The sequence below is a fragment of the Monodelphis domestica genome, chromosome 3, assembly GCF_027887165.1.
Source record: "Monodelphis domestica isolate mMonDom1 chromosome 3, mMonDom1.pri, whole genome shotgun sequence".
NCBI classification, from domain to species: domain Eukaryota; kingdom Metazoa; phylum Chordata; class Mammalia; order Didelphimorphia; family Didelphidae; genus Monodelphis; species Monodelphis domestica.
The window spans coordinates 177,424,181-177,490,192 of record NC_077229.1 but is presented as its reverse complement, the minus strand read 5'-3'; the positions used below and the strand labels follow the sequence as shown (position 1 = coordinate 177,490,192).

The 66,012-nt window shown below is 36.4% G+C and overlaps 1 protein-coding gene and 1 long non-coding RNA gene across 4 annotated transcripts; one reads left to right on the top strand and one right to left on the bottom strand.

Moving 5' to 3' along the window:
* Positions 1-9,281: 9,281 nt before the first annotated feature.
* On the bottom strand, positions 9,282-13,105 carry LOC103096176 (uncharacterized). The gene is made up of 2 exons (XR_465229.2): positions 11,759-13,105; positions 9,282-10,074 (listed from the first exon to the last, which is right to left on the bottom strand). It is a non-coding gene; the product is annotated as an uncharacterized LOC103096176 (long non-coding RNA).
* A 371-nt stretch (positions 13,106-13,476) lies between these two features.
* Positions 13,477-55,589, top strand: PLEKHF2 (pleckstrin homology and FYVE domain containing 2). Of its 3 annotated transcripts, none has more exons than XM_007488131.3 (2): positions 13,477-13,609; positions 52,193-55,589. In XM_007488131.3, exon 2 carries the CDS (start codon positions 52,208-52,210, stop codon positions 52,952-52,954), a length of 747 nt encoding a protein of 248 aa, XP_007488193.1. In that variant the 5' UTR covers positions 13,477-13,609; positions 52,193-52,207; the 3' UTR covers positions 52,955-55,589. The 3 variants fall into 3 exon arrangements, with proteins under 3 accessions (XP_007488193.1, XP_007488194.1, XP_056679276.1); XM_007488132.3 differs by lacking the exon at positions 13,477-13,609 and adding an exon at positions 13,767-13,898; XM_056823298.1 differs by lacking the exon at positions 13,477-13,609 and adding an exon at positions 13,991-14,013.
* Positions 55,590-66,012: the final 10,423 nt, after the last annotated feature.

Here is a 66,012-nt window from a genome sequence, read left to right as displayed (position 1 = left end):
ATGAAATATCAGGAAATGTTTCACAAAAAGTCTAAGAATTAAATATGAAGCTCAATAGAACTGAGCAAGGATTTATTTTTTCTTTTTTTTTTAATTTTATTTTGTTATTTTTTTTGTATATATCTTTTTTCAAGGATTTATTTTCACAGGAAAACTAGTAGCTTCTTACTTCAAGTGATTATTTTAGTAGAAAATGAATAATGCTACATTTGGTAGTGGTAGGGTGTTGTCATTCAAATAATGCTTACAAAAGTATTTCTTTGACACATACAACATCTGTTCCACATCTTATGCATGCAGGGGGCTCTAGCAAATGTGGATATGCCAGAGTTGCTGGCAGAACATAGTGATTAAGATAACCACAATTTTCTGTTTTTAAATGTCATTCAAAAGTATCCAACCATGACCTTTGCCAGTGCCCACTCTTATTGTCTCGAAGAAGACTAAGTAGATTTCAGTTTTATTCATAGATTTGAGCATCTGGGCCTATAGAAAGAACAAAAATATTTAACATTTATCTCTAAACTGCATCTTTTTGGAGAGTGGGTTTTTAAGAGAAGAATCCTCATAACATTTTAGATTTTAGGATAAAAATCAAAATCTGGAAGGGCCCACAGATCAGAAACCCGGTCCAATGTCTTAGTTTTACTTATATTTGAGGAAATTGAGGCCTAGTGAGGTTATGACTTTTTCAAGGTCACAAAGGAATTTGAAGCCAGGTCCTTTGTCTCCTAAGCCAGTGCTTTTCCCACTGTACTCTAGATTTCCACTGATGCACTGGAGCCTCTTCTGGTTATCTTGTATTTATTGCTATGAAGCTATTATTAGGGTTACAAATCAATTTATAATAATTAGTAGGTAACGTGGTCCGGCCTCATTATGTGTCTTTGGGTTGACTATTTTTCATTTTTTCTGAGTACAAATTTCTTAATAACTCATTTCTTTCTTTCCTTTTTTCAAATATATTTTAATTTTCCAATTATATGTAAAATTTTTTTAACATTCGCTTTAAAAAATTTTGAGTTCCAAATTATTTACCTTCTGCCTTTTCCCCCTCCTTGAGAAGGCAAGCAATTTGTTATCAATTTGTGTGAATGTAAAATATACCCCCATTCTAGCAGACTCACCTCTTTAGATAGAACACCATTTTGAGTCATGTGACTGGACTGCCACATGGTAGTTCAGTTCCTGACCAGAAAGAAGTCCCCAATGGTGAATGGGTCTGAAATTTAGGACTCTAGAACTGGGTCAGCAGTAAAGCCTGGCCAATTAGAGATTCCAAGAGGAAGGAAAAGATTAGATTTATAAGCCAATGGGAGAAACAAGAGAGAGGACTCTTTTTTTTTTCTTCTCAGATCAGAGCTTCTCTCTCTCCTAGTGTGGAGGAGAGAAAAAGAAGTCTGCAGAAGAGGCACCTTATTTGGCCTGAAGCAGCTCGTAGCAGCTTGCACTGGGCCCATACCATTTGTGCTGAAGAAGTGTGGCACAGCTTAGAGATATTTTTGTAATTAGGCTGACCAGGTGACTTTCTTTATCTTTCTAACTTTTACTAATATATAATTGTAATTTAATATACAGTCTCCAAGAAATTTTTAATCATTACAGAGTATATGTATCAAGTAATACAAAACATATTTCAATATTAACTATTTTGCAAAAGAAAACACTGACCAAAAAAGGAGAAAAATAAAGTAAAAAAGGTATGTTTCAATATGAATTCAGAATTCATCAATTCTTTCTCTGGAGGTGGATAGCATTTTTCATCTTCTTTGGAATTATTTTGGATCATGGTCTTTTTTTTTTTTAAACCCTTACCTTCCGTCTTGGAGTCAATACTGTGTATTGGCTCCAAGGCAGAAGAGTGGTAAGGGCTAGGCAATGGGGGTCAAGTGACTTGCCCAACGTCACACAGCTGGGAAGTGTCTGAGGCCAGATTTGAACCTAGGACCTCCTGTCTCTAGGCCTGGCTCTCAATCCACTGAGCTACCCAGCTGCCCCCCATGGTCTTTTTTTAAAAGGATTTTATTTATTTTTAACATTCTTTTTCTGAAAAAAAAAAAAAATTTCAGTTCCTAATTCTCACCCTTCCTCCCATATCTTTCCTGTCATGAAGAAGGCAAGTCATATCATAGCAATTATATGTGTGAAATAAAAAATGAAGAAAGTGAGAAAATTATACCTCAATTTGCACTCAGAGTTCATCAGTTTTCTCTCTGGAGATGGATAATATTTTTCATCATAAATCCTTTGGCTTCTCTTGGATCAGTATATTGATTAGAGTAGTCAAGTTTTTCACCATTGATCAGGATTACAATATTGTTGTTACTGTGCACAATAATCTTCTAGGCTTTCTTGCTTCACTTTGCATTAGTTCATATAGGTCTTGCCATTTTTTTTAAACCATTCCCCTCATCACTTCTTATACCACAATAGTACTCCATCACTTGTCCTACCCCCTTATTGTCTCTGGTGTTATAATAGGAATGGCCAGGAAGGAACCTGGTGCTGTTGTCATGGCTCCCTCTAAGGCCCACTATTGGTGACCCTGCTGAGCTCCAGGAATTTGCCCACCCCAGTTTTACAAACTTCTCCTTTAAAATTCCCAAGTTGTCTAAGGCTGGAAAATGTCTCCCTCTGACCTTTTTTTGGCTCTGCTTCTCCAAAACTTGGTGTGAGAAATTATTTTAAAGTTGTTTGCAGGGGAATGTTGGGATAGTTCATCCTGTACTGCCATCTTGGCTCCATCTCCAAATAACTTGTTTCAATATAGTACTTTAAGGTTTATAAAATATTTTCCTCCTACAACAAACCTGCAAGGTAAATAGCTCAAATAATTTTGTTTTTAACCCAAGGTAGTTAATTCTTAGTCAGCTAGGTTGGGTACCTATGGATAGGATGTGGATAGAGTGCCAGGCCTGAAATCAAGAAGACCCAAGTTCAAATATGGCCTCTGGACAAATCATTTAACACTGTTTGACTCAGTTTCCTCATTTGTAAAGTGAACTAGAAAAGGAAATGGCAAAACACTCTAGTGTCTTTGCCAAGAAAACCTACACTAGCAATAACCAAAGGAAACTCTCAGAACTCACTCAGGTAGGTAACTTAGAACCTTCATTTCCCTAATGATCTGGAACTCTGCTATGATTTATAGTTTAGTCAGTTGTCTAGGCACTGAAATGCACATGTGGCCAGTATGTCAGAGTCAAAATATGTCTGCAAGTGTTTTTTGTTTTGACTCAAGAGGCCAACTATTTATCCAGCATATGCTAAATTACTTTTCTGTGCAAGTATTATCCTTTACATATAAGGAAAATGAGACTTGGAGATGGAATGATTTCTCCAAAGACCCTTTAGCTAAGAGGATCCAGGATTCAAATGTATGTCTCCTGTCTGCAAGAGGCTCTCTTTCTACTCTACCATTCTGCCTCTAATATGGGGGTACATAAACTAGCCAAAAAATACAGACATGATAAAGATAGGTAAGTCTTGTATGTAAATACACAGATAAAGTATCTGTCTTTTTATGACATGGGTAGAATATGGTAGGGCAGGTAGGTGGCAGAGTTGACAGAGCTAAAACAAAAATATATCTGATTAAAAGAGATAAGGAAGGAAATTACATCTTGCTAAAAAGTACTATAAACAATGAAGTAATACCAATACTAAACATATATGTGCTAAATGGTATATATTTAAACGTTTAAAGGAGAAATTAAATGAACTTCAGGAGGAAATAGCTAAATTATACTAGAGGGGTCCTCAACTTCCCCCTTTCAGATCTAAATAAACCAAACCAAAAAATAAACAAGAGAGAAGTAAAGGAAGTGAATGAAATCTTAGAAAAGTTAGAATAGATCTCTGAAGAAAATTTAATGGGAATAGAATGGAATATACTTTCTTTTCAGTAGTACACGGCTTTTACACAACAATTGACCATGTTTTAGGGCATAAAAACTTCACAACCAAATGCAGAAAAGCATAAATAATAAATGAATCTTTTCCAGATCATAATACAATAAAAATTATAATCGATAAGGCTCTATGAAAAGACAAATAAAAAATTAATTTGAAACTAAATAATCTAAAGGTAAAAAGGAGTGGTAAAAGAATAAATTATAGAAGTAAAAAAATGCTTACATTAATAAAAAAAGAGAAAATGCTGATCAATAAATTGGGTATGCTATTTATTATTATAAAAGTAAAAAAAACTAGAAAAAGAACAAATTAAAAATTGTTATTTAAAGACTAAATTGAAAATCCTAAAAATTAAAGAAATAATTAATAAAATTGAACTAATAAATAAGAGTAGGAGTTGGTTTTACTAAAAAACAAATAAAATAGACAGCATTGGTTAATTTGATTTAAAAAAGGAAAGAAGAAAATCAAATAATTGGTATCAAAAAATGAAAAGGATGAATTTACCACCAATGAAGAGGAAATTAAAGCAATCATTAGGAGCTATTTTGTCCAAATACATACCAATAAATCTGACAATCTAAGTGAAATGGATTAATATTTACAAAAATATAAACTACCCAGATTAACAAAAGAGGAAATAAAATACTTAAATAATTCCATCTCAGAAAAAGAAATTTAAAAGTCATCAATGGACTCTCTAAGAAAAAATCCCCAGCATCAGATGGATTCACAAGAAAATTCTATCAAAGATTCCCAGTACTACATGAACTATTTGGGAAAATATGCAGAAAAGGAATCCTACCAAATTCTTCTTAAGAAACAAATATGGTATTGTTACCTAAACCAGGAAAAGCAAAAACAGAGACAGAAAATTATAGGCTAATTTCATTAATGAATATGGATAGAAAAATTTTAAATAAGATACTAGCAAGGAGGCTACAGCAATATATCACAAGGATCATTCAATATGACTTGGTAGGATTCATGCCAGGAATCAGCTGGGCCATAATATTAAGAAAACTACTAGCATAATTTACCATATCAATAACCAAACTAACAGAAATCTCAGGATAATCTCAATATATGCAGAAAAAGCCTTCCACAAAATACAATGCCCATTTCTATTAAAAACAGTAGGGGGCAGTTGGGTGGCTCAGTGGATTGAGAGTCAGGCCTAGCGATGGGAGGTTCTAGGTTCAACTATGACCTCAGACACTTCCTAGCTGTGTGACCCTGGGCAAGTTACTTGACCCCCATTGCCTAGCCCTTACCACTCTTCTGCCTTGGTACCAATACACTATATTGACTCTAAGACAGAAGGTAAGGGTTTAAAAAAACAACCCACTAGAAAGCATAGGAATAAATGGGTCATTCCTTAAAATATGTACTATGTACCTAAAACCTTCAGTAAGTATTATCTGCAATGGGGAGTAAGCTAGAAGCCTTTCTAATAAGATTAAGAGTGAAGCAAGGATGACAATTATTATCACTGTTATTGAATATTGTATTTGAAATGTTAGCTTTAGCAATACAGAAAGAAAAAGAAATTGAAGGAATTAAAGTAGGCAATGAGGAAACTAAACTATCACTTTTTGCAGATGATGTGATGTATACTTAGAGAATCTTAGAAAATCAACTAAAAAACTAGTTTAAATAATTAATGACTTTAGTAAAGTTTCAAGATACAAATAAATCCATATAAATCATCAGCATTTCTATATATTATCAACAAGGTCCAAGAGTAAGAGTTAGAAAGAGAAATTTCATTTAAAATCACTCTAAACAATATAAAACACCTCGGAATCTACTTGCCAAGGCAGACACAGGAATTATATGAAGAGAATCACAAAATACTTTTCATACAAATATAGTCACATCTAAACAAGTGGAAAAATACTAATTACTCATGACAATTCTACCTAAATCAATTTATTTATTCAGTGCCATACCAAACTACCAAATAATTATTTTATAGAACTATAAAAAATAACAAAATTCTTCTGGAAGAACAAAAGGTAAAGAATATTAAGGGAACTAATGAAAAAAATGTGAAGGGTGGTACATAGCAGTACCAGATCTCATAGTGTATTATAAAGCAGAAATCATCAAAGCAATCTGATAGTGGCTAGAAATAGAATGGTTGATCAATGGAGTAGATTAGATACACAATACAGGGGTAAATGACCTTAGCAATCTTGTGTTTGATAAACCCAAAGATCCCAGCTTTTGGAATAAGAACTCACTCTTTAACAAATATTGCTGTGAAAATTGGAAAACAATATGGCAGAAGCTAGGTATAGACCAATATCTGTGAATTTTAGATTTTCTCCACCATGCTTAGTCTTAGAATTCTAGCAACCAGGAATGTCTGCACCTCTACTTAAAGATTAAGTGTTGAGGAGGATGGCCTATGACAGACGTGCTAGAAAGTGACAAATAAGAAACAACTGACAGACCCCCTGGGCTGTCCTAAGTGAAGCTTAAGCTACCATTGGTACATGTGAAACGTAGGAAGTGATGTAAAGAACGGTCTATATAATTCGTGTCACTTCCTCTCTCATTGTCTCTGGCAGAGATGTTGCTCTCTTGCTCATGTGGCTCATGGTGGGGTGCTTGGCATCTTGGTGGATTGGCGTTTGCGGGCTGTTGAGGTGACTGGAAGAAACTCTGTAGCGTGGGTTAGGTGAAGCATCTTCCCTGAAGGTCCTTGGTGAGGTAACCGATTCCTCCTTTCCTACTTTTCTTGACCTCCAAACTCCTATCTGGCTTGCCAGAGTAGTCCAATTTCTTTTTTCTCTCTCTCTTCTTAATTTCTTCCCTCTATTGTAATTAAACCACCATAAAATTCCCAAACTGACTTGAGTATTTTATTGGGATTGAATCGATCCTGGTGACCACTAGTATAATATATTCGGTCAATAACCCCTAAATTTTACCCCTTACATTTGTTCATAGTTTTTTTTTTAATAGTCTAGTCCTCTAATGGTCTGAGGGACAGTGAACTGGCCCCCTATGTAAAAAGTTTGGAGACCCCTGGATAATCTCTAAATTCCCTTTTAGCTCTAATAGTCTGTGATTTTTCTTTTTCCTCTCTCTTCTAGGGCTGACAATTGAATTGTAAACAAACCAACCATGCCTCACCCATCTCTATCCCTATAATTCTAGTTGGATGTCCTAAAGGCTTACTGAAGGCAACTTCTCCACTTTCCATCAGCAGGTTTGCTGGGTTGGAACTCCAGGAACATCATGCTACCCAGGATAAACTGATAATCTGAAATCTCATCACTGGGCTGATCTACTGATTCTCAATTCCTTCAGGCTGCCCTCCCCTCTGACCAAAGGACTGAAGGGTAGAGCACTAAATTCCTCTCAAAGCTGGGAATCTGAACTTTCTAACTCCTCCATTTTCCATCAGTAACTCTACTTGGTTTGAATTCCAGGAACATTCTGTCCCATGGTGGATCCCTACCTCCCCTTCCAGCTTCCTTTCATGAGTTATCTTTCCCCATTAGATTGTAAGCCCTTTGAGGATAAAAATTGTTTTTTCTTATTTGTATCTTCAGTGCCTAGCACAGTAATTATTGAATTGAGTTTCAAACTACACATCCAAAACAAAACTCATTTTTCTTCCCATAGCCACCTCTCTTTCTAACTTCCTTATTTCTTTTTAACGATTCTATTATCTTTCTAATTACCAGGTACCTCTGGTATGAGGGCTTTCTGAGCCCTTTTCAGGACTGCTTATCCTCTTTTGGTGTTCACCTGCTACCCAGTTCTCACCTGTGCCTCCAAGAAGCTGTAGCATGTACAGTGGTCACATCCTAGCAAACCATCTCGGCGGGTGGGTTAAACTAGGCTGAGAGGAACCAACAGGCCTCAAACTTGTTGCTAGTTAGGGGAAGGTCTACTACTGGCATGTGAAGACTTCTCTTAGCAGAATGGGTGAATGAGAGCAATTTGTTCCAATAGCCATGAAAGTGACTGAAGGAGGTATTATGGACCTCCTAGAGATTGGTCATATAATTTCTTCCTCCATTAAATACAATTTATGCATGAAGCAGCTGGGTGGCTAAGTGGATAGAGTCAGGGCTAGTCATGGGAGGTTCTGGGTTCAAATATGGTCTTAGATACTCTCTAGCTGTGTGATCCTGGGCAAATCACTTAACCCCAATTACCTAGCCCTTTCTGCTTGTTTGCCTTGGAACCAATACTTATTGATTCTAAAACAGAGGGAAACAGTTTAAAAAAATGTCATTTCAGTTTTCCTCAGGTATGAAGGACAACGATCAAGTTCAAAATCCTGGGATCACCTATGATTTTCAGTTTCCATCTTATAACCCATCAGTGTGGCCCATCCTGGAGTCAGGAAGGACTGGGTTCAAATTTGGCTTTGGATATTTACTAGCTATATGGTGTTGGGTAAATAATTGCTGTTTGTCTCAGATTCCTCATCTGTAAAATGGGAATAATGTGCAGATCAAACGAGATAATAATTGTAAAGCATTTGCACAGTGCCTGACACATAGCAAGCTTTCTATAAATATTATCTATTATTATTGTTGTGATCATCATGTCCTGTTAATTCCACCTCCACAATATCTTGCATGTATCTCCTCTCCACTTCCATTTATCAGAGTTCCATGGACTATTTCAATAGCCTCCTAAGGGGCCTTCTTGCTTCCAGTTTCTTCCCTTTACTAATCCATTAGCCACAAAGTTGTCAAATTGATATTCTGAAAGCAGAGATCTGATGGCTTCACTCCAGTGTTCAAGAAACACTCCCAGTTTTCCCTTAGATCTAGGATTAGAAAACAAAAACAACAACAAAAACTCCTCTGTTTGGCATTTAAAGTCCTTCACATTCCAGCTCCAGTTTACCTCTTTCTTTACATTATTCCCTTCCTCTATTTTATATTCCAGCCAAAGTGACCTACTCATTACATAAAAGTGCTTAGGCACTTTTACTCCTACCCTGAACTATACTTTCATCTCTATATCTTGGAATCCTTAGCCTCTTCAAAGGCTCAGCTTCTGCCCCCTCCTATAGGAGACTATCCTGATTCCCTGAGTACTAGAGCCCTCTCCCCTACTACTTGCTTTGTATTTATTTGTATAAATGGAGATTTTGAGCCTTCGGACTTCATCCCATTAGTCCATTAGTATTTCCCAAAATTCCATTTTCCTGCATCCCCATGTTTTTTTGCATGATTGTATTTAAATGGCTCTAACTCCTCCCTCGTGCTCTGTTGGACCTGCGACCTGGCTGAATGAAGTCAGGCAGTCCTTTTGTTTTAGTTATTATTAATAAAACTTTATAAAATATAATACATAATTATTGATTATTAATTTTAAAACCCACATACTTTTATCAGTCAGTCAACAAACATTTATTTATTAAGTGGTTATTGTATTCCTGGAACTTCATTGAGTGATGGGAATGCAAATAAAAGCAGAGTCTCTACTCCTCAAGTAGCTTACATTCTTTTATTTTTAATTTAACTTGTTCCCCCAATTGCATGTCAAAAGTTTCCAACATTTTTTCAAAGATTGAGTCTTGAATTCTCTCCCTCCCTTCCTCCCCTCAACCCTTTACCTCTACTGAGATGGTAAGCAGTCTCATATAGATTTTAGATTTTACATGGGCAGTCATATGAAACACTTACAGGTGCTATCATGTAAAACTTGTGGAAGGAAACTCAAATAGAAAAAAAAACTATGAAAGAAAAAAGTTCCCTTTGGTCTGGATTCAAATTCAGTTCCTTTTCTCGGGAAGTAGATGGCATTTTTTAATCATGAGCTCTTTGGGATGGTTTTGGATCATTGTATTGCTGAGAATAGCTGTTATTAACAGTAGTTCTTTGTAAAGTATAAGGTTACATTCTAAAGGAGGAAGATAACAGAAGAGGGAACCGAAAGGGAGAAGAAAGAAGATAGTACTCGCGGGTGTGGTAGAGAAAGTCCAATGGATACGTGTCAGTAGTACAGCCTAGAGAGAGAATGAAGACATTTTTGGTCTGGGTTTCTTCTGTAAATTGGAGGTGCTGGAAGGAACCAGTCAATCAGCAGATGAAGTCTCCAGGAGGAGGGTACTTCCAATGTGAGTAGTAGTACTAACACAGGTGGAGGGAACTTCCAGGGTGAAGGGGCTTCTTTGACCTGGAGAGAAAATCCTATGGTGATACATCCACAATGCAGCAGATTTTGTATTTACTTTCCTTTTTTTTTTAACTTACCTTTTGTCTTGGAGTCAATACTGTGGTAGAAGAGTGGTAAGGGCTAGCTAGGCAATGGGGGTCAAGTGACTTGCCCAGGGTCACACAGCTGGGAAGTGTCTGATGCCAGATTTGAACCCAGGACTTCCCATCTCTAGGCCTGACTCTCAATCCACTGAGCTAGCCAGCTGGTCCCTATGTATTTACTTTTCTGAGTGTTTATTTCCTTTAAGAAAATTTAATCTCTTTTAAAGTAAGGTTGTGTTCCATTTTTGTCTTTATATATTCAGAGGTTAGCACAAAACCTGGAACATAGTAGATTAATAAATGCATAAATTAATTGTGTATATTTTAGTCTCTTCTGACTCAATAGTAAATTCCTTGAGGTACTTCTATGTACTTCTTTGGTATTTACTCCAAGGAATCTATTACTAAAGGCTTGTTGAATGAATTAAGTCACTGGCCAGATGGTTTAACAATAAATACTATAAATGGAGTTATACTTTTCAGGTAGGGAAAAGTTGAGGTTCCACAGTGTCAGAAAATATTTTAAAATGTTGATAAAACACTTAGAAGCAGTGTGGCTGTGTCCTGAATGGAGATCATACTGGAGGAAGAACTGGGTTCAAACCCAATTCTGATACACATTAGTTGCTGTGTGACCCTGGACAAGCTACTTATGTTACTGAACAAAATTATATGCATTGACAGGAAGAATTTCTTCCCAAGGAATAATTTCCCTATACAAGTAAAGTCCAAGGTTGGGGCATAAGCCAATTATTTAAACATAGTGCTTGAATTTTTCTCCAATCCCTTCATTTTACAGTTAAAGAAACTGAGGCCTAAATTAAATAGCTTACTTAAGGCCACACAGGAAAGTAGAAGAATCCGAATTTAAACTCAGGTTTTTTTCCTTCCACATTCAGCACTTCCCACTGTACCATGTTGTTTCTAAATACTCTATAATTTTAGGTTTTGTTATTTCACTGAAGCAACAAATGGGAAAGGCTTAAAAGGGCCAGCTTTTATTACTGTGTTCTCCATTAATGTGGGGAAAAAAAATACCAACAAGTTCTGCGATCATAAGCTTACCGTGACCTTTTTAGTTGTCAATAGATTCCTTTCTTTTTGCTGGTCAACATTTTTCATTTATTGAGAAAGTCTAGACCTAGAAGGGTCTCAGAGCAGTAATATCAAACTCAAATAGAAATGGGGCCACTCCACCAGCTTGTACGTAAGGATCTGGTGCTATATGTTGACTTAGAAAACCATTAATTTTTATTAATGTGTAGTTCTATTATATGATCTAGTTGTATATTCTAATATGTATGTGTGCTTTTTAAAAAAACCTTTATCTTCTGTCTTAGAATCAATACTTTTCCAAGGCAGGATAGAGTAAGGGCTAGGCAATGGAGGTTAAGTGACTTGCCCAGGGTCAGACAGTTAGGAAGTATCTGAGGCTGGATTTGAACTCAAGATTGCTAGTGCCTAGGCCTAGCTCTCATTCCACTGAGCTACCCAGCTGCCCTTAATATCCAACTTTTATTTGCAAAATAGTTCCCAATTACATATTAATCAGTTTTGGGACAGCACTAAGAACTGTCTGACCCTTTTGTCTTAGAACTCACCTCAGACTGTTGTCCTTCATTTTCAAAGAGGATGAATGATATTACAGGGTGATGTCTTGACTTGTATGTAAGCTGTTTTTAAATAAGGCAGAGTTACACAAAGTCATTAGCCTTGCTCTCTCTTCCAGTCATCCAAGTCCAGGCAAGACAAAAGCCAAGGTGCCTGGTGATGACCTTGGATACAGTGGATGATCTTAGCATCTTCCGTGTCTGACCAAGTTCTAAGGGCTCCACAGTGCTTGCTTATGGCAATGGAAACAAATTCTGCTGCAGGAAGTTCTCACATTCTTGGGATAGACATTGTACCTAATTCACCCACAGGTTAGTGGCTTGTTGGTTACCTTCAACTTGGTTTAGTCCATTTGAGTACACCTTTGTATCATCTGCAAAGAATAATAATTTATTTCCTCATTGCTTCTTCTAATTCCTTTGATTTCTTCTTCTATTGTTATATCTAGAATTTCTAATCAATAGCGAATGGCAGTGGTGATAATGGGCATCTTTGCTTCACTCCCAATATTACTGGGAAGGTTTCTAGCTAGGTTTAGCCCATTAGCTACAATGGTTTTACTGGGTGGCTTGCTGTGTCTAGAGGTGAGTTGGATGGCAGGTAGATACCAAAGGTGGGCAAGCAGTCCTGAAAAGGACTTGGCAAGCCCTCATGCCAGAAGCAAGGTTAAAGCTTGGTCAAAGGCACTCAGGTTATAGAAATATAAAAGAACTCTGGTCCTTTCAACTCCTGTAAACAACCTGTAAACATTTATGAAGCATCTACTATGTGCCAGGCACTTCCCCAGCACACACACAACACATTGCCTAGAGCTCAAGCTTTCTTTTCTTTTCTCCCCAATTCAAAAAGTAGTTATACTACTAATAACTATCATTTATATAACACTTTTAAATGCCTCATTTTGTCCTCCCATCAACTTTAGAATGTAGGAGCTTTCACTGTTTCCAGTTTTTTTCAGATGAGAAAATTTGGGAAGAGTTAAGTGCCCAGAATTACACAGCTAGTAAATGACTGAGGCAGGATTTGATTTCACGTCCACCTGACTGCAAGTGCAGCACTGATCCACTAAGTGCCTGCAATGGCAGGCACTCTTCAGCACAAAGGAGCTGGGTGGCATTCTACCAAATAGGCTTCCATCCTTTTTACATTCTACATATGAAGTGTGGTACCAGGCTTTCTTTCATTCCATCTGACTTCGTTAAAAGTTAATCAGGTTCTTCCAGAAAAGGGTGGAAGTGATAATGAAAGATTCTGACATCTCCCAGGTCAGGAAGAAGGGCAGAATAGAACGAAGTTCTCAAGCCCTGCCCCAAAATGGCGTCGGAATCCTCCCTTCCTAGTCTTGTCCAACCCCACCCTTTCCAGACCCCAGAATGGGCGTGTCCTACACGGATGGCTCTGCCTCCCGCGCGCCTCAGAAGCGGGGTGGGTGTGCAGTTGGGTCCGTGCACGCGCTAGAGGACGCGCACGCGCCGCCGCCGCCGCGGAGGGGGCGGTTGAATCCGCTGTTGACTTAAGGAGGGGGTGGTAGTGGAGGGGGCGGAGGAGTCTCTGGAGCGGCGGTTGGGAGTCACCTGTATACGTAGGGCTGCCTGCCGCGTTCCCGGCTCGGCGGGTCCGGATCGGGATAGGCTTCTAGAAAGACCCGGGCGGCGGCAGCGGTAGCATCTGCGGCTGCGGCGCCTCCTCTGTGGCGGCCCCTTGCACCCTCGGGGAGGGGCTTGTGCAGCCCCCGGGGGAGGGCGGCCAGGCGGGGACGCCGCCAGCCGCCGGCGGCTCCTTCATCCCCTACCACCGAGAAGCTCTTGAGCCTCGCGGATTGCTGCCGGGCGTCCGGCCGGGTAGGTTCTATACCGCAGCTCTGAAGGGAAAACTTTCCAAGCGCTTCCTCCAGCGCGGGGAGTCGTCATCCTCCCCCTCCCGGGCGGTGGCGGTGGCGGCGGCGGTCGACGCCATGTTGGGGTCTGGGGAGAAAACGGGGCGCCTGGCTGTCCCCTCCCGCCTCAGGTTGGACACGCGGGATCCCTGCCTTCTCTGGGGCCAGGAGCTGGGGTCAAAGCAGTCGCTGACGTTTCCGTGCCGCCCCCTGCTCAGCCCAGGACCGCTGGAGGCCCGGTGCGCACCCCAGGAGTAAGTCCCTGGCCCAGCGGCCGGGTATCCAGAGGAGCCGGGAACGGGGAACAATCTCAGTTGGTTAGAGAAAGAAATGGCAGCTACACCATAGCAGTAGCTTTGGATCTCCGAGGTGTGCCTGGGGTGAGGGGAATCTACGAGAGTGGGTGCTGCCTCAATGAAGGACCTTGTCTTATACGGCTTGTCCGTATCCTCTGATTTTCTCAGATGTGAACAATTGTTCCCTGGACATTATTTCTTCTGAGGCTTTTAAAACCTAGGATGTTATTTAACCAGAGTCTGTCTCATTATCTCTTGCTGTGTCTTACGTCCCTCGCAGGCTTTGGGTACATTTGGGTATAGAAAAGAGTGTACATAATGCGATTAACCAGAGACCTTAACTTTATGCTATTGCAAATTAAGTTAAAATGTTAGTTGGCTTTTTTCTTCTTACTGGTAGTTGACTTTTTTCTTACATAGTTGAAGATTGTTTAAAGAGATTTAGACCAAAAAAATCAACGTGCTTATTAGACCTGTTGTCCCAGAAATAAGATGAAGTGAGCTAAACAGTAACAACTAATTTTTCACCTGTTCCCGAGACCTTCGTGTGTACTAGATTCCTAGTTCGGTATATTTCTTTTATGACTTCCAGTAGCTAATAGGGAGTTGAGGTTATTCAGCATTATGAAACCCCGAAACAAGTTTTTTTGCTCAAGTTCTGACGATAGAATTTGAACTTTATTAAACATATTAAACGTAATATTTGGCGATATCAAAAACCTTCTTGTTTAAAAACTAAAATAGAATATTTAAATAGGATAATACATTTAAGGCTTTTAAGAATATTCAGAATTAATCCCTTAGAAACAATTGATCATAGATAGAGACCTGGAAGGTATATGAAGAGGCCACCTGGGTCTACTCCAACCTCCTCATTTTACAGTGAGGAAACTGACCTGAGGAGGTTGCAGTTTGCCCAGAAATAAGACAGCAGGAAAAATTTGAATCTAGATCTAATAACGTCAGAACCATTTTATTTCTATTTTTCTACATAGCCTAATGTACTGGATAATTTTTTTCAAAGCATCTTTTTGATCAGAGATATGTTGCCATTCACCTGAGTAATGAGGATGACATTCTTTTTTGATTAGTTTAACTGAATCTTAATATCTTAGAGTAGTTATGTAAGAAATTTGGAATGAACAGTTGACTTTTTAAACTCTTGTCACTGCCTATTAAATACATCTTCTAGTTCTTCATAATTTATGTGCTTTGCTCTAGTCTTAAAAATCAGGCTCCAAGTATAGAGCTCCTCCTTTAAATTCAAACTTTTTTCTTAGATACTAGATGAAAGACCAAAGGTAGACTGCAGAATCCTGAAGGGTGATCCATATGAAATGGTTGAGGACTTTTTAGAAAATCTAATTACATGAATTTGTATGTTAGTAGGGGATGCTGACATAGCATTTCTGGATTAAGTCCTGATAAGGTATGGGTCCATCTATTTTTTTCATGAAATCAAAGCTGGAGAGGACCATCAGTGATAAGTCAGAATTGTGATGTGTCCTTACTAAATACAATGAACAGTTTCTGAGAATAGTTATTATCAATTAAATACCAATATTCACATCATATAGAAAAAAACTGGATAATGTCTGACACTAGGCCTTTAATGGTACACTTTTTAATGAATAAGATTGAACTCTTGACTGCTCTTGTATTAGTGCTATAAATTTGTATTTTTGTGTAGATAATGGGCAGTAATTCACTATTATTATGGTTGGGGACTAGACTGGACTTTTGATTTCATTGATATAGTGAATTCCTGGATGAGAAAGTGAAGTCAAGTAGTAACTTTCTTTGCAACATAAGAGTAGGATTGAGTTTCCTTGGGCATTGAGAGGTGAAATGGCTTGCCCAGGTCACAAAGTTAGTACATACCAGAAGCTGAATTATATTGAAATATTCCTGCTTCAATGGTCTTTGTCCTCTCTGCCATGCTGTCTCTTTACTATTATTGGAAATGAATATTTGTATTTATATTTGTAATATTATAATTATATACATAGATTTCTGATTATGTGGTCCACTGTTGAAAAAACTGGAAACATCCCTGTTCTAGAGCTTTATAGACCCTTTATCCTATGGAATATTCTTCCATTAATTGACCATATTATTTCAGCCCTTCAAAGAATTACTAAAAACCCATCTTCCCAGGAAGTCTTTTTTGACTTGACATCTCTTCTTCCTAAATATCTATTTAGGATTGCTTATTAATCCTACATTTCTTGAGTCTAGGAGGTATATTTTATCTATATGCTGTGTCCTTAATCCTGTGCCATGAACTCAGGTAATACAGTTTTTTTCTCCTGAGGTCATTTTAATTGCATGGAGGTACTCTGCAGTCTATTTGGAAACTTCAAAAAACTGACTGAATTTCTTTGGATGATTTGGTGACTCAGTGTTATACTTCAGTTGCTTAAATATTTGTAGAAGTTTTATAGATATGGAGGAGGGTGCAGTTATTTGAACTCAACTCTCTACCAATAACAAAAGGGAAGTATGTTGTAGATCTACATAATGTAATCATTATATAGAGACATCCCTCACCAAGGTGACCCCTCCCAACTTTGTTTCATAATAACATACCTAGGAAATAGTATACCTAACAAAATGTTGCCAAGGTGGAGATAAGTCCCTCTGTACCTCTGAAGTACTTGTTCAGAACCTTTGATACTAGGGCTTAATCATAAGTGGTTGCTGGTCAAATCTCAGGGGTGTACTCTCATGGGCTACTAGAGAAAAAGGTTCCCGGTCCTAGGTGACAGAGACAACAGAGAGGCATGTGTGGCACAGTTCACTCTCACCCTTACTCAGTATCTACAATGGTAGTATGTAGTATAAACTTAGTGAAAATGCTGGTTGGGTGGATTTTATATTTTAGATGCTTATGTATGTGAAAGATAGTAGATATTTCATTAAAGCACTTGTTTTGTATGATGAGCTAGATAGAATACAGTTGTATAGCAAACTAAACAAGAAATGTTTCGGAAGGTGTGTAAAGTTACAGTCTTCAACAATGCAAAGTAATGAATTCTGGCATTCTATTCAATGATAGAATAACTAAAAATATAATGACCAAAGTAGGACAGGTTACAATGATAGGTTATATAAATCTACTGAAATAATTCCTGATGAAAAAGCAAGCTAAATTACTGGTCATTGTAGAAGGGACAAAAGTGATGCTTGTGCAGTCTGAACATCATAAACATTTCAGCCTTTTTAAGTCCTTAAGGGGACTAGATTTAATGATGTGGCACAGGGAAACATTCTTGCATGGATGTTGATCCTTCAGTTCATCTATAACTAGAGACAGCAATTTATGGAGAAGAAAAAAATTTGGAAATCATAATCTTTTTTTCCTATAGTTGAAGGACTGTCATGTGGATCCCCAGGGATTACATTTCTTTCTTTGTCAGAGGTCAGAACTAGGAGCAATGGGTAGAAGTTGCAAAGAGAAATTTAGGCTTGATGTCAGAAAAAAACCATGAGGCTTTAAATAGCATCTAGTTCAAATCATTTTGTAGATGAGGAATTAAGGTCCAGAGAATTGTGTCTTATCCAAGATCACAGAAACAGTAATAGCAGATGATTTAAATTGATGTCCTCTTTCAAATTTTTTGCTTTTCCCTTGTACTATGAGTGCCAGGAAAGTAGTAAATTTTCCTCCTTTGAAAATCTTCCAGAGGCAGAATGACTACCGATGAGGTATATTAGTATTGTGGTTGTTGTTTCAGCAATTCTGAATAAGGCCAAGAAGGATAGTGGTAGGTGTTTTTCTATCTCCACAATATATATCCCATCCACATCTGAACCCTTCTCCACTCATGACTACCACACTATTGCAGTGACTCCTATTTAGTCTCCCTGCTTCCACTCTTTCCCTTCTCCATTCTATCCTCCAAACACCTGTTAAATTGATATTCCCAAAGCACAGCTCTGTGTCTTTCTTTCCCTACTCAAGAAATTCTAGTGCTTCTCTCTTGCCTCCAGGAAGAAATAAAAATCTTTATTGTAAAAATCCTTCAAAGTTTAGTTCTACTTTACCTTTGTAGCCTTATTGCTCATTGCTTTCCTTCATGTACTCTGCATACTTGCTGTTTCCCCATACATGGCATTAAAGTTCTGTCACCATGCTTTTGCTCTGGCTATCCTGTATGCTTTTGATACATCAGTTCTACCTTTTATTATTTATTTTCTTTATAGTTCAGCTCTAGTCACCTCCTTTAGGAAATCTGTTCTGATTCCTCATTTGTAGTACCTCTCCTCCCTCAAATTATTTTCTGTGTTTGCTTTTCTGTGTACATTTATTCCTCCTGTAGAATGTAAGTTCTTTGATGGCAGAGATAGTTTTGTTTTTCTCTTTGCATTCTAAGTGTTCATTATAGTGCTGGTACACAAGTAGACTATTAATCAATAAGCATTTATTAAATACCTTCTATGTTCTAGGAACTGTGCTAAGTGTTGGGTATATAAAGAAAGGCAAAAGAGATTCTCTGCCCTCTAGGACCTCACACACAGTCTAATGGGAGAGACAACATACAACTATGTACACTAAAGCTGTATACGATAAAAATAGGAAGTAATCAACAGAGGGAAGATACTAGAATTGGAGGGATTGGGAAAAGCTTCCAATAGATGGAATTTTACTAGGACTACAGGGAAGCCAGGAGGCAGAGATGAGAAGGGAACCTTTCAGAGATGGGGGATAGCCAAAGAAAATGCCAGGGAGTTCGGTTTTGATGAAAATGGGGAGGCAGGGAGTGAGGGTTAGGGAGCTGTGAGGTGTAAGAAGATTGGAAAGAGGAGGGGAAGAGATTAGGTTATGAAGGACTCTGAATGACAAGTGGAAGAAATGATATTTGATACTGTAGGTCAGTGGTGTCACCAACACACCAATCTGCCACATGCTGCTGAAAACACTCTGGATTGGGGCCAGAACCAGATTAAAATGTAATTGAAGGAAGTAGTCTAGTGGCTTAGTGGACAGAGCCATACCTGGAGATGAGAGGTCCTGGGTTCAAATGTGTCCACAGAGACCTAGCTGAATGACCCTGTTGCTAGCCCTTACTGCTCTTCTGCCTTGTGACCTATACTAGTAAGATTTTTTAAAATTTATTTTTTAAAATTTAATTTATTTAGTCAATTTAGAACATTATTCCTTGGTTACAAGAATTATATTATTTCCCTCCCCGCAACTGATGCGCAATTTCATTGGGTATTACATGTGTCCTTGATCAAAACCTATTTCCATGTTGTTGGTGTTTGTATTAGGATGTTCATTTAGAGTCTATATCCCCAACCATATCCCCTCAACCCATATATTGAAGCAGTTGTTTTTTCTTCTGTGTTTCTATTCCTACAGTTTTCCCTCTCAATGTGGATAGTGTTTTTTCTTGTAGATTGTTCCAAGTTGTTTGGATCACTGCATTGCCACTATTGGAGAAGTCCATTACATTTGATTGTACCACAGTATATTGGTCTCTGTGTACTTTGTTCTCCTGGTTCTGCTCCTTTCACTCTGCATCAATTCCTGGAGGTCATTCCAGGTCCCATGAAATTCCTCCACTTTTTTATTCCTTTGAGCACAATAGTATTCCCTCATCAACACATACCACAATTTGTTCAGCCATTCCCTAATTGAAGAGCATCTCCACATTTTCCAATTTTTTGCCACCACAAAGAATGCTGCTATGAATATTCTTTTTTTTCCTTTTAAACATTATTTTATTTGGTCATTTTCAAACATTATTCATTGGAAACAAAGCTCATTTTCTTTTCACCCCCCTCCCCCTCCCACAGGTGACACATAATTCCTCTGGGTATCACTTGTGTCCTTGATCCAAACTCATTTCCATGTTGATGGTATTTGCATTATGGTGTTCATTTAGAGTCTCTCCTCAATCATGTCCCCTCCACCCCTGTAGTCAAGCAGTTGCCTTTCCTCAGTGTTTTTACTCCCACCGTTTGTCCTCTGCTTGTGGATAGTGTTTTTTCTCCTAGATCCCTGCAGATTGTTCAGGGACATTGCATTGACACTAATGGATAAGTCCATTACGTTCGATTGTACCACAGTGTATCAGTCTCTGTGTATAAGGTTCTTCTGGCTCTGCTCCTTTCGCTCTGAATCACTTCCTGGAGGTTGTTTCAGTCTCCAAGGAATTCCTCCACTTTATTATTCTTTTTAGCACAATAGTATTCCATCACCAACATATACCACAATTTGTTCAGCCATTCCCCAATTGAAGGGCATCCCCTCATTTTCCAATTTTTTGCCACCACAAAGAGCGCAGCTATGAATATTCTTGTACAAGTCTTTTTCCTTATTATCTCTTTGGGGTACAATCCCAGCAGTGCTACGACTGCATCAAAGGGCAGTCTTTTTAGCTCCCTTTGGACATAGTTCCAAATTGCCCTCCAGAATGGTTGTTCACAGCTCCACCAGTAATGCATTAATGTCCCAACTTTGCCACATCCCCAGCATTCATTACTTTCCTTTGCTGTCATGTTTGCCAATCTGCTAGGTGTGAGGTGGTACCTCAGAGTTGTTTTGATTTGCATTTCTCTGATTATAAGAGATTCAGAACACTTTTTCATATGCTTTCATATTAATAGTTTTGATTTCTTTAACTGAAAATTGCCTATTCATGTCCCTTGCCCAATTTTCAATTGGAGAATGGCTTGATTTTTTGTGCAATTGGTTTAGCTCTTTATAAATTTGAGTAATTAGAGACCTTTGTCAGAGGTTTTTGTTATGAAGATTGTTTTCCAATTTGTTGCTTCCCTTCTAATTTTGGTTGCATTGGTTTTGTTTATACAAAAACTTTCTGATTTGATGTAATCAAAATTATTGATTTTTCATTTTGTAATTTTTTTCTAGCTCTTGCTTGGTTTTAAAGTCTTTCCTTTCCCAAAGATCTGACATGTATACTATTCTGTGTTCACCTAATTTGCTTATAGTTTCCTTCTTTATATTCAGGTCATTCACACATTCTGAGTTTTATCTTGGTGTAGGGTGTGAGGTGTTGATCCAAACCTAATCTCTCCCATATTGTCTTCCAATTTTCCCAGCATACTAAGTAAGATTTTAAATAAGTATTTGGAAGATATTTAACAAAACAAATAAAAATACACTAACATAGATAACGTTACATTTTAAAACTTAAGTCAATATGCGAGGATCCTTGGATGATAAGAAACCAATTGAGTTTGAGTGTGTGTACATGTGTGGAAGGAGGTGACATAGTTAGACTTTAGGAAAATCATATTGGCAGTTGGACTTGAGCAGGGAATGATTTGTGGCCAACTGACCAACAAGGACACGATTGCAATAGTCCAGGCATGTGGGGATAAGGCCTGCACCAGGGTGATGGCAGTATCAGAGAAAAGAGGGAGTATTTGAGAATTGCTGCAAAGGTGAAATAGGTTTTGGCAACAGATTGGATGTAGTGAATGAGAGATATTGAGAAGACAGGAAGGACACTTAAATTTCAATCCTGGGCAAGTAACAAGTGCTTGTAAAATTGAATTTAAGATAATAACATTAGTTGAACTAAGCAGTTTGAAATGAAAAAAGTGTGGTCAGTATGGAGAAGGGTGGTGAAAGGAAATTTCTTTATCTTAACTCAGTCAAGTACTTAGAAAGCTCTACCCTTTTAGCTCAGTCAGAAACTTGTGAATCCTTTGATAAGAGTTTACTCCCTCAGAGGATGAGAGGTGGATCCCACAGACACTTCCCCCCTGGGCAGTATTAGGCAAAATACAAGACTGCTATTGGTTTCTGTGAAGAGGGGAAGAGACAAGACATGGGGGGTGGGGGAAGGAGTATAAAAAGAGACCAACATGATCTGGAGGCCATTCCCTCCCTTGATTTTTGGAGAGCTTGGCTCTCTTTGCTACCTTGGTTTGTGGAAAGACTGGTTCCGGAGATTCCTTCCTTGTGGAGAGACTCTTTCCTTGGATTCTGCATTGACTTTCTGGTGGAGATCAGAACTTGAGGAAACTCTTGCCAGGGGGTTGGGGGGTGGGGTGGGCTGAGCCCAACTTCACTGGAGAAGCACTTAGGGCTGGTAGACTTGTTGAAGAGCTCTGTCTCTTTTCTACATTTCCCACATTCACTTTTTCTACCTTGTAAATAAAAGCTACTAAAAGCCATTTTGACTTAGGGGCTAATATTTTATAAACGTGGACCATTTTTATAACTCATATTGAGTCAAAACCTAAATTTAAATCTTAAAAGGATAGAAATGGTAGTATAGGTTGTGGCCAAATTAAAGGATGAGTTTAAAAGTGAGAGGCAAATAAAACTAAAATTAAAAGATTAAAGATCAGATGTTAAAAGTTCTAGAAATGTTTTTGTATCTCTGCTTGCTTTATGCATTAGAGAAAGGACTAGATAGATAAGTAAAATTTTCCAGGAAGAGATGGAAAGATAAGAAAACTATGACCTTGGAGGAATTTCAGTTTAATCATGGAAAGGAAATAATTTGGAGTGAAGGCATTATCACCTCTATGGATAGCTGAAATAGAATGAAATATAGATCATGGGAGATGAGTTTGAACATGGGAGAATAGGGAACTTGAATGTAAATCAGGAGATGGAGTGGAGAATAATAAATACAATTGTCGAACTTTTGGGGGTGGGGTAGAGGATAATAGTAAGGATCTTGACAGGATGAAAGAAAGTAATATTTATTATTATTTTTAAAAATTTAATTTATTTTAAAGTATTTTTCCATGGTTACATGATTCATGTTCTCTCCCTCCTTTTTTCCTCCCCACTCCTAGAGCTGACAAGCAAGTCTACTGGGTTATACATGTATTATCACTCAATAACCTATTTCCATGTTATTCATTTTTGTAATAGAGAAGCCTTTTAAAACTAACCCCCCCCCCCCAATCCTGTATCCATATAAACAAGTGATAAATCATATGTTTTTCTTCTGTGTTTCTGAGAGTAGTTGCAAAATGATGGTAGCAGAAGGAAGGCCTGGAAAAACAGCAGGGGGGGCAGTAGAATTAGGGTCATAAAACATTTTTTTTAAATTAAAAAACCAAACCCATTGCTTCTGTTTTAGAATTGATACTAAATATTGGTTCCAAGGCCGAAGAGTGGTAAGTGCTAGGTAACTGAGGTTAAATGACTTGCCTAGGGTCACACAACTAGGAAATGTCTGAGACCAGATTTGAACCCAGGACTTCCCATCTCCAGGCTTGGCTCTCCATCCACTGAGCTACCTAGCTGTCCCAGGATCATAGAATGCTAGGAGTATAAATGAGGTCATTGCCTCTGCATCTTATCCCCACACCCAGCAGATAAAATTAGAGCGAATATTTACTGATCACAGAATTTAATTATATATATCAGCCAGTCAATAAACATTAAGTTCCTGTAGGCACTGTGCTAAATGTGAGTGATACTGTAAGAAATTAAACTTGGGTTTTATGTTAAATATGAGAATTCTACAGTAATATTGTGGTCACTGATTTAAAGATAGTATAATTTAAGTGAAAAATTACTTTTAGTGGTTTTATTTACAAAGAGGTAGAAAGAGTGAAAATGGAAAAAGGTAGCTAGAGACAAGCCTACTAGCCCTTCTCTTGTGAAGTGAGGCTCATACCCGCAGAGTCTTCCCTATGTTCGCTGATGGCTTCAGCTAGAGTTCCACCAATGCAGCCTCCTTCAAAACCAAAGCAGTTCTCCAGAAGCCAGGAAAGGAAGGCCAGCTACTCACCCACCCAAGACAAACTCCAAAGGAGAAGACTGAAGACCAAGTCCCAAGATGAAGTCCTCCAACATTGAGGTCCAGGAGCAACCCTCCAAGAAGCAGTCCAAGGACCAAGTTGAAGGCCCAAGCCAGAGGTCCCCTGGACAGGAAGTTGAGGACTTTTTTATAGCCCTTTTCCCATGTCACTTCTTGTCCCTTCCTCCACTTTACAGGAACCAATTGCAGTCTTTAAATTTGCCTAGTACTGCCCAAGGGGTGAGGCAGTGGCCTCTGGAGGTGTCACCTACTTTAGTAAGTGACTTTTGAACTCTCTTACTTAGTGTTAAGTAGGGGTGTATAAGTTTTTGACTGATTCAAATTTGCTGATTGATAAAGTTTGATTCACACTTCACAATACAAAGAAAGGCAAAATATAGTTCTTTCTCTCAAGGAGACTAGTCTAATGGAGGAGACAACATGCAAATAACTATAAAGCAAGTTATAGGATGAATTCAACAGTGGGAAGATTCTAGAATTAGAGGGTTTGGGAAAGGCTTTTCAGGTAAGAAGATGGGATTTTCTCTGGGACCTGAAGGAACCCAGGAGTTGGAGATGAAGAGGGACAACATTCCATTTATGGAAGACAGCCAAAGAAAATGCCTGGAACTGAGAATAGGAGCATCTTGTTCAAGAAACAGCAAAGAGGACAGTGTTAATTGAGTCTCAGAATGCTGGGAGATGACAGGTTAAGGGTTGGAAGGGCAAGTTATGAAGGGCTTAGAATGCCAAATGGAGGATTTCTATCAGTTTAAAAAACAATAACCAAGATCATCCTAAAGCACAGGTATAATATCTGACTTTGTGTTTTGTTTGATATAGTATATGATGACTGTCAGTCCCTTGCTCAAAAATCTTCACTGACCCCTGCTACAATTTTTTACACAAAGGGCCAGTTCACTGTCCCTCAGACTGTTGGAGGGCCAGACTATTAAAAAAAAAAACTGAACAAATCTGTATACTGCTGCCTGGGATAGCGGAGGCTGCAGCGCTGGCTGGGATGGGGCTGTCACACCTTGCCCAGGCCCATTGCTGCTCACCATGCTGATGTCTTCCATTGTGCAGCCCCATAATCCTTTGCGCGGCGCCTCGTTCTCATTCAGTTACTCTTAGAACAAGGCGCCATACAAAGGATTATGTCACTGGAAGTAGTAGTACTGTATGTGAGTGAGGCCACACTTTGCGGTGCTGCCACATACAGTGCTCTTCTCACTGACCACCAATGAAAGAGGTGCCCCTTCTGGTGGTGGGGGCTGGTGGCTGCAGTTTGTGGACCCTTGCCTTATAGCTTCTATGATAATTCCACAGATTTGCATTTAAAGCTTTTTACAATCTGGCTTCAATCTACTTTCTACAATTTTATTTCATATATAATTCCCCATCAAAGTCCTTTAGCCAAATTGACCTCCTTTCTGTTCCTATATTCCATTTTATGTCCTTTATTATTTCCTATACGGTCTCCTGCTACTTATATTTTAGTGTACTCCTTCCTTACCTCAGTCTCTTTAAGGGCTTTAACTTCCCATAAAGTTTATTTCAAATTTAATTCTTATGTAAAACCTTTCCTTGTGCTCCCAGTTATTACTCTATCCTTCAGATTATCTTGTGTTTACTTTTCTGTATGGATATTGTATCCTCCCCATACCTCTTATTTATAAATTCCTTGAAGGCAGTAAGAATAATTCAGGTGGTAAAAATCTCATTTAAAATGGAAAAAAATTTCATTTACTTGAGACTTATCCCCAAACCTAAAATCTAGAGAAATAATAATAATAATTTGAATTTCTGACATAAAATGACTGAATCCATATTTACAACATTATCAAACTCTCAGGTTGGCAAAACAAATGACATTTGCTTTGGGGCAGTAGTGATTTCATAAGACAGTTTAGTTCCTGAGCCCTTTTTAGTCAGAGCCCACTAAAGATATACCCTTTATTATTTTATTTTTCAAAAGGACACTTTAGGAATTTACTACTGAGGTATTAAAAGTTGGTTTTAATTATATGTGACTATATGTTGCTAAACCATGCTACTGAGAAATGACAACCTGTATATAGGTGGTAGAAGGACTAGCACTTTGGAATAAAATAAATATTGCAAACATTCTTCAGGGAATAGATGATAGTCCTTTTCTGGTTATGAGTAATCTTTTGTCATAACACAGATCACTGATAATCTGAAGCAGATATATAATTGACGCGTTGATGATATCTGACTTTGTGTTTAGTATAGCCTGTGATTGGGAAACAAATGATCTTTGGGCCAAATTTGGCTCCAGGCATAAATTTCATTTTGCTTTATAAGGCTAGTTCCAAGAAATGATCAAGAGGGCAATGTCTACATGTGTGCTTGCAGTTGCAAAACCACAGTTTTAAATTTTTATTAGCCGTATCCTTCAAATCAACAGAATCTGGATGTTTTTCTTACATAAAAATAATGATGATGATGACCTAATGAATAGAATACTAGAATTAGAATGAGGATTTTCCAGATTCAGATTCTGACACTTTTGATATCTGTGTGATCCTGGGCAAGTCACTTAACCTTTTTGGACTTCAATGTCCTGGTTTGGTCTGTAAAATCGTACTCTGTTGTTCATTTTATAGAGTTGGTGGGAATTGTCCGAATGAAGCAATAAGGTAAAATGATATATAAATGTCAGTAATTTTATAATAAAGAGTAGAAAGATCAACCAGCATTGCAGAGGGTTAATAATGATGTTTGGGATTTCATGGTTTATTTGATCTTCATGACAGCATTGTTAGTTTCTACTGCTATCTCCCTTTGAAGGATAGGAAAACAGATTCTGAGACTTGGTCATACAGTAAAAATGTAATTTGAATGTAGATCTTTCTCACTTCACATCCAGCACTAAATTTAGTCAGTAAACACTAAATTAAATGCTTTGTATGTGCAAAGCTCTGGTGGACACACACAAAAAAGGCAAAAAACAATTCTTTGCTTTCATAGAGCTCCAAGTCCAATGTGAGGTTAACATGCAAACAACTATATATACAAATAAATTATGTTGTGTATAAACTGGAGTTGGGATTTTAGCTGGGACTAAAGGAAGACAGAAGGCAGAGAGTAGGAGGGAAAGAAATTTAATAGGAGACAACCAGTGAAAATGGAGTATCTTGTTTGAGGAACAGCAAGGAAGCCAAGTGTCATTTACTATATGCAGTATGCTGGGCTTGCTGAGATAGCCCATATGACAGTAATCTCTCCCTCTGCTAAGTCCTGCACTGGTAACGCATTTTGTATTTCTCAAAGTATTTGTCCTATGTTGTATTAGTTATTAGTATACATGCCTTTTTTTCACTAGATCTCTATTAATCATGTTCAATGTGAAGTATACTGTGTTAGGTATGTGTGGGGAGATGTTAAGATTTTATACCAGCCCTCAAGGAGTTCAGGCTCCAGTTGAGATGAATATACATGTACACAAATAAATGTAATAAAATTAGACTTTGCTAAGGACATATTAAGTGCTAAGAAATAGGATAAAAAAAGAAATTTCTTGCCAAGGTGATGATCAGGGGGGGAAAATTTATGTTCAGATCTCATATTTACTTATATCTCTGTGACCTCAGCAAGTCACTTTGGCCCCTCAGAATCAATTTTCCTCATCTTTAAACTGGGGATAGTAATGGAAACTAGGGTAGGTTAAGTGGTACAGCAGAGAGAACATTGGTCCTGAAGTCAGTAAATCTCATCTTCCTCAGTTCAAATCTTTTTTAGACACTTAATGGTTGTATGACCCTGGGCAAATCATTTAACTCTGTTTGCCTCAGTTTCCTTATCTGTAAGAATTGCTGAAGAAGGAAATAGCAAACTACTCTAGTACCTTTGCCAAAAAAACTTCAAATAAGGTCATGAAGAACAATGTTGCTATGAGGAGCAAATAAAATATGCAAATACTTGTTTTAGAGATTTTTGTCGTAGTCTCTCGGTAACTGAGGATGACGATTGACTTTGTGCGTTTTTGTGCACAAAGACACTTGTGCATGAAGATTTAAGTGGAAAAGTTGATACACAGAGACAGTCCCACTCTCTCGGCGTTGGAAGCCTGGGTCCAGTGTCACGAAAAGTCGTTACACCTGGAGACTTCCTCAGCTGCATTGGATGGCCATGTTGTCTTTTGTGCTCCAACGTGCCCTAAGCACTCCACAGTGCTTTGCTGTGTCGCCATCTCAGCCATTGAACCTTCTTATTGGTTTCTTCCGTCTGTTCAGCTGAAGCAGTCTTCACATGCTGGGTGAGCAAAGCCCTGGTTCACCAGGGGTCCATGACGACCTGATGGCTACCCTCACAAGGTTTAGCCGGCCTGTCGAAGCTGTTGCCCGTTGTTTTAGAGATAGGGCACTGGAAATGGAGCTTGTAAACCTCAAATTTCCTTAGACTTATAAATGTTGGAAATTTCACCATTGGGATATTTCATACTTGGAAAATTTCTTACTGATAGTCTATTGGAATGGGAACTCCATTGGCATGGGAGGTTCCTTCTCTTCCCTTCTTAAGATTACTTTAGGACAGAAACCCTTTGCTGAACAATGGAAAGGACTTTGACCTATGCTTGAGCATAGAACAGGAATTTCTTTGAGTCTTGATTGATTTTAGAATTGATACAATGGAGATACTCCACCCTATTCAGTCCTAATAGGATTGAGTAAGGGCTGCAGCCTAGATCAAAATTTAATTATTCCAATCTCTACCATACTCAAGTTAACAGGATTTAGAAAGGGCTGGAACAAAGGAGTAAAGATTTAATCATTTGAAAAATATGACCTTCAACAGACATGTGCAAAAGCCAGAAACCTCTGGGCAGTCCTGGGTTAAGCGAGAGCCTCCATTGACAGGGAAATTGATGAAGAGTGATTGGTAGATGTGAGGACTGAGGGGAGGCAACTTGGATGGTGTCCTTAAAGATAGGAGGGTCTGGAGACTCAGGAGAGAGGATTGAGTTTTTTGGTCGGTGTGGTTCCTGGGCTCTGAGGAAGCTTGCTCTGAAGGAAGCTGAAGGTGGGGGCCTCTGAGACTGTTTCTCCATTTTGGACACGTGAGTGAAAGGGACTGATCTCTTTTCTTTGCCCCAGCTATCTAAGGGCTTGGGCCTTTTGGCCCAGCTAAACAGAAGGGGTATTTAAGCCCTATTCCCTTCTCTCCCCTTTCTCTCTCTATATATATCTCTAATTCCTTTCTTGCTCCTATTGTAATTAAACTCCAAAAAAGGCTGACGGCTGACTTGAGTTTTTCATTTAGGAATTACATAGCTGATTCCTTGGCGACCTTAAATTAATATATATCAGTCTTGTAAAGTGATTCCCTTGTAACATTGTGGCTGACCACACAGGAGTCTAAAGAATCCTCTCAATAAAACTTTTTCCTTGCCTTTTTACTATACTGTTTCACCACTTAGTCCTTTTTTTTAAAAAAAAAAAAAAAAACTTGGCTTAAAGACACAGCTGCTAGAACACGTGAGTATAAAAAACTTTTTCTCTTTTCTCCTTAAGTTAAATTGGAATCAGCAGTTTTTTCTTTTTCTTCCCTTTAATCTTAAGGGACAGCTGGGTAGCTCAGCGGATTGAGAGCCAGCCCTAGAGGCAGAAGGTCCTGGGTTCAAATCGGACCTCAGATACTTCCCAGCTGTGTGACTCTGATAGACAGAAAACAGCTGTTTTTAAATCTCAGCAACAGGACTCTAAAGTCCTGGCTGGAAGAACTGTTTCTAAATATCCTTTCCCTTAAGGAACAACTTCCTGGATTAAAAAAAAAAAAAACCCTGTGGAAAGTTTGTTGCTTTGCCCTGCTCCCCACGTGTTTTGTGAAATTACAAAATATACATATAAAAATGAGTACTACATTCTTTGACAATTATATGGCAGCTGAAGAAGTAGGGGCATTGAGGAATGAAGGATACCTCCAAATTTTTATATTAATAGGTACTGTCATTTTTGTACTCCTCAATACTATATTTAGAGATGAAAAAATAAAAAATATTGAGGATAAAATAAAACAAAATGAGGATAAAATAAAACAAAATGAGGATAAAATAAAACAAAATGAGGATAAAATAAAACAAAATGAGGATAAAATAGAAAATATTGAGGATAAAATAGAAAATGTTGAGGATAAAATAGAAAAAAATGAGGATAAAATAGAAAATATTGAGGATAAAATAGAAAATATTGAGGATAAAATAGAAAAAATTGAGGATACAATAGAAAAAATTGAGGATACAATAGAAAAAATTGAGGATAAAATAGGAAATATTGAGAATAAAATAGAAAAACTTGAGGATAAAATAGGAAATATTGAGAATAAAATAGGAAATATTGAGTATAAAATGGGAGATATGGAAGATAAAATAGGAAAAATTGAGGAAAAAATGCAAGCCCAATTAGAAGATCTAAAATGTTTCTTACAGGATCAATGGGCAAACACCCACTCTACCAGAAACAGACCTGTTTCTGAACCTTTGAATGAGGAAATTTCCTTCCCTGAAATAGAGATGGAAAACACCTTCCCTATAGCCCAGTTAACAGACTGCTTCTCTTGTGCAGTGCAAATCTTGTCTGAATTTAATCCCCCAAACCCTTCCCCTGCAATCCCAGCTTCTCATGTTCCTTCTCCTACAGAAAACCAAATTCCAATGCAAGGGAGATCTTGTCCTCCTAGAGAAACCTGTCCTTGTCAAACTGACCCACAGGTGCAAAATTCAACTAGAGGCCTATTTCCTCTAAGAGAAGTACCTGAAATAGGACGAAATGGGGATGTGGTGACTTTAAGACATAGGATACCGTTTACTCCCCAAGAAATAAATGAATTTACACGAAATATCCCCACATATGAACAAGATCCTTTTCTAGTAACAAAAAAGATGGGAGACATATTTTTTCAATATAATCCGTCTTACAAGGACGTTGAGAGCTTACTACAGGCTTTTTTAAGTGAACGTGAAAAAAATAAAATAATTGCTCATGTCAACAAAACCCGGGGGCGTAATGCAGCACATTGGCCATCTCAGGATCCCGAATGGGACTATAATAATCCTGAGGACTATCTACAACTATACCGTTGTAGAGAGGCCATCCTCACGGCCATGAAGGAATGTGCGGACAGTACAGATAAGTGGATGGAACTGGAAAAAATTAAGCAAAAGGAAAACGAAACACCCTCCAGATTTATGGACAGAATTATCGAGTTTGGGGACAGATACTTAGATTGGGACTTAAATAAAGAGAATAGTTTAAGACAAGTTAGAAGAATCTTTGTAAATAATTCTTGCAAAGTAATTAAAAATTATTTTAAAACACAATGCCCAAGATGGTCAGATATGGACCTTGAAGAATTGCGAAAAACAGCTATATATGTTTTTAAGGGAAACGAAGAAAAGGAGAAAGAGAATAATGATGACATGGAGGAAATGAAGAAAAAAATGAGATGTGTAATAGATAGGATAACTAAATTAGAAAGTGGGCATGATAATGAACCAACGACAATTGCCCCTCTCCAGAAATCCAATTATCAATCCATTACTTGCCACTTCTGTGAGAAGAAGGGCCACAAAATGATGGAATGTAGAACCTTTCTTAAGATGTTTGGAAGGAATACACAGTTTAATAATGGTTTTAGAAATAATAACTATAGAAATTATGATAATGGTTATAGAAACCAGAATTCTAGAAATTATAATAATGACTATGGAAATAACTATAATGAATATAGAAATAAGAACTTTAGAAACCAGAATTATAGAAATAGGAATTGGGAATTTAATGACAATGCTCAAATTGAAGAAAATTTTAATGATAATACTCAACAATATATGAGAAATGGCGCTCGTCCAAAAATTACTCGAGGTACTAATGACCCTCAGAGAGGTGCCCGTCAGGAGGGTGCCCAGGGAACTTCCCAGTATAATAAAGATGATTCTTCTTAGATTGTATTGATTTTGTTGATATTAATTAACCTTTTTCAGTTTTTTTTTTCTCCTCTCCAAATAGTAGGAAAGATGAATAAAGAACTTAAGACTATGATTGGCAAATTATGCACTGAGACCCATTTAAAATGGCCTGAAATTCTCCCTCTGGCCCTATTTTATCTTAGAAGCAGGCCTAGAGGAGACTTACATATTTCACCATTTGAGATGCTTTTTGGACAGCCGCCTATACAGGCTAAGCCTTTCTCCCCGGCTTATACATCGCTATTAGGGGGAGATATTACTATTGCTTCCTATATACAGGAGTTACAGCACAAACTACGTGAACTTCATGAATCCGGAGCTGCAGTACAAGCTGGACCATTAGACTTTTCTCTGCATGACCTGAACCCAGGAGATAAAGTTTATATCAAGAATTTCAAGCGAACTGGAGCAACTGAACCTTCATGGGAAGGACCATTCCAAATATTATTAACTACTCCAACATCTATAAAGATTGGAGAAAGAGACTCTTGGATTCACTGCTCACATGTGAAGAAAGCATCTTCTGCTGAGACTGATTGACTCTATCCTATCATATGAATTGTGACTCTATCTTATCATAAGAATTGGAGATAATAATCCATAGACAAATGGATGCTGGTTTTTTTCTCTCAAGAATATATTGAATTACTGATTTTTTTTCTTATTTTTTCTTATTTCTTTTCTTTTATTTTTTATCAGAATATTTGATTTTTTTTCTCATTTTTTGTACTGAAGGTACACATAATTAATATTAATATTTTTTCCCTGCAGTAATACAAGTTAATATATATACTCTTGCTATAATATCAATATATGCCTAAAAGCTTTAAACTATGGGAACCTGCCATTTATTGATAAAATATTATAGGACTGTGATTAATGTTTGTGTCTGATTCCAGGAAAAGGGATAAAAACAAGGAGCACAGACTAAACCTGAATAGTGCCAATAGAGCACACTAGAAATATTAAAGTGAGACTCGAGGTTGCGACGCTTAACTTATGTTTAAGTCGTAGGACTTCCTTGTATCTACACTCTTTTTGAAGTACTCAAACAAGTAAAAAGCTTGACTATCATGCTGGCTCCCTATATCCCTGAGGAAAAATCAGACAAGGGAATGACATTTCCCCATCAAAATAGAATTCTAATTCTTTTCTTCTTATATTATGGCAACTTCCTGTAGTCTTGGCTACAAATGGCTAAGTGAAATATTACTGCATTCTGTCCTACATACTTGTGGGATAGAAATTACTTTAAACTGGACCTATACAAGGTCTATTTTGAAATTTTCTTATGTTTTTGATTATTTTTCTATTCTTTTGATAATTGACACATACACCCCCATAACTGAACATTGCATTCTGAGCTAAACTTGATTTTTTTTTAAATACTTACTTCAGGGGGGATTGTATTTTAATTTAAAATCTAAGAATTTTTTGAATTGAATTTTTGAAAAAAATCCAAGAATTTTGTTTAAGATTTTACTTTTATAAAAAATTTCAAAGATTTTGATTTTGTTCGAGAAAAGATCTTCAAGAAAGAAGCTTGAAACTTTTATATCCAGAGAATGAACTGTTGCAGAAAGATGCCAAAAACCTACACTTCATCAAGAAGATCAAGAATGAACTTTGGATGTGATTGATTGGACTGAACTTTTGATTGAACATTTATTGTAACATTTATGCCAAAAGGGACTGCCCCTAATTTGGCTTTCTGTCAATGCGCCTAGCAAACATTGGTTTTGCTTTCTTTTCTTTTCTATTTCCTCTCTCACTATTCTAATTTCTCTTAGAAAATTGAATATTGTGTATATCTTTAGTTAGAAGTGAATTTAGAACTACAAAATGATTATGTTAAATGATCAATGGGGAGACTAGTCTCCCAATGATCATCAGCGGGGATTGTAAACCTCAAATTTCCTTAGACTTATAAATGTTGGAAATTTCACCATTGGGATATTTCATACTTGGAAAATTTCTTACTGATAGTCTATTGGAATGGGAACTCCATTGGCATGGGAGGTTCCTTCTCTTCCCTTCTTAAGATTACTTTAGGACAGAAACCCTTTGCTGAACAATGGAAAGGACTTTGACCTATGCTTGAGCATAGAACAGGAATTTCTTTGAGTCTTGATTGATTTTAGAATTGATACAATGGAGATACTCCACCCTATTCAGTCCTAATAGGATTGAGTAAGGGCTGCAGCCTAGATCAAAATTTAATTATTCCAATCTCTACCATACTCAAGTTAACAGGATTTAGAAAGGGCTGGAACAAAGGAGTAAAGATTTAATCATTTGAAAAATATGACCTTCAACAGACATGTGCAAAAGCCAGAAACCTCTGGGCAGTCCTGGGTTAAGCGAGAGCCTCCATTGACAGGGAAATTGATGAAGAGTGATTGGTAGATGTGAGGACTGAGGGGAGGCAACTTGGATGGTGTCCTTAAAGATAGGAGGGTCTGGAGACTCAGGAGAGAGGATTGAGTTTTTTGGTCGGTGTGGTTCCTGGGCTCTGAGGAAGCTTGCTCTGAAGGAAGCTGAAGGTGGGGGCCTCTGAGACTGTTTCTCCATTTTGGACACGTGAGTGAAAGGGACTGATCTCTTTTCTTTGCCCCAGCTATCTAAGGGCGTGGGCCTTTTGGCCCAGCTAAACAGAAGGGGTATTTAAGCCCTATTCCCTTCTCTCCCCTTTCTCTCTCTCTATATATCTCTAATTCCTTTCTTGCTCCTATTGTAATTAAACTCCAAAAAAGGCTGACGGCTGACTTGAGTTTTTCATTTAGGAATTACATAGCTGATTCCTTGGCGACCTTAAATTAATATATATCAGTCTTGTAAAGTGATTCCCTTGTAACAGCTTGATAGGAAGGTTGAGAGGTTCATAGTTGAGAAGGGAAGGGTGAGGAGAAAGACAGATGAAAGTGATTTCGTAGAGTTGTAGAATTTCAGAAATGAGATGAAACATAGAGGTCATTCAATTTAATTCCCACATTTCACATATGAAGGAAATTCAGACACAGACCAAGTCTAATATAATATGTATGTTGGTATTAAATTTCTTAATATTGATAAAACTAACAATTATAGTTTATTAGAGGATATACAAATAGGCCTTTAAATTTGCTTTTGCAAGTCCCACTAAAATGACTGGTTTTGAGATACTTTTTAAAATGAAGTTTAATGATGATTAAGGAGCCAATGTTATTGTGGTTTATTTGTTTCGACTTTATTGGTGTTTTTGTGTTGTATAATTTTTTTTTAGACAGCTCCCACCTGCCTCAGAAATACTTTCTGAAATGACAAAATACTTTTTAGTTTTGTTGATGAAAGTATGTACATGTGCTCGTTACCATCAAAAAAATATTTATGCTTTTTCAGGGGAAAATTGAGGTTCATTTCTTTGTAATGAATCTTCTCAATCAAATATTTACTAGGTATAGTAGTTAAGTGGACTAGAATATCCTTTAAAAATATAAATTGTAAACTAACGAATAAGGATTGGATATGTACCATCTGTTCTTGCTTTTTGCATATGTTAAATTAGATTTTAACAAATCAGGCAGCTTCATTTTTCATCAGCTTATTATTCTTCAAGAACTGATTGAAATCAAAGCCACTTTGCTTCTGACCCTTCATTAAGTGGCAGACTAAAAAAAATTATCTTATTTGATCTATCTCTCTTAATCTCTTTTCCTGTTGTGTACTTACTGGTTTTTGTTGTTTTTAAATATGAAAAGCAGCATACCATGGTGGACAGATAGGGTTGGTCTTGGAGTCAGGAAGATTTAGATTCAAATCTATGACTATGGCACCTATTGTGTGATTTTGAGCAAGTCACTGAAGATTTCAGGGAAACCAGGTAACTTAAAAATTTTTTTATTTTGATTAATTCTTCTTTATGTAAAATTAATTGATAAGTTCAATCAATACAGCATGATCATTATTCTTTGGAAACTTCTTCAGGTGTACTGAATTCTTCAGTGAGAATCATAGATTTATAGCTGGAAGGGTCCTTAAAGGTCACCTAGTCCAATCCTTTTGTTTTTCTTTTTATCTGAGAATACAGAAGCTCTAGGATGTTAAGTGATTTGTCCAAAGCCATTTAACTAATACATGGTCAAGGCAGGATTTGAATACAATAGTGTCCAAAATACCCTACTCTGCATCATGTTTCTTTTTCTTTTTTGTTTGTTTTTGAAAAATTTTATTTAGTCAATTTAGAACATTATTCCTCAGTTACAAGAATCATATTCTTTCCCTCCCTCCCCTCCCTCCACTTCTTCCTGTAGCCGATGCACAATTCCATTGGGTTTTACATGTGTCCTTGATCAGAACCTATTTCCATGTTGTTGATGTTTTCACTAGGGTAATCATTTAGAATCTACGTCCCCAATCATATCCCCATTGACCCATGTAATCATGCAGTTGTTTTTCTTCAGTGTTTCTGTTCCCACAATTTTTCCTCCGAATATGGATAGTGTTTTTTCTCGTAGATACCTCTGGGTTGTTCAGAGTCACAACATTGCCACTAATGGATTATACCACAGTGTATTAGTCTCTGTGTAGAATGTTCTCCTGGTTCTACTCCTTTCACTCTGCATCAATTCCTGGAGATTGTTCCACTTCACATGGAATTCCTCCAGTTCATTATTCCAAGTAACTCTTTAAGACTCTTTAGTTGCAGAATAGTTTCCTGCAGTTGTTATAGCTAATAGTAATTTAACATTTATGTAGTACCAGGTGCTCTGCTAAGCTCTTTATTTCATTTGATTTTTAAAGCAATCTTGGTAAGTAGGTGCTGTTATTATCTTCATTTTACACATGAGGAAACTGAGGTAAAAAGAGGTTAAATGATTTGCTCAAGACCACACAACTAGTGTCTAAGGCTGGATTTGAACCCAGACCGTCCTGACTCTAGGCCCAGTGCTCTGTTCATTTGTACTAGCTAGTTCTCCCTTCCTGGTAGAGGAAATATTGAGGAATTTTTTGACCTTAGTTGGTACTGAAGAATAGGTAGTTTGGTACCTTAGTTGTCGTCAAGTTTACTTAAGAATTCTTCAATTTGTAAAGCTATTAACATAGAGCAAATGTGGAATATACAAGGGAGTTAAATAGCATTACTGTTACTATAACTAATACTTTATTACTATTAGTAAAAGAAATATTAATGGGGAGGGAACATTATTCTACTCTTTAAACACCTTAAGAAAGTCATCTGCACTATATGCTTCCTCTTCCTAGCCTTCCATTCTCTTCTAAACTCTTGACAGCTTCCAACCATATTCAATTGAAACTTGTTTTTCCAAAGTTACTAAGTCTCTTAATTGCTAATGGCCTTTTCTCATTCTTTGTTTTTCTAGATCTCACAGCAATGGTTTTTTAAAGCTGTTTAGCATGCTCTGGATCCTTCCTCATCTCTGGATTTTTGTGATACTTTGCTTTTGGTTCTTCTATGTCATTTCCATTAATCATGGATATCTTCAAGGCTCTATCTTGGGTCTTCTCTTTTCTTTCTAAACTTAATGATTTCATTAGCTCTTATAGTTCAGATATTATCTCTGTGTAGTATAAGAATGGATTGAGTGCTGGGCCTGGAGTTAGGAAGACTCATTTTCATGAATTTAAATCAGGCTTTAAACACATACTAGCAGTATAATTCTGGACAAGTTAACTCCATTTACCTCAATTCCCTCATCTGTACAATGAGCTGGAGAAGGAAATGGCAAATCAATTCAGGACCCATGCCAAGAAAACCTCAAATAAAGTCACAGAAAATTCGACATCACTAAACAATAACCTGGGGTTGATCCCTAGATCTATATATGCAGCCCTAATTCCTCTAAAGCTGCAGTCCAACATCACCATTTGCTTTTTGGGCATCCCAATCTGAATGTCCCATCATTACTTCAAACTCAACATGTCCATATACTCAGATCTCCTTTTCCAAATTTCCTTATTGCTGTAAAGGGCACCACTACCTTTGGACTCATTAGGTGCTATCTTAAACTTCTCATTAGATGCTATCTTGGACTCTAAAATTCTTATCCTACGTATCCCATCTGTTGTCATATCTTGCCATTTTTACCTTTATTTGCTTATTAAAACAAAAACCAACCTTTACCTTCCTTCTTAGAGTCAATACTGTATATTGGTTCCAAGGCAGAAGAGCACTAAGGGCTGGGCAATGGGGGTTAAATGACTTGCCCAAGGTCACACAGCTAGGAAGTGTCTGAGGTCAAATTTGAACTTAGGACCTCCTGTCTCTAGGCTTGATTCCCAAATCACTGAGCCTACCCTATCTAGTTGCCCCCAAATCTCATCATTTTATCTTTGACTCTTTCCAATGCATATTTGTCATTACATTCTTACTTTTCCAGTTATCATACTTTGCTTTGAAATTCTATCAATTGGAAAAGAAAAGTTATAGGTAAAGACAGTAATTTATAATATGCTGTAAGGAGAAAGTGACTAGCCAAAGTTTTATACTTGTTAGTATTTTCTTTAATAATTTAAACAACTTTCCTGTTGTTTTTCGCTAACTAGGCTATGTAATTGTATTTGAGAATGTGGTAAATGTTGCTTTTCTTTTCAATACTGAATAATTTTTAAAAGTCTGAAATTTATTAATTTTTTGTTTTGCTAAAATAAGTTTTTATAGCAAACTGAGAGTAATATAATTACAACAAATGAAATGTGTATTGTAGAATAAGGTACTTGCCATTTTTTTAACCCTTAAACCTGTCTGAAACCAGCTATAAACCCAGGACCTCTCATCTCTTAGATCTGGTTCTCAATTCACTGAGCCATTCAACTGTCTCCATTGCCATTTGAAAAGAAAGGGGGGGATAACTGTTTTATCACAGTTCAATTGGTGAAAGGTGAGGGAAGTTCTTTGTTTCTGTAAATAAAATTATTAATAAACATTTCCAGTGAAAAATTTAAACTTTGCATATAATAAATTCAGTCTTTTCAATAGGTGAACAAGGACTCTTTTTTTTCTCCTTAAGTTCACTAGATTGTACTTTGTTGAATTATATTTGAGCAATAAAAATGAGATTTCTAATGATCTCCACAAAAAGTTAATTTGAACAAATTTTTAATTAACAAGCACTGAAAATGGTTTTAAACAGTATTAACTCAAATGTGTATTTCAAAAGTTCACATTATGTATTAAAAAGCTATTTTTAAAAACCCTTAACTTTCTTTCAAAATTAATACTGTGTATTGGTTCCAAGGCAGGAGAGGTAAGGGCTAGATAACTGGGATTAAGTCACTTGCCTAAGGTATCTCAACTAAGAAGTATCTCAGGTCAAATTTGAACCCAGGACCTCCCTTCTCTAGGCCTGACTTCTTAGTCCATTGAGCCACTTTACTGCCCCTACGAGCTATTTTTATTTTTTTATTGTTATTTTTTTCCTTCTTTTTTATTTATTTTTCATTTGAATAAGTTTATTTAGTCAATTTAGAATATTATTCCTTGGTTACGATAATCACATTATTTCCCTCCCTTCCCTCCTCCCACTCTTCCCACAGCCAACACGCACTTTGGGTATTACATGTGTCCTTGTTCAGAACCTATTTCCATGTTGTTGTTTACACTATGATGTTCATTTAGAGTCAACATCCCCAACCATATCCCTTCGACCCATGTATTCAAGCAGTTGTTTTTCTTCGGTGTTTTTACTCCCACAGTGTTTCCTTTGGGTGTGGATAGTGGTTTTTCTCGTAGATTCCTCCTAGTTGTTCAGGATCACTGCATTGCCACTAATGGAGAAGTCCATTACATTCGATTGTACCACAATGTATCAGTCTCTGTGTACAATGTTTTCCTGGTTCTGCTCCTCTCATTCTGCATCACTTCCTGGAGGTTGTTCCAGTCCTCATGGAATTCCTCCACTTTATTATTCCTTTTAGCACAATATTATTCCATCACCAACATGTACCACAATTTGTTCAGCCATTCCCCAATTGAAGGGCATCCCCTCATTTTCCAATTTTTTGCCACCACAAAGAGCGCAGCTATGAATATTCTTGTACAAGTCTTTTTCCTTATGATCTCTTTGGGGTACAAACCCAGCAGTGCTATGGCTGGATCAAAGGGCAGACAGTCTTTTATTGCCCTTTGGGCATAGTTCCAAATTGCCCTCCAGAATGGTTGGATCAATTCACAGCTCCACCAGCAATGCATTAATGTCCCAACTTTGCCACATCCCCTCCAGCATTCATTACTTTCCTTTGCTGTCATGTTCGCCAATTTGCTAGGTGTGAGGTGATACCTCAGAGTTGTTTTGACTGGCATTTCTCTGATTATAAGAGATTTAGAACGCTTTTTCATGTGCTTATTAATAGTTTTGGTTTCTTTAACTGAAAATTGCCTATTCATGTCCCTTGCCCATTTTTCAATTGGAGAATGGCTTGATCTAAGAGCTATTTTTAAAAGGCACTTCTTTGATTTGTTGGCATTTGACAAATCCAAACCCATGTATAATTAACTTGAAAGGCAAGTCCTTATTTTGGGACTAATTTTGAGATAACTTGATGAATTCCTATTCAAATGGCATGTTCTTCTGTTATAAGGAATATACAGGTATGTAGGCAGCAAGGCAGGTTTATGTAGGTTCATATATGGTTATCCAGAACTCAGAAAGTTTAAAACCTTCAAAATAAATTATTTTTCAGAATCTGGGTTATTAAATAAACGGTATGACTGCTCTAAGAAAAATAGTTTGCTCTTTTGATTTTATTCATTGTAGTTTTGTTAACTCTAGAGCTAAACCTTATTAGCTATTACACCGAAAGAAAAATGTAATTTATAAAATGGCTTTTCATACTTTATAAGTTGACTTGTCAAAAGAGAAGAGGAAGTGTCTGCCCCAAAATAGTATATTTACCCTAAGGGGTATATAAATCTTCATCTTGTTCCTCTTTCTTTTTAAACCTTTCTTTCAGGTTTCAGTATAGTGTTGTTAATGCAACTACAAATAAATATAGGCTTAAAATAAATTGATGGGCCACAAAGTCTTGAAAACTGAAAAAGACCTTAAAGGTATTTTAGTGTAGTATCTTAATATACAGGGGAGGAATTTGAGGTACAGAGAGGTTAAGAGACTTGAGGAATGTCATATGGCAGGTAAGTTAGTGATAGTTGAGGCCAGAACCCCATAGCTTTGTGTTGTAACTGGCTACCCATTCCATTTATTTCTCACTGTCACTCAGTAGTTATTAGTAAAATTTATTGACATGGTAGATTATATAATTGAGTTGGAAAGAACTTTGAAAAGGAAATAATTTAGTCAATTTAGTCTTGTGTGCCAGACAATTTTGCTTAAGTGCTAGGGATTACAGAGAAAGGCACAAAACATTCTAAGTTTAAGAGGATCACAGTTTAATTTATGTCTCCAACAAAATGGTATTCTTATCAGTATTTAATGAGTGCTTGGTAAGTTTTGTTAAGTGGTTGAATATGGCCTTATTTTGTATCAAGATGTTTATTTTTGTATGGAGATTTGTACCTAGGATAATTGTGTGGGCTTTTAAACAAGCATTTAAACAAGCATGGGGAACCCCAGGATAATGTAGAAATTTGTTTCTTGCATTAGGAATATTTGTGAAAATGGTTTTGTTTTCATTCCTCTTTTAAATTATTTGGGGAGATTGGTTGGGAGGGGTGATTAGTGATTTGATTGTTTCCCCTAAAAAAAAAAAGACATTGAAGCATTTAAAAAAATAAAAGTACAAAAGGAAGGACTGAAGGAAAAACAGAAAAATAGAATAGCTTTGAAAGTAGCTTGTTTAATTTATTATTTACTTACAAGAGTCAAGCTGTACATGATAAAGATTTGTCATTTTATGTCCAGATTCTTTCTGTTCTACTTTGTATAAGGAAATACTCATTAACTAGTAAATTTAGAAAAAAAAAATTTAAAAAGATACTTATAGGACAGATGGAGAGTAATTAGATTAGACCAGTGATGAAGTGAAGTACCTTTTCGAGAGATGGATAATGTGAGAAGTGTCCTTAAGCCCTCATGGAGAGGGGGAGGGGAGCAGCCCAGCTACACATCCCTCTGGCTTTCTAGTAATGAACTCTGGCAAATTCTGTGCTGGGGAAACAACACTCATGCCCACAGAGAGGGCTCTGAGTGCCAAAGGTTCACCATCATGGGGCTACACCAAATAAGTTTTGTAGACATGTAAGCATTGAATCTCAAGATTTAGAAGAGGAAGATGATACTGAACACTTGGGGGAAAAAATTAGACTGTTATTGTTAAAAAAAAAAGTGATGGAGAAAATATAAAATTTTCCATCTAAAATCTTAATGTGAGTAATCTGTGTGTATCATGGGCATCCTAAAGTATGAGAAGGAAACAGATAGGATTTCACAAATACTTTTCTATAGCAGATAACAGCTTTATAATCACATAGTTGACAAAGATGTGGAAAATATAAATTCCCATCATATTTACTTAACTAGAAAAAGCATTTGATTCAGTAGAATAAATGATATTTTAAAATTGTTATATGTTTCAGCTGTTTGCTATTATTCATCTTGTTTTCTTTTTTTGATGCAGTTAAGTTAGAAACAACCTTAGGACAAGTCTCTCTGGCTAGTATTCTTTTAGATTTAATTTTTTTGCTGACTTATTACACATGTGGAAAACATAACTGCTTTTTGTAACTAAATGATAACTTTGACATAAGCTCATTTTTTGTAAGCTCACTTGAAAGCATCTTTGCATCAATTATAGTAGCAGACAGGACCATGTTTGCATCTGATTTTAATTTCTTCTGTCTGATAAGTAGTTTGAAAACTTCTTCACGTTTATCTTGGACATTTAATATTTGACATGTTTACATCTATTAATATATTGTTCTTAAATTTGTATGGATCAATGGGTCATAAAGCTAAAAAGTATATGATATCAGACTTGAACTCGGGACCTCCAGTCTTTAGGTCTGGCTTTTTATCCATGGAGCCACCTAGTTGCCCCTTTACCATTATTGACGTTATTTCCTTCCAAAAATATTTCTGAAAGTTTTCAGTCTACTTATGTGTTCTAAGAATGCCCATCAATCTTCTTCACTCTTAATATTTCTATCTTAGCCTTTGGGTGATGGATAAGCACTATATTTTGTTAACATTACATGAGCTTTTATTAGAATACTTAAAAAGTCTTTTATGCCTCATTTTATAGTTCTGATAGTTTGTTGAATAATATTGCATAGACATTTTTTGCCTTAAATGTGCTTTATCCATTGAGTTTTTATTTCAGAAAACCAGTAAATCTTTTGATGTAATAAATATATCCACAACTTTCTTGTTAAGCTTTGTACTCATTAGCTTTCCTGGAGAAGACCAAGGTACTGCCATTCATCCATTGGTTTATTTTTAGAAAGAAGCTAGGGGCCATTGTAGGTGTTGTACTTTTCAATAGACAATCCAAACAGATAATTTTGATCTCTGGATTTAAGCTTTGAAGTCTTTTATCTTTAATCTTCCCTTGGTATACATTAAAAATCTTAATATCATTGGAGAAAGAGTCCATGAGATGGAGAAAATACTTTATTTTTTTTTTGGTAGAGCCATAAGATATTTTTTTTTGGTACAGTATTCTCTTTAACTTGGAAGCCATACACAATTCTATTTAGAGATCTTAGTGGGTTTAAGCAGAGACAAAAATAATAGGGAATCAAATTATCTCCCTGAAAGATGCCACATTTATTTTAATCAAATGCTCTTGACATTATGATGTTGGGATCATGTTTTAAAAAGAATAATTTTTTATGTTTATATAAAATTTTTTCATTCTCTGCCTGGATCTGTTTTATATATTAGCAATATAAGAATGAGCCATGAATGTGAAACTGATTCAAAGGGGAAAAAATATTTATTGTGAAACTGTATCTTCAGGCTCTTTTCTAGCAAGGTGTCTCCTCTATTGATGTTAAAAATCCTTCAAAATTCTTTGAAAAATTTTGCAAAAAAGAAATTTAATTGATCTTCTGGTTATTCTTATCATGCATAAGACATATGTTTCCTAAATGTGTTTGTCCCTTCCATGGAGGGTGTCCAGCACAGAGTATACATGTGAGGAGGGATTTTCTATAAGTAGTAAAGTATTTATATGTTCCAATTTCTAAATGATATTGTGTTGATTTTTTTTAAAGCAGCGGAACATTGCAGAATCCCCTAAATAAGAGATCTATAATTACTTAAATTTGGCCTAACCAAAATACTGTTTGTTCAGACTTTAGTGTGCAGGAAAGTATTTGCCATTCAGTTGTTTTCATCTTGTCTGATTTTTCCCTATCCTCCAGTTTGCTGCTTCTTCATGAACCATCATATGAGATTATAAAACTTGTTAGAATTATTCCGTATTAACAGCAAAAAAAATTTGAGTGACATCTAAAGTGTTTTCTTTTGAGCAGAATTGATGTCTCTTTAGGATGCTTAGTAGCCTACTCTTGATTGGTTGCCTCTAGTTTTTTGTCCTGAATAGTTATAGGGTTGCCAGTTAGGTGAATTTAAGATACATGAAGTAGTATTAGTCTATTAGTTGAAACAGAAATTAAATGAACTTAAGAATAGGAAGTATCTACTAAAAAGATAATAAAATTTAGGCGTTAGAGGTTATATAGATTAAGAATCAGCATGGAACTGAGTGATCATCTAGTCTAGTGATGGTGAACGTATGGCACGAGTGGCAAACCTGGCACACAGAACCCTCTCTGTGGGCCTGTGGTACCCCCCTCCCCCCAGTTAATTACTAGAAAGGCAGAGGGACTTGGGCGGAGCTGTTCCCCTTCTCTCCACTGTTCCTGATGACATTTTTTCATTTTACCTACCCCTCTGCCCAACAGCCCAATGGGAATACTTTCTTCCTCCCTTGTGTGGGGTAAAGGGGGGACAGGGCATGCCAAGCACTCAGTTGGGGGAAGGGGCATGGCACTTAGTCTTTAGGGGTGAGGGTGGCACTCCATACCTAAAAGGTTTACCATCACTGATCTATTCCTACTCTTATATAGGAAGAAACTAAAAGCTCAGGAAGGTAATTATGATAGTGGGGATGGACACTGTAGTAATGCTAATTCTTATTTGGGTTAAATTTCTTCTGATGTCTCTTACAACTGAGATTCTCTGTGAAATGTGTTGTGTGGATATGTTAAAGAGCAGAGGAATGCAAGAACAATGAGTTGAATGTACATGTGTACAATTGAGAAAGTAGCAGTTATGAGGAATGATTGTTGGCAATTTTACTTAAGCTTGTTAAAGGTGACCTGTCAATATTTTCCAGATACCTAATGTTTTAGAAACCAGGTGTATTTATCATAAGTTTTCAAGGATAGAATAGCAATAGGGAAAAACTCAATATACTGCTTTAGGGCATTGATTCCTAACATCATTTCAGAATCCAAGTAGCAGTTCAGCATACTGGACCAGAGTACTTACTGAGTTATATTCTAATGGTCACCTTTGGCTTATCTATTTCCCTCTTTCCTCAAATCATAAATTTTGTTTAAAGAGTAAAGAATTATCCAAGGTATTGTTTTAAGAGAAGTGATTTCACATCTCATGTACATAGTAAATATAAAAGATAAGTCCCCAAAGACAAAATTTTAAAAATTGTTTTTTCCAAATATTTTTAAAGAGATTGTACTTCTAAAACATACATAAAGACTAAGTTTGGAGCAGGATAGGAAAACAGTTGAACAAGTAAGAATCAAGCTACACACTGGAGCAAAGTCTTTTAGACTGGAAAAAATTAACTTCAGATATTACAGATAGATATATGCACTAATGGTTTGGAAATAATTAAAGAAAACATCCAAAAGCTCCATCCAGATTTGATTCTGTGATAATCAGTTTTCTTTCATTCCTTTTATTTAATTTTCTGGGTAAACCTAAGGAAAATTTAATAAATAACTTTATAAAGATTTCATTCTTTTATTATCTTATGTGATAAGGGAAAATGTCTTGGAAATGACTGCTATTATTTGTATATTTTTAGACTTTACCTTTTTCTAGTCTTTTTTTTTAAACCCTTACCTTCTGTCTTGAAGTCAATACTGTGTATTGGCTCCAAGGCAGAAGAGTGGTAAGGGCTAGGCAATGGGGGTCAAGTGACTTGCCCAGGGTCACACAGCTGGGGAGTGTCTGAGGCCTGATTTGAACCTAGGACCTCCCATCTCTAGGCCTGGCTCTCAATCCACTGAGCCACCCAGCTGCCCCCATTCTAGTCTGTTTTTATCTAATGTGAAATTAGGTTCCTACTTGTTCCAATTGGTACTTAAATAATTTGGTTGGTTTGCAAAGTACATACTGTAGAAAGAATACTCATTCTAGGGTCAGAGGACTTGGATTCAAATCTTGCCTCTGATGCTTACTACCTGTGTAACCTTAATCAATTACTTACCTTTCTTGGACCTTAGTTTCCTCATCTGTAAAATTAATGGATTATCCTAGAAGGCCTCTATAGTCAACTTCTAGTTGTAGATTTATGAGATCTTATTTATGTTATGTTTATATCTCTAAATATACTAATACTCAGCTTAGTAAAATTGCATTACAACTCATGTGAATAAGCCATATTTTTTTGAAGTGGAGTTTTGTTATGAAGTTTATATTAATGATATAAGCACATGAAAGAAAAACAGTTGAGTTGCCAAATGTAAGGGGTAGAAAATGTTAGGGTTTTTTTTTATAAAAGGTTGGACTGGATTATTTAAGAATAGGGTCGCCAGGAATTAATTCCAAAGAAATGTATTTTAACAATTTATATATATATATATATATATATATATATATATATATATATATATATATAGAGTGAAAGTAAGAAAAATCAGAGAGAATAGGGTAAGATATCTAGCCCAGCCCCAGTCTCAACCCAGGCAGGGCTAATTAGTCCTTAGCCAGAGGGGCCTGGGCCTTGAGCCTAGGACCTGGGGATGCAGGGAGCCTCTCTCAAGAGGGTAGGTCTCTCCTGAGGCTAGTCCCTTCAGAAAATCCAAGGAAAAGGAGTCAGCCTTTCACTCACCCCGTGTCAGTCCAAAAGAGAAGCAGTCTTGAGATCTTAAGCCTGAATTCCTCCATAGTCAAGTTGAAGACCAAAGAGAGCTCCCTCAACAGGAAGAGCTTAGCATTTTTAAAGATCTTTATTTTTCATCACTTCCTGTGACTTCCTTCATTTTACGTGTACCAATTACAGCTTAAAGCTTTTGCTTAGGATTGCCTAGGGGGCAGTTAGTCCATTCTGATTGGTCACCCACTATCGCACCTGTGGGTCACAGACCTCCCCCACTCGAGTCTGAGTTGGGTATATACACTTTTGGTGATTAAATCTAAAAATGGGCAGGGGAGAGTTAATTTAATCTTCACATGTAACACAACCTGTGTTGAGCCATTCCCCTATCAGTGTTTAGGTTAGGTGGTTCAGTGGATAAGAGCATTGGGCTTGGAGTCAGGAAGACCTGAGTAAAAAATTTCGCAGCCTCAAATACTAGCTATATGACCCTGGACAAGTCAGTTAGCCCAATTGCTTCAGTTTCCTCATCTGTAAGATGAGCTGGAGAAGGAAGAGGCAAATCATTCCATTGTTCTTGTCAAAAAAACACTTGTGGGATCATGACAGGACTGAAAAATACTGAACAATAATCATTAGCTAACTAATTTGTTTACAATTCTTTGCTACTACAAAAAGATTAAGCATTTAATATTAGCAGCAGTTGTGGTTATCATCTCTAATAATAATAAATAGTTAATAAAGTTAAAAGTTAATAAAGAGTAACTTTAATTTTTTAAAAAATTGAAAAAATATTTTATTTTTAATATTCTTTAAAATATTTTTTGAGTTCTGAATTCTCTTTCACTCTCCCCACCACATTGAGAAGGCAAGAAATGTGATTTAAACTATACATTTGAAATCATGCCAAATAGTTCCATGTTAGCCATGTTGTCAAAACAACAACCACCACCACCACCAAAAAAAAAAAAACCAAGAAAAAATTCACTTTCAATCCAGCCGCAACAAGTCATGTGTGGACTGGGGACTGGGAAGTGATGGATGAAAAGTTTGATTAAAATTAAAGGTGCGTAGAGAAATGAGACACACACTTAGACACACACACAATTGGATTAAAATTAAAGGTGCATAGAGAAATGAGACACACACAGTTGGAATCAGTGAAAATCCAACCTAATTCAAAGATCAAGTGGCCAGCAGGATTTATTTAAATGTAAATGAATCAGAGAGCTCAGTCAGATTTGCAAAACAAGAGTATAGCAAATGTTTTTAATGTAGGCTTACTAGTTCCTTCTCAAAAGCATCCAGGAAGGTGATTGAAAATACTTCTGAAACTTCTACCAGGAACTATCTCTGATCTCTATCAGGTTTTCTTCTTGACTTAGAATTTCTAATTGATAAGAGTTAAGTTTTTCTGATCTTTAGGAACTTTGTAGTCTGGCTGTCGCCATTTTCACAGCATGATGTCAAATCATACGTGACTTCCCTCAAAGATTAATAGAAGTTCAGTTCCTTAGCCAGATAATTTCAACCCCAAACCAATTTCTCATGGAAGGATTCAGTATAAATCAGTCATGTGAATTATTAATTATATGGACTCGACTGACCCAAGAACTCCTTGCTCATTGGAATCAGCTTTTGAATACATATTTGAATACATATTGAATACATATTGCCATGACTCATTATGTGTGAACTTCTTCAAGATCATTCTCTGGAGGTGGAGAGCATTTAAAAAAAAAAATTGTTGTGAGTCCTTTGGAATTGTCTTGGATCATTGTATTGCTGAGAAGTAAATGTCATTTGCAGTGAATCAAAATATAATTTTTACTGTGTATAATGTTCTCCTGATTTTTCTCACATTGCATGAGTTCACATAAGTATTCTCAGATTTTTCTGAGTCTATCCTGCTTGTCATTTCTTATAACACAATATTTCAACATAATCATATACCACAACTTGTTCAGCCATTCCCCTGTTGATAGACATCCTCTATATTTCTAATTCTTTGCTGCCACCAAAAAAAAAGCTGATATAAATATATTTTTTAAACAATTAAGGCCTTTCCCCTTTTCTTTGATTTCTTTGAGATACAGTCATAGTAGTGGTATTGGTAGATCAAAGGATGCACACTTTTTGGGGAGCTTAGTTCTAAATTGCTTTCCAGAATGATTTGATCATTTATACCTTCAACAGTGCATTAATATCCCAATTTTCCAACATCCTCTCCATTTTGCCATTTTCCTTTTCTGCCACATTAACCAATTTGATAGGTATGAAGTGGTACCTCATGTACATTAATGTACATTTTTCTAATCAGTAGTAATTTAGAGCATTTGACTTACTTCTCTATATTTGAGAAATGAGGCCTTTCAAAGAGACCTTTGCTATCCCCCTCCCCATTTTCTATTTTTCTTCTAATTTTGGCTGCATTGATTTTGTTTGTGCAAAAGCCTTTTAATTTACTTAATCAAAATTATTTTACTTTATGTGATCCTTTCAATCTCTTTGGTCATAAACTCCTTCCTTTATCTGTAGATTTGACAGGTATATTTTCCTCTGCTCTCTAATTTGCTTATCTCTAAAATCTATACATTTTGACCTTCCCTTGGTATATGGTATGAAATGTTGTTCTATGCCTAGTTTCTTCTAAACTGCTTCAGAGTTTTCAAAGTTAATTTTGTCAAATGGTGAGTTTTTATTCCAAAACTTGGATCTCTGGGTTTATTCTGTGGTCATTTACCATTGTGTGTTGTGTAGCTATTCCATTTGATCCATCGCGCTCTGTTTCTTTGCCAGAATCAGATTGTTTTGAGGATTACTGCTTTATCATATAGTTGGAAATGTGGTCCTGGTAGGCCTACCTCCTTCCCATTTTTTTAAAATTGAAAACTGTGTTATTCCTGACCATTCCAGATAAATATTGTTATTATTTTTTCCTAGCCTTATAAAAGAATTTTTGGTAGTTGGATTGGTATGGTGCTGAATAAATAATTAGGCAGAATTATCGGTTTTATTTTGGCTTAGCCTATCTGCCCACGAACAATTAATATTTCTTGGTGTTTAGATTTGTCTTCAGTTGTGTGAAAAGAGTTTTGTAATTGTGTTCATATAAATCCTAAGTTTGTCTGAGCACATAGACTAGACTAAGCATTTTATATTGTCTATAGTAGTAAAAAGTTTTCAAAACAACATAATTCTTAAGTAATTACAACTTGTACTATCTTGGACATAGTAATGCTAGATTGCTTGCTGCAAATACCAAAATTTAATTTAGGAACCTCATGGGTTAATGCAGTACCCATAGGATTAGAAAGGACCCCTCAATCATTGTTAAGGTACAGTTGTTCCAAAACTCTGTGGTTATATTTTGAGGTTAGCTTACTGAGAAAAATCCATACCTCTAGAAGATCCCATTGATTTTCTTTTAAGAATAATGTTGTTCCAACAGGTCTACTAGGCTTAGAAAATTAAGATTACGTAAGAGTACAATTCTTGCTCTCTCTGACTAATTTCTCCTATAATTGGATATCCCTTAGGTTGGATAATTTAAATTGCAGCTGAAACATGTTACTACATCTTTTTCCCCCAAAGATATTTTGTTTTCCAAGTTATATGTAACAATAATTTTCAACATATGTTTTCTAAAATTATAAGATCCAAACCATCTCCTTCCTTCCCTTCTCTCCCTGGACTTGGAGATGATAATTTGATCTGGGCCATACATGTTATTATCATGCAAAATACACTTCTCTATTATTGGCCATTGTTTTAAGGGCACACTTTTACAAAGCCAAAACCCCAAAATAAAACCGCAAATACAATGATGTGAAAGATAGTATGCTTTCTGCATCCATCTGACTAAACGGTTCTTTCTCTGGAGGTAGATAGGATTCTCTATCATAAGTCTTTTAGAATTGTCCCAGATTATTGCATTGAGGAGAATAGCGAAGTTTTCACGGTTGCTCATTGTACAATATTCCTGTTACTGGGTACAATGTTCTTCAGGTTCTGCTTATTAGGATTTACTATATCATGAATAGAGTGAGTCCATTCCAGCTCTTCTGTTCTGTTTTGCTTCTACCCTTATAGACTCAGGATATAAGCAACAGAGTGATATGAGAGACCCTAGAGAGAATCTTGAGACTGACTCATGGAATTTCAGAACTTATTGTAAAGTAGATAGCTTAGAATTTGGTAATTTTGGTCTCTGTATTGTTTGCTTTATCAAGTTCCAGAAAGTTTAAATTGTGTAAGTGTGTAAGATTATTAGTTTTCTTTCTTTTTTTAAAAAACACTTATCTTCTGTCACCTACTGTATATTGGTTCCAAAACAGAACAGTAAGGGCTAGGCAGTTGTGGTTAGGTGACTTGCCCAAAGACACATGTCTAGGAAGTGTCTCAGGCAGATTTGAATTCAGAACCTCCCATCCCTAGGTCTAATTCGCACTCCACTGAGCCATCCAGCTGCCTTAGTTTTATTTCTAACTATTTAATGATTTTATTATAGATATTTTTTCTACTCGCACATATCACAATCTCTTGTGACTTATTCAATGGTCTTCAAAAATTGCTGTATTTGAAAAATCCTTTAAGTTGTGGGTTGTGGCCATCTTGGTCACTAATCTCTCCAAATTAAGCTAGATAATGGATGTATTTGTTTAGGTATTTGCCTTCCAGAAGATGCAATTTGTTGCATAACCTTCCAGAACCCATATTCCTTTCTATAGCATGGTGAAGCATTTGAATATCTATTATTTTAAATGAGTTTTCATTTTTGCCAGTTCTTTGAATTCTTTTAGAGTTTGTATGTATCTGAAGTTTTTAAAGCACAAAGATTACTGTGGTGTTGGTAGAAATACCAATCTGTGAGTTGTTGTGTGTATTCTCTTGTGGTTATACAGAGCTGTAATGCATGTGACACTTTGTGGTTTACAGAGTGTTTTCTTCACTATAACCCCATCAGGTCAGTTGTATAAATAGTTTGTCCTCATTTTAGAGATGAGTAAATTAACCTCTTTTGTAAATCTCTAATCTCATTGGTAATGATATTAAGCTTGGTAATTAACATCCTTCAAGCAGCTCCTCAAATCTCTTTTCTTCTCATGATAAATTAGAAGAAAAAAGTAACTTCTTCCAGACCCTAACCAAAAAGGCAGCGGCACTCCATAAAATTATGAAGCTTTTTGTGCCTGGCTTAAGTCAACCTCATTATTTGATGTCACACCTTGTACTATGGTGCAAGTTATTACAGTAAAGTAAAGAGAGTGATATGCTCAGAACCTATAGATCCTTTGATATTGCATTTTTTGAATAAGTAGCATTTTTTGGGTTATTAGAGGATTTTCTTGGTGTTCTTATTTACTATTCTACTGTGAATTTTGGAATAGTTTTCTAAAAACTGCCATTCAGCATATTAAATTTCAGGTTAAGTAATATTCCTAGCTTCTGTGAACTTTTCTTTATGCCAACTATTTTTCTTTTCTTTTTTTTAGGCTACTAAGCAGAAGATGGTGGATCGACTGGCAAATAGTGAAGCAAATACTAGACGTATAAGTATAGTGGAAAACTGTTTTGGAGCAGCTGGACAACCTTTGACTATTCCTGGACGAGTTCTTATTGGAGAAGGAGTATTGACTAAGTTGTGTAGAAAGAAGCCAAAAGCAAGGCAGTTTTTCCTATTTAATGATATTCTTGTCTATGGCAATATTGTCATTCAGAAGAAAAAATACAATAAACAGCATATAATTCCCCTGGAAAATGTCACTATTGATTCCATAAAGGATGAGGGGGATCTACGGAATGGATGGCTTATCAAGACACCAACTAAATCATTTGCTGTTTATGCTGCCACAGCTACTGAAAAATCAGAATGGATGAATCATATAAATAAGTGTGTTACTGATTTACTCTCCAAAAGTGGGAAGACTCCCAGTAATGAACATGCTGCCGTTTGGGTACCTGATTCTGAGGCGACTGTGTGTATGCGTTGTCAGAAAGCAAAATTTACTCCTGTTAATCGTCGCCACCACTGCCGCAAATGTGGCTTTGTTGTTTGTGGGCCTTGCTCAGAGAAACGATTTCTTCTACCTAGTCAATCGTCCAAGCCTGTGAGAATTTGTGATTTCTGCTTTGATCTACTTTCGACTGGGGACTTGGCTACATGTCAGCCTACTAGATCAGACTCTTATAGCCAATCACCTAAGTCTTTGAATAATGTATCTGATGATGAAGATGATGAAGATAGTAGTGACTAAAGATATAAAAGTATTTTCAGAAACAGAATTGAGTATGATTAGAGATATCTGTGTTGGGAAATTTATTATTGTGGCCTCCAAAATTTCATTCTAGCCATAAATTTACCTGAGAAACTTCCAACCTATGTGCCTCAGTATATCCTATAGAGTAGTTTCACTCTTCTGCAGGGATAGACTATTGCAAATTTATCACATAATTTTCCACCTTCTTGTACTTGAGTTTTTCTAGACTATCCTTTTCATATAAGGTTGGAAAAATTCAGTTAGAGCTTTTTTATTTAATAGATAATATGTGACATTGGTATTTTCACCAGTTCTGTATTTTGGTATAAAAGAAAATTAAAGAATCATAAAATTATGGAAAACTGAATGTACTTTTGAATTAGTAAGTTATTTACACAAAATTAGTAGTTTTTCTAACCATACTGTTTAGTGATTAAGGCCCCTAATAAACATAGGTGTCATTTGTTTGGCATGACCTTATTTTGCTTTTGCTTTTGTATGCCATGTAGTGCCTTATATTGATAGCACAGTTACAGGAATAAATAAGCCCCTATGTTCTCATCTTTTCAATTATAGATAAGAGAAAAACCCATTGGTGCTATTTGAGATAAAAAATGATAAAATTAGTGTTTATGAAAGGGTATAATGTTTTTCTAACTGTGACTACTAATTTAGAGGTGGTCGTTTCCATGTGGGCATGTTTTTCCTATAAAATAAGAGTGATTATATTCTTACATTTTTATAAGCACCAAATTGTATTTGACAAGCCAGAATTTTTTATTAGTAAGGCTGTATTGTTTAAAAATTTCCAACTTATCAAGTTTATTTTGAACCTTTTCAATACTATGTTGGTCTCTAATTTTAATAAGAATTATTTCAAAGTGTAAATTTAATGGCTTTAAAAATTGAAGTGAATGCAAAAAATTGCCATCTAATACCCTAAAAAATAAGCTGTCTCTTCAATGTTCAGTAATAAGTGAATGAAAAGTACTTTGTTAAAAAAATGGAAAAGAAACTTGGACCTAAAAAGTTGTAATTAAATCATTTGCATAAATAATCAGTGCAGAAAATGTCTTTAACATACTTAATTTTGAACAGATTTGTATCTTCAGAGGTCTTAGCTCAGGATAAAATAAAGCTTGAGCTTATAATTATTAGTATACTAGGTTTTGTAAAGTTTTATAAAATCCCCACAAATATTTCTATTTTTGTAAAATGATAGTATGTTTAATTTGTTTCTTATGTCTTTTTTTGAAATCCATGAAAATAGAGTAGCAAATGATCTTTCAAAATTGTGAGCTTTGCTCAATGTAGGTTATTTTTGAGAAGTGACCATTTCTGCACTGTTTGCAAACTTTGAAGTAACCATTAGGTCAAAAGTATATTTATTAAATAAACCTGTATGTGTATTGCACTAGTTTTCCTGTTCATTTGCTGGAGAAGATAACTATAGTGATTTTTTGTGTATAAAAATAATCAATTTGAAATGTATTGACTATAATTCTGGGCTCTTCTGTTTTGTCTTAAAATTTGAATACATGGTGCAGATATCATGAGAGACTTGATTCATTAATTTATGTACCTGAGAATTGTTACAGTGTCTTAAAATTAGATTGAAGCACTATTTTGATTGATTTTGTTTTAATTTTTTTTAAACTCCAGAGATGATTAGATCTATCTTAACCTGTTTGTAGTATGAAGCAAAATCTAGCAAGGATGCATAGAGATACCTTCAGGTATATGTACATGACTGACATGTGCTATCCTCATGTGTTTGTATATTTTAAATATGCATTTGGGTGTCTTTGTATTTATATGTGTGTGTGTCTGTATATACAGACACACACACAGACACCCCGATGCTTCATACTTATATTGATATAATTGCCTGAGAAGTATGATAAAACCTGAGACCTGAGATAGTTGTTTTGTTCATATCCTGGTACATAGGAAATTAACCTGTTTTAGGAGACAAGTGGAACTGTTCTAAGAAAGCATTTTCATTTTTAACCTATTGACTATATATTTTTATAATTAAAAATGTTCAGTTACTGTTTTTTAGAATGTGATCCTGATATTTTTTCTTCTAGTATAAATACATAATTGGATATAATTTACTTTCTTGTTTTCTTCCTTCTTTTTAAAACAGTCTTCTAAGATGTTATGCTTTTCCCTTAAATGCCTTTTTCTGCACTTTTTGGAAATTGAGTTGTAAAGTAAAACAGAACTATCTCATTTTTTATGAACTTTTCCCATAAATGACATTTGTACTGTTCTGTACAGATCCTTGAAGCTATAACCAAATTGCTGGCAATTGTAGTTGGAGGAAAAATACAATTTTCTATGGAGGGGAAAAATATGATTTAAGTGGAAAGTACCTAATATATAGAAATTCAAAGCCAATGGGGCCCTATATAAAAATTGTAATAAGGTAATGTTACAGGTTAATATTACAATTGCTTGTTGATATATACATTGAATAAGTATACTTATTCCCATTATTTTGAATTTTTCATAATGGGTGTGAACTGTGTTTGTGTAACTTAAAATTTTTGAAAGGGCTCAATACTTGTAATCTGTTTTCTGTCAGACTTAATAGTTTTTGTGCTCAAATATATGATGTAGCTTTTAATCAGTGTTTTAGTAATTCTTTGTCCTCATTTCTTAGATTTATTGAATCATAGATTTAGAACTAGAAGAGATACTAGAGATTATCTAGTTTAACTAACAGAAGGAATCAGAATTGAATATTTCTCCAATAGGCTAGCTGTGGAAATTCATTCACAATAAGAGATTTGAAATTTGTCATGATAAAAAGCAATTTCATTGTAACAAAGCTCTATGTAACAATATCCCTTGTGAGGGATATATTTTTTAAAAAGCCTATAAAAGTTATATTTTCAGTGGGAACGGAATTGATGACTAGAAATGAGCATGTCCCTTAAGGAGAACCAAGGTTATATATAGTAAATGACCATAATACTAATGGACTTTAGGACTTCATGACCGAATGGTTACATATTGTTGCTTATGAGTCCAACCAAGGTCATAGATCAATTAGCTTTCATCTGCTCCATCGCCAGAGACTTTATCTTACCTGCCACAAATACATGCCATTGATCATGAGAGAGAACAAACATATGGGGCAGATGTTCATATAGATCCATACAGACTCACCTCCAATACTAGAAAGGAATTAAAAGTTCACGACTAAATTTGCTGTCTGAAAGGCTACATCAGTCACCTCTATGTGCCAGTCACTATGCTAAGGCACAAACTCCCTGCCCTCAACTCACGAGATAAAATAAATAAAAATACAAATGGGTTCCATTTGTGAAGAGTGTAAAAACCAAGTAGAGGACTTTGTGTTTTATTCTGGAGATCCCCTTTTGAGTTAACACTTAAGTTAAATGATATCATTTCAAATTTTATTTTATGATGCTTTAGTTGTGAAACTTCTTTTGGATACCTTCTCCTGATACAGTAACACATTCATGCAAATCTTCATTACCTCATTCGGGTATATTGCAGTAGCCTGCCAATTGGTCTTCACATTAAATCGATTTCCCTAAATGCAAGTCTGACCCTATCACTCTTCCAGAATAAAATATAAAATTCTCTGTTTGGATTTTAAAGCTCTTTGTAAACTGGCCTCTTCTGCCTTTCCAGCCTTACACACTATTCCTCTATAACAGTGATGGCAAACTTTTATGGCATTGGTGCCAAAGATGGCACACAGAGTGCTCTCTGTGGGTATGTGCCATGTGCCAGCCCCCCACCCCCCCACCCCCCAGTTTGTTACTAGAAAGACAGAGCCTTGGGCAGAGCTGCTTCCCTGCCTGATGACATTTTTTTCACATCCCCGCCCCTCTGCCCAGCAGCCCAATGGGAGCACTTTCTCCCTCCCCTGTATTGAGTAAGGGGGGACAGGGCATGCTTGGCACTCAGTGGGGGAAGGGGCGTGGCACATGGCCTGGGGGTGGGGCCCGGCACTGTGTCTAAAAGATTTGCCATCACTGCTCTATAACATTGGTCTTCTTATTCTCTGAAGAGGACATTCCCATCTCCCAACTCCAAATGTGTTGAAACAGATAATCTTCTGACTGAGGGTTTTCATTGACTGTCTCACATGCTGGGAACTCTGTCATTTCTTCCAAACTTCCCTTCCTTTACATCTCAGCTAAAGTCCCACCTACTGCAAGAAACTTTTCCCAGGCTTCATCTCGTAGGTGTCTTGTTTGCACATCATCATTTATATGTTATCTCCTCCATTGGGCCGTGAGCTCGAGTCATAGGGCCTGTTTTTATCTCTTTCTCCCTAACACTTAGAACAATACCTGGCACATAGTAGACACTTTAAAAATGCTACTTGATTATTCAATTAAATAAACACTAAATGCCTCATATGTGTCAGGTACTGTGCCAAACACTGGGGATAGAAATAAGAAGATCCTGCTCTCCGGGAGCTTAAACTGTCAGATGGGAAGAGAATACCAGAGGAAGGTGGGGTGGGGGTTTTTGGGGGTGACCTTAGTGAGGAGTGATGTTCTTTGGATTCCACACCAAGCAGGACTGGGAATTTGGGTACCCCGAAGAAGGAATGTTTAGATGAATGTTTAAATCTAAGGAAGACCCCTCTCCTTTTTTTAAAGACACCTTCTATCTTAGAGTCAATACTAAGTGTCAGCTCCAAGGCAGAAGAGGTAATTGAGGTTAAATGACTTGCCCAGGGTCACCCAGCTTAGAAGGGTCTGAGATAAGCTTTGAATTCAGATTCTTCCTACTCCATGTACTCCATGTACCTAGAGAAGGCTTTTTTTTTTTTAATATGAGAAAAACAACTGAGGAAAAAACTTCCCCTAACATCCCCCCCACCCCCATTTCATAACTTTGTGCTATAATGACCTATTAAAGTATAGGGAGAGGCACTTGGCTTTGGTAAGGACAAGGGAAAGATAATTTTGCTTATCTTAAATTGAAAAATAGTTTGTGTATATTTATAGTTAAATATTTTTAATGCCTTATTAAATAGGGATGCTACATTGATTTTGTAAACTTATATTGCATTGTAAATGTTTTATTTTGAAGGCCTTGTCCATTGCAGTCTGGTTTATTTTTTAAAAGCTTTAGTGCTGACTTCCGTTTTCATATTGTAGTTGTTTCCTAATATTTTATTTCACCCGTCTCCCATTTTGCAATCAACCAAGCCTTCTCTTTTAATGAAGAAAAACAGTTAAGCAAAATCAATTGACACAAGCAAGTCTAACACTGTAGGTGACATTCCACACCCATGGCCATGCATTTCTCCAGCAAAAATTGGGAGTGACACATTTCCTAATCTGTTCTGCAGGGATGAGATTAATGATTATCATACAAATCTATTTTAGTTAAGCACTATACACATTGGTTATTTTGTTATATATTTTTTTATTTTATATATTTCATTATATATCTAATGTCCATTTTAATGTTGCCAAATACCAGGTATAGTTCACCTAACATCTTTGGTTCTGAGGGAACAACAAAACTTAGGTGAAGTAGTATGTTCCACTAAATAGTTCCACTAAAACAGTGAAAATGGCATTAGCCAAATGCTTGACTTCAAAATGGGCTTTTTCAACTGCTAAAAAGGAAGTTATTAAGCAATGATGTTGGTCGAAGCGGAAGGGTATGTTTCTATTTTTTCCAGAAAAAAGGTGTTTTTTTTAAGACACCCATAATCTTTAAAAATTAAAAATTTGGGAAGTATATGAAAATAAAGGCAAGGCTTTTTCAGTTTCATTGTATGGATAGAAGTGTGTTTTATCTTTAAATATTAACAGAAATTATAGCCAGAATTTATTGCTGCCTCCTTTAAGATAATACCAAATTTAGAAGAGCTAATTTGATAGTACTGTTTAAAGTGATAGCTTCTCATAATCTTTTTTTCATTTTGCAAGGGGGAAAGAGGAAAGTAAAAGGTACCAAGAAAAAAATCAAATCTGCTTTTCTTCTGAGAAATGTCAGAGACCTTTTTTTTGCATTAAATTTTTTTTTCATTTTTATTTATTTTGAGGCAAACAGGATTAAATGACTTGCTAAGCACAGCTGGCAAAAAGATTATTTTGAACTCAGGTCTCTCTGACTCCAAGCCCATCACTCTATACACTGTGTTACCTAGCTGTCCCTATATTTATTCTTTAAAAAAAACCAAAAACCAAAAAAAAAAAACCTTTTTTAAACCATTTTCTTAAATTTTGAATCCCAAATTCTAAACTTCACGCCCACTCTTCCCCTAATCATTGAGAAGGTAAGCTAAGTATTATGTGAAATCATGCAAAAGATTTCCATATTAGCCATAAAAAAATCACTCTAAAAAAGACAAAAATAAAGTAAGAAAATTATATTTCAATTTGCACTCAAGTTCATCATTTTTCTCTCTGGAGGTGGATAGCATTTTTTCATCCTGCTGTTTTGGAATTTTATTGGATCATTATTGATCAGAGTAAAAAGTATTTCACACTTGATCATCATTGCAACATTGTTATTACTATGCACAGTGATCTGTTTTTTCTCACTTTGTTTTGCATTAGTTTATAAAGGTTTTGCCATGCTTTTTTTCCGAAACTGCCTTTTTTTTTCTATGATGGAGTACTTCATCACAATCATTTGCTACAACTTGTCCAAACATTCCCCAATTGATTACAATCCCATCAATTTTTAATTCTTTGCCATGACAAAGAGTTGCTATAAATATTTTTGTACATATAAATCCTTTTCCTTTTTCATTGATATCTTTGGAGTACACTTAGTAGTGGTATTAGTAGGCCAAAGAGTATGCATAGCCTTCTAGACATTTGGGTATAGTTCCAGATTGTTCTTCAGAATGGTTGGACCAGTTTGCTACTTCACTCTCATTTGGCATTTCAGATAGGTATGAGTTGGTATACTCAAAGTTTTAATTTATTGTTCTCTAATCAATGATTCAGGACATTTTTTCATATGACTAGGTCATTTTATTTCTTCTGAAAACTACCTGTTCATATTCTTTGACAGGGGGAATGCTGCTTGTTTTTATACATTTGACTCAGTTTCTTATATATTTGAAAAATGAGGCCCTTATTTTGGCCTTAAGGTAAAATTTCTTTCCTTGTCTATAGTACCTTTTAGCAAAATATAGCTTCCTTTTTAAATATCTCTTTTAATTATGTCTATTTTTGCTTTTCCTTTTGAGATCTCAATTGCTCCCCCCCCCTTTTTTTTAACCCTTACATTTTGGAATCAATATTAAGTATTGGTTCCAAGGAAAAAGAGTGGTAAGGGCTAGGCAGTTGGAGTTAAGTGACTTGCCCAGGGTTGTTAAGGGTAAATTTTAGGGTTGAGACTGAATATAATTTTAGTTGTTCTCCAAGGATTTAAATTCTAAATCCCAATGAAATACTCAAGTCAGAATGGAATTTATGGTGGTTTATTTACAATAGAAAGAAGAAATTAAAAGTGAGAGAGAGAGGGAAAAGGGAAGTGAATTGCTCCAGTCCGGGCTGAGCCAGGCAGGAGTTCAGAGGCCTGGGCCAAGAGGCCTCTCCAGAAACCAAGGGAAAGGGGAGTCAACCCTTATTACTCACCAAGTGACCATCTAAAAGGAAAGCAGTCTGAATATCATGCTGAGCGCCTCCAGGGTCGAGTTCCAGGGCCAAATCCGCCAAGGCTCCCTCTCACAGGAAGTGATGCAAAATATAAAAGCAGTTCTTTACATCACTTCCTGTGTCTCACATGTACCAGTGGTGGCTTAAACTTGACTTAGGACAGCCCAGGGGGCCAGTCAGTTGTTTCTGATTTGTCACTTGCCAGCACATGCCTTTCATAGGCCTTCCTCTCCAACACTTAATCCTTAAATGGGGGCGTATACATTCCTGGTTGCTAGAATTCTAAATACTAAGCAGGGTGGAGTAAAACTAAAATTTTCTCTAGTGCCAGCCTCTATTGCAAGGGTCACACAGCTAGGAAGTGTGAGGCCAAATTTGAACCCAGGACGTTTTAACTCTAGACTTGGCTACTGATCCACCTAGATGTGCCAGCTGTCCATCTTTAGCTAAAATATAGCATCTCTATCTCTCATCTATCTCCATTATAATTAGGCAACCACAGGTGTCCCCTAGTAGCTCTCTAATCTGCCAGAGTATCCATTTACCACAACCAGAAATATTCTCAGATTATCATTTTATTGCATCTCTCATCTTTATTATGTATCTGTTTCAAGTATGTCTTACAAATAACATTGTCGGATTGTGTGATCTGCTGAGCTTAGCCCATTTACATTTATATTTTTCCATCTGTACTTTTTCTGTTTTTATTCTTTTTATCCTGTCCTTCCTCAGACGTCCATTTTGCTTCTGACCTCTGCCTTCCTTAATCTGACCTCCCATTTGTCCTATTTTTCCATGTTTCTTATTCCCTTCCCCTCTATTTCCTTTCTGGATAACTTAGATTTCTGTACTCAACTGCTTATGCATATATATTCTTTCTATGAACCAATTACAACGGAAATGAGTTACAGATGTTGCCAGCAACCACTCTTCCCATTTCTCCCTCCATTATAAAAATTCATCCTTGCATACTTCCTTTATTTTTTTAATTTAAATTAATTTATTTAGTTAATTTATAACAACATTTCTTGGTTACAAGAATCATATTATTTCCCTCCCTCCTCTGCCCCCACTCTTCCCGTAGCTGACACGCAATTTAACTGGGTAATATATGTATCCTTGATCAAAACCCATTTCCATATTGTTGATGTTTGCATTAGGGTGATCATTTCGAGTTTACATCCCCAACCACATCACCTCAACCCATGTATTCAAGCAGTTGCCTTCTATGTTTCTACTCCCACAGTTTCTCCTCTGAATGTGGATAGTGTTTTTTCTCAAAGATCTCTCCGAGTTGTTCAGGATCACTGCATTGCCACCAATGGTGAAGTCCATTACATTTGATTGTACCACAGTGTATCAGTCTCTGTGTATAACGTTCTCCTGATTCTGCTCCTCTCACTCTGCATCACTTCCTGGAGGTTGTTCCAGTCTCCATGGAATTCCTCCACCTTATTATTTCTTTGAGCACAATAGTATTCCATCACCAACAAATACCACAATTTGTTCAGCCATTCCCCAATTGAAGGGCATCCCCTCATTTTCCAATTTTTTGCCACCACTATGAATATTCTTGTACAAGTCTTTTTCCTTATCTCTTTGGGGTACAAACCCAGCAGTGCTATGGCTGGATCAAAGGGCATGCCTCCTTTAGTTGAGAAAACTTTCCTTATTTTACTCATCCCTTATCCCTTCTCCCAATACATCCCTCTTTCTTACCCAGTAACAAAATAGACTCATACTCATGCCCTCTGTCTATGTAGCAGTTCAAAAACTGCTCTGAAAATGATAAAGTTCTTGTAAGTAGCAAGTTAAATCTCCAGTTTAACCTTATTGAGTCCTTTATTCTTTTTTGTTTACCTTTTTATGCTTTTGAGTTGTGTTTGAATATCAAATTTTCTGTTCATCTCTGGTCTTTTCATAAGGAATGCATGACAGTCCTCAATTCATTAAATATCTGTTTTTTTCTTAAAGGATTATACTTAATTTTTCTGGGTGAGTTTTTCTTGATTGTGATCCAATCTTCTTTGCCTTCTAGAATTTATTCCAAGCCTTCTGCTCCTTTAATGTGGAAGCTGCTAAATCTTATGTGATCCAGACCATGGAAGTTGATGAATTATTTCTGGCTGATTGCAATATTTCTTGACCTGGGAGCTGTGGAATTTGACCATAATTTTTCTAGGACTTTTCATCTTAGTCTTTCAGGAGATGATTGGTGGAATCTTTTAATTTTTATTTGTACTTCTGGGTCTATTATTGGGGAAGTTTTCCTTTATAGTTTCTTGAACTATATCTATGTTCTTTTTTTGATCATGGTTTTTAAGTAGACTTAAATTATTTCTCCTTGACCTATTTTCCAGGTCAATTGTTTTTCCAATGAAATATGACACATTTTCTTCTATTTTTTATATGCTTGACTTTGTTTTGTTGTTTCTTAAAATCTAGAGGAGCTTCCACTTGCTTAATTCTATTTTTTAAGAAATTATTTCCTTCACTGAGCTTTTGTATCTCTTTTTTTCCATGTGGCCAATTCTGCTTTTTTAGGAATTCTTTTCTTTAGTGTATTTTTGTTCCTCTCTTACCATTAAGTCACTTCTGTTTTGTTTTTTTCCCCCCTTAAACTCTTACTTCTGTCTTAGAATCAATACTTTGTATTGGTTCTAAGGAAGAAGAGTGATGAGGGCTAGGCAATGGGGGTTAAGTGATTTGCCCAGGGTCACACAGTGAGGAAGTGTCTGAGGCCAGATTTGAATCCAGGACCTCCCATCTATAGGTCTGACTCAATCTACCAAGCCACCCAGCTGCCCTGGCTTCTGGTTTATAAGATGTTATTTTCTTCAGCATTTTTTTGGTACTTTTTTTTTTTACCAAGCTGTTAATGTTCTTTTCATAATTTTCTTGCATCACTCATTTCTTTTCCCAACTTTTCCTCTACCATTCTTATTGCTTTCTTAAGCCTTCCAGGAATTCTTGGTGGCCTTGGGTCCAATTAGCATTTTCCTTGAAGCTTTGCTTGTAGCTGTTTTCCCATTATCATCTTCTAAGTTTATGTCTTGATCTTCCCTGCCACTATAATAGCTTTTTAATGGTCAAATTCTTTTTTTGTTTACTCATTTTTTTCAGTCTATTTCTTGACTTTGAACTTTGTTAAAGTTGGATTCTGCTCACCTAGGGGTGGGGAGCCACTGTTTCCAAGCTTTACGTCTTTTTTTTTTGTGCTGTTCTTTTCAGAGCTCATTCTAGGGGTTTTGCAAATTTTCTGTGATTCTCAGTGATTTCAGGAGAGATATGGTCTCTGCCCTCCCATTGTTAGAGTCCCTTATAGTCCTGGATCTATGACCAGGTTCCCTGCCCTTTTGCATCAGCAAAATTGTAGTACCACAACTTGAATTGAGTATGGACAGCAGAGGTGCCAATCAACTCTCTGCTGCATTCAATGCCTGCAAAGATTCCCTTATCCTCTTTCTGAGCAGTCTGAGCTGATTTACCATCTCCTGGCTGAGAGATCTGCCTGCTGTTGCTGTTGCTGCTGCAGGTGTGGCACTACAAGTTGGCCCAATCCTCGGTGTCCTAGATCTCTTTCTGACCAGTCATCAGAGGATGGAAAACTATCATACACTGGTCTTTTGTTGGCTCGACTTCTCCAAAATTTGATTTGAGAAGTTATTTTAAAATAGTTTGGAGGGGAACATTGGGAGAGTTCAGCTGGGTTGCTGCCTGTACTCTGCCAAAATGATTAGCTTATTCCAAAGCATAATCCAAAGCTAAGGTAATATTGTACTCTGAAGTGTTATGCACCGAATGTTGCTTTGCATTTTGTCTTTGGTGTTTTGTGTGTTAATGTCTTTCCTAAGAATTATGTATTTATCATTCTTGAAAGTTTTAATTTAGGACCCATCCATTAGAATTGAGCTGCTCTCATCTTAGAGAGGGGACTTAAAAGAAAATGGTTATTGTGAAGTTGTAAGGTAGCTTCTACAGAATACATACTATCTTTCCACAGGAGCCTTCTTGTGAGGGAAGAAAAGGCAAGAAAAACATAAAGAAAAAAATTATTCAGTTTGTCCTTATCATTGGTTCTCTACCTAGAGGTGGATAGCATTTTTCATTATTGGTCCTGTGGAATTGTTGTGAATCAGTGGACTGATCAGAGTAACAAAGTCTTTTTCACTTGGTAATCATGAACTATTGGTATTGTTACTGGCTCTCATTTCATTTTATATGAGTTCATATCAGTCTTCCCAGGTTTTTCTGAAACCATCTTCTTCATCATTTCTTAAGAGTACAGGAGCATTCCATCAGTGATATGCCACAACTTGTAGAGCCATTCCCCAGTGGATGGGCATCCCCTTATTCCAATTCTTTGCCACCACAAAAAGAGCTGCTCTCAATATTTTTCTAAATGAGTCTTCTCCTTTAATCTCTTTGGGGTAGAGGCCCAGGAATGATATTGATGAGTCAAGGCACATGCACAGTTTGATAGTCCCTTTGGGCAAAATTCTAATTGTTCTCCATAATGGTTGGATCAATTCCCTTCATCAACAGGGTCCCTATTTTTCCATATCCCCTCTAGCATTGATCATTTTTCCTTTTCTGCCATGTTACCCAATTTGATGGGGTACCTAATTTTTGGCAATTCAACTGAACAGATTTTAAAATTTTATTTTTAAGTCTTTTTCCATGGTTACATGATTCATGTTCTTTCTCTCCCCATTTCCCTCCCCCCTTCTGGAGCCAACAAGCAATTCCATTGGATTATACATGTATTATCCATCAATACCTATTTCTATATTCATTTTTTAAATAATCTTTTAAAAACCAAAACTCCACATTCTATACCCATATAAACAAGTGAGAAATCATATGTTCTTCTTCTTGAGCAGATTTCTTTTTAACCAATGTAGATTGCAAATTAATGATGCTGGACAATATAGCTTTCCTCAGACTCATCTTTTATTGTGTTTCTGGAATGATAGTTCTCATAGTTGATGCTGTTATTTTTTATTACTCTCTTGGTAGAAAGGATTATACTTAGCTTCAATGTTTTACAATTTGGGGAAATGTTTTATGTGTTTATAGATATTAAAACTGAAAACAGAAATGTGAGCAAATGTCCTAAGGGAGAACAGCTATTTGTAACTTTATTAATCATGGCTCTATTTTGTTGTTTTGTTTCAAAAGATAGTCATTTGTTAGCTTCTGTATGACAACCAATTTCTCTCTTTGAGAAGCTTCTGTATGACAACCAATTTCTCTCTGAGAACTGTGCAAGAGGCTAGGCCTTGCCAAGAAATGGCAGACTTCAAATATGTTCTCTTGCTAGAAGGCAAAACTAAATTAGATTCTCAGCTTAAACAAAGAGTTGTAGTTGATTGTAGGATTGTATGTTTCCTCTAATTAGCAAATTTGCAAATAGTTCTAGTTCATAAC

Bases quoted from the DNA above. Each gene is read 5' to 3' on its own strand.
- PLEKHF2 (XM_007488131.3), top strand. From the start codon at position 52,208: ATGGTGGATCGACTGGCAAATAGTGAAGCAAATACTAGACGTATAAGT.